Source organism: Ranitomeya variabilis, chromosome 2 (genome assembly GCF_051348905.1).
Source record: "Ranitomeya variabilis isolate aRanVar5 chromosome 2, aRanVar5.hap1, whole genome shotgun sequence".
Taxonomy (NCBI): Eukaryota; Metazoa; Chordata; class Amphibia; order Anura; family Dendrobatidae; genus Ranitomeya; species Ranitomeya variabilis.
The window spans coordinates 557008379-557080467 of NC_135233.1; positions in this window are offsets into that span (position 1 = coordinate 557008379).

Here is a 72089-nt window from a genome sequence, read left to right on the forward strand (position 1 = left end):
GACAGTGATTGGCTTGCTTTCTGCGGCGTCACAGGGGGTATAAAGGGGCGTGCACGCCGACCGCCATCTTACTTCTGCCGATCGTAGCATAGGGAGAGATTGCTGCAGCTTCATCAGAAGAAGGGACATAGTTAGGGAGGGAAGATTAACCCCCAAACTGCTTGTGCTGTAGCGATTTCCACTGTCCAACACCACCTTTGTTTTGCAGGGACAGTGGAGGCTATACAGTATGTTTGTGCATCAGCTCTGTCGCATATTAGGCTGCCTTAGGCCATGTGCACACGTTCAGTATTTTTCGCGTTTTTTTCGCTATAAAAACATGATAAAAACGCAAAAAAAACCCCGCAAAAAAAACACTTACTTATGCCACCCATTATTTTAAGTGTATTCCGCATTTCTTGTGCAAATGTTGCATTTTTTTCAGCGAAAAAATCGCATCGCGAAAAAAAAGGCAACATGTTCATTAAATTTGCGGAATTGCGGGGATTCCGCACACCTAGGAATGCATTGATCTGCTTACTTTCCGCATTCATTTACTATTCATTGCTTGCGTTGAGAAACACATGATGGTGTCTCCACGGCTTTTCTGCATGTATTTGCATATTTCCCTTAAGGGATGGGGCAGTGTTCTGGATCACTGCGTTGAGAAACAAGTGATGGTGTCTCCGCGGTGTTGGATGTTTGATCTCCCCGAGGTCATTCATCCTTATGTTTATAGTCTTTTCACTAGGCACTGCTCCTAATAGCCAGTTTTCTACTCCACACTGATGAGGGGCAAATACCCCGAAACAGCTGTCTGTGGATGGCTACCTTGTTTTGGCATAGGTGGTTTTCCTTTATTGGATGCTGCCCCTCCCGTGGTTGTTCCTTCCCATTGAAAGACCTGGCTATTCATTGCTTGCGTTCAGAAACACGTGATGGTGTCTCTGCGGCTTTTCTGCATGTATTTGCATATTTCCCTTAAGGGATGGGGCAGTGTTCTGGATCACTGCGTTGAGAAACACATGATGGTGTCTCCGCGGTGTTGGATGTTTGATCTCCCCGAGGTCATTCATCCTTATGCTTATAGTCTTTTCTCTAGGCACTGCTCCTAATAGCCAGTTTCCTACTCCATACTGATGAGGGGCAAATACCCCGAAACAGCTGTCTGTGGATGGATAACATGTTTTGGCATAGGTGGTTTTCCTTTATTGGATGCTGCCCTTCCCGTGGTTGTTCCTTCCCGGTGAAAGACCTGGCTATTCGTTGCTTGCGTTCAGAAACACGTGATGGTGTCTCCGCAGCTTTTCTGCATGTATTTGCATATTTCCCTTAAGGGATGGGGCAGTGTTCTGGATCACTGCATTGAGAAACACGTGATGGTGTCTCCGCGGTGTTGGATGTTTGATCTCCCCGAGGTCATTCATCCTTATGTTTATAGTCTTTTCACTAGGCACTGCTCCTAATAGCCAGTTTCCTACTCCACACTGATGAGGGGCAAATACCCCGAAACAACTGTCTGTGGATGGATACCATGTTTTGGCATAGGTGGTTTTCCTTTATTGGATGCTGCCCTTCCCGTGGGTTGTTCCTTCCTGGTGAAAGACCTGGCTATTCATTGCTTGCGTTGGGAAACACGTGATGGTGTTTACGCTGCTTTTCTGCATGTATTTGCATATTTCCCTTAAGGGATGGGGCAGTGTTCTGGATCACTGCATTGAGAAACACGTGATGGTGTCTCCGCGGTGTTGGATGTTTGATCTCCCCGAGGTCATTCATCCTTATGTTTATAGTCTTTTCACTAGGCACTGCTCCTAATAGCCAGTTTCCTACTCCACACTGATGAGGGGCAAATACCCCGAAACAGCTGTCTTTGGATGGATACCATGTTTTGGCATAGGTGGTTTTCCTTTATTGGATGCTGCCCTTCCCGTGGCTGTTCCTTCCCGGTGAAAGACCTGGCTATTCATTGCTTGCGTTGAGAAACACGTGATGGTGTCTCCGCGGCTTTTCTTCATGTATTTACATATTTCCTTTAAGGGATGGGGCAGTGTTCTGGATCACTGCGTTGAGAAACACGTGATGGTGTATCCGCGGTGTTGGATCTTTGATCTCCGCGAGGTCATTCATCCTTATGTTTATGGAGTTTGGGTTCAGTCTCCCCCCAAAAAAAGTGAGATTCAAATTCTCACAAAGTGGATATACCTCAGTCCTCTTAGTTTGTCGTGTATCAGCCAGCCTCTTGCTGCCACTAACATTGCATTGTAAAATACACTGGGCCTGAGTTTGGGTTCAGTCTCCCCCCAAAAAAAGTGAGATTCAAATTCTCACAAAGTGGATATACTATACTCCTGTTAGTTTGTGGTATATCAGGCAGCCACTTTCTGCCACGTACATTGTGGTGTTTTATGCACAGGGCCTGAGTTTTGGTGCAGTCTCCCCCCAAAAAAAGGGAGATTTAAATTGCCACTTAGTGGATCTACGTCAGTTCTGTTAGTTTGTGGTATATCAGCCAGCCACTTTCTGCCACGTACATTGTGTAGTGTAATACACTGGGTCTGAGTTTTGGTGCAGTCTCACCCCAAAAAAGGAAGATTTAAATTCTCAACAAGTTTATATACACCTTCTACCTTGTTTTACAGTACCATATAATGGTTGTTATTTTGGTTACATTTTCCCAAAAATGAGGAAGTCTGGTGGAAGAGGCCGTGGGCGGTCTTTGCCAGCTGGTAAAGATTGTGGTGGTGGTGGTGGTGGAGCATATGTTGGTAGTGGGAAAAGCAAAATAGCACCTAAGTCTCGAGGTGTTAAGCCAGCATCATCGTCTGGCTACACAAGGCCTCGAAGGCTCCCTTATCTGGGAGTAGGAAAACCACTTTTAAAGCCGGAGCAGCAGGAAAAAGTTTTGGCTTTCCTTGCTGACTCAGCCTCTAGCTCTTTCGCCACCTCTTCAGAAAGTTCCAAATTTAAAAGCAGCGAGTCGTCAGTGGATGCTCCCGGTCAGGAACAAGTCGATTCCTTGTGTCCTTCATCCAAACCAAAGGTGAAGGATGCGGCAGGCAACACTACAGTTTACTCCATGGAGCTCTTTACACATACCGTGCCTGGGTTAGAAAGGGAAATTGTTAACAGCCCATTACAAGATGAATTGGACATGGAGTGCACAGATGCAGAGCCACAGTTAGATTATTATGCTGTTCCATTGACTCAGATCACTACATTGCCCTCGCAGTGTACTGAGCCAGAATCTGACCCTGATTAGACTATGGTGCCCAGTCCCGAATGCTATAGCACCTTACACGGTGACACAGAGGAAGGTGTACATGACATTGAAGAGGAGGTGATAGATGACCCAGTTGTTGACCCAGATTGGCAGCCATTGGGGGAAGAGGGTGCCGCTGCCAGTAGCTCAGAAGCGGAGGAGAATGATCCGCAGCAGCCATCTATATCGCAACAGCTGTCATCTGGCAGGCCCGTATCAGGTCAAACACGTTTTTAAAAACAAAAACAGTTTTAGGACAGCGTGGCCATCCGGTAAAAGTAGCACAGCGTCTAATGCCTGAAAATGTTATCCATAGTAGGAAGAGTGCAGTGTGGCAATTTTTAAATTAAGATCCGAATGATCAGTCAAAAGTTATCTGTAAGAAATGCTCAAAGACCTTTAGCAGAGGGAAGAATCATCAAAATTTAAATACAACGTGCATGCGTAGACATTTAACCAGCATGCACTTGCAAGCCTGAACTAACTACCAAACGTCCCATACCGTTTGTGCACCCGCTCAGAATGAAGGTAGTCAGCAACGCTACATTGCTTCCCTCACTGTAAGCCCACCGGTTTGGACACCACCAGCAGCAAATGTGGAGGTATCATTGCAAGGCCAAAGCAGTCAGGGAATCACAAGGTTCTTGGTAGGAAACTGTTGTGAATTCTGCTCTTGGGCTCCCTCCGGTGGTTGTTGGTGGTAGTGCAGTTGTCTTGGGGTTGTAATCCAGGGCAGGTGTTTCTGCTGATTGCAGCTCTACTAGGTATTTACGTTAGCAGGATCCATGAGTCCTGGCCAGTTGTCCATTGTACTTGGAGGGATTGCATCTCTCTCTGGCTCCTCATGCCCTGCTGCCAATTCAGCTAAAATAAGTGTCTGTTTTTTTGTCTCTGTGCACACATGCAGTGTGCTTTGCAATTCAGTGCAATTCATTGTGTTTTTGTCCAGCTTAGACTTTGTTTGGATTTTTCAGTCATGCTGGATTCTCAGGAGATGCAGATATACTTTCTATGTCTTTAGTTAGATGTATAATATTTGTATTATGTGCTGTGGATATTTTTAGGATTTTAATACTGACCGCTTAGAAATCTGTCCTGTCCTTTTCTATTTAGCTAGAAGTGCCTCTTTTGCTAAATCCTGTTTTTCTGCCTGCGTGTGTCTTTCCTCTTATACTCACAGTCAATATTTGTGGGGGGCTGCCTATCCTTTGGGGTTCTGCTCTGAGGCAAGATAGAATTCCCATTTCCATCTATAGGGGTATTTAGTCCTCCGGCTGTGTCGAGGTGTCTAGGACGTGTTAGGTACATCCCACGGCTACTTCTAGTTGCGGTGTTAGTTTAGGGTTTTCGGTCAGTACTGGTACCATCTACTCCTGAGAAAGTCTCTCATGCGGCTCACCGGATCATAACAGGAAACACTGTATGTAGGCCAACATCAAGAATACCATCACCAACCCTCTCTCAATCCGCCATGCCCACCCCCACCCCTGCTAGTTCCACCATATGCAGCTCTCCAGCCCAGCTCACCCTACAAGAGACTCTCAATAGAAAAAGAAAGTAATCATCCTCTCATCCGTGTACACAGAGTTTGAACGCCCACATTGCTAGACTAATCTCGTTATAACCAAAATGAGCACACACAAAAAAAACCCCTTAAAATATAACTTTTAATATTTAGAGTAAAAATTACCCATATAAAAAGGGTCAGGAGACAGTAATACCTTAATCTACCTCAACATTAATAAGAAAGGATAGAAACTAAAATGGTGGGGGGGTGATCTTTCCCTTACTCACCCTACCTCACAGCGGAGGTTGGCACACTAAGTTCGACATGGCGCCCCAACTCATCGGTGGCTCTCCCTTGTGACCCTACAGGAACTTAACAAATTAAACTACCACCACACCAAAACCTTATCTAAAGTGCAATAGTGCTTATAAGGTGCAATGTAAAAGCTGTTGAAATAATATGTGGATCAGTTTTTCCACAAAAGAGGGTCTAAGAGATATTTACCCTTCTAAATGTATAATATATGGGAGGTGCAGTAGGTGTCTAATAACAAAGACAAGGCTGCCCTTCATTGTGAGCGGTCATTCCGAGACGCAGCTTATTATAGCTGCCTCGGACTGTGAGAAGCCCCACTCCTTCCCCTGATGAACCCTGGCGTATTGTCCTAGGGGGAAAAGCGTCGGGATAGGGGGCAGTATATGGATGAGTACATCCTATTCTTTCTTGACCATTTTTAAGATGTTAAATTGCCATTAATGTCTGTATGAAATGCTGGAGGTGCATGTGTATGGCAGCGTAATGTTATTTTGCTGATGCATTCATCATCATCATCATTCGTTTGAATGCCATATTACTCTGCTTGCGCTTTAATACATTCCCCTAAATACCATTTTTCGTGTATATAATTAAGGTGTTTGGGTATACCTTGGGTGTCATATATGTCTTGTTATTATAGGCAAGAGTATTGTTGCTGAACATCGCAAATACTTAAAGATTATCTTGTCTTTGTTATTAGACACCTACTGCACCTCCCATATATTATACATTTAGTAAGGGAAAGATCACCCCCCCACCATTTTAGTTTCTATCCTTTCTTATTAATGTTAAGGTAGATTAAGGTATTACTGTCTCCTGACCCTTTTTATATGGGTAATTTTTACTCTAAATATTAAAAGTTATATTTTAAGGGTTTTTTTTTTTTGTGCTCTTTTTGGTTATAACTAATTTATACCCTATATGTATTTATGTTTTGGTGATTACTAGACTTATCTCGTTAGAGATGATGCCCTACCGGTTGGTTGAAAGCGAAGCTTTCAAAGCCCTGATGACCTATGCAGTACCACGCTATGAACTACCCAGTCAACACTTCTTTGCAAGAAAAGCCATCCCAGCCCTCCACCAGTATGTCAAAGACCGCATTGTCCATGCACTGAGGCAATCAGTCAGTAGAAAGGTGCACCTCACAACAGATGCATGGACCAGTAGGCATGGCCAGGGACGTTACATGTCCATCACGGCGTACTAGGTTAATGTGGTGGATGCAGGGTCCACAGGGAACAGCCATAGTGGGACAGTTCTGCCTAGCCCATGGTCTAGGAGACAGTTGGCTGTAGGCTTTCGCCACCCCTCCTCCTCCTCCTCCTCCTCCAGAAGCGAAGCTCATCCATAGAGCGCAGTCGCATGACCACTCCATCCGCAGCTGCCAGTGTTGCACACGAGGTGTCCCATTATGGAACAGCTAGTGGTAAGCGTCAGCAGGCTGTGTTGGAAATGAAGTGTTTGGGCGACAACAGACACACCGTGGAAGTACTGGCCGAGTACTTGCAGCAAGAAACTCAGTCATGGCTGGGCAGTGTACATCTTGAGGCAGGCAAGGTAGTCAGTGATAACGGAAGGAATTTTATGGCTTCCATAGCCCTTTCAGAACTGAAACACATACCTTGCCTGGCTCACACCTTGAACCTGGTGGTGCAGTGCTTCCTGAAAAATTATCCGGGGTTACCAGCCCTGCTCCTGAAGGTGCGAAGACTTTGCTCACACATCCGCCAGTCGCCCATACACTCCAGCCGTATGCTGAACCATCAGAGATCGCTGAATCTTCGCCAGCACCGCCTAATAATCGACGTTGCAACAAGGTGGAACTCCCCATGGCACATGCTTCAGAGGCTGTGTGAACAGAGGCGCGCTGTAATTTATTTGTGGGAGGATACACATACACGGGCAGGCAGTTGGATGGCAGACATGGAGTTGTCTGGTGTGCAGGGGTCGAAGCTACTAGACCTCTGTCAAGTCCTTCAGAGTTTTGAGGAATGCACACGGCTGGTAAGTGCAGACAACGCCATCATAAGCATGAGCATCCCATTAATGCATCTGCTGATGCAAAGTTTGACACACAATAAGGAGCAGGTGTCTGCAGCCGAGGAGGAGGGAAGCCTTGATGACAGTCAGCCATTGTCTGCGCAGGGAACTCCCCTGGACAAAGTGGCGGAGGTAGAGGAGGAGTAAGATGATGGGGATGAATATTTATGGGAGGAGGATGCTTTTCAGGGGGCAATAGAAACTGGTGGCGTTGCAAGGTCAGGTACAGGGTTTTTGCGGGACACAAGTTATGTTGATTTGCAAGAACGTGCTTCTCATCCCAGCACAAGCAGTGAATTGACACCTGGAACATTTGCCCACATGGCTGAGTATGCCTTGCGTATCCTAAAAAGGGACCCCCGCATTATCAAAATGATGACCGATGACGATTACTGGTTGGCCTGCCTCCTGGATCCACGATATAAAGGAAAATTACAAAATATCATGCCACATGAGAACCTTGAGCAAATATTGGCTACCAAACAAGCAACTCTTGTAGACCGTTTGGTTCAGGCATTCCCAGCACACAGCGGCGATGATGGTTCTCACACGAGCTGTAGGGGGCAACATGGCAGAAGTGTTAGAGATGCACAAATACGAAGTGGCTTTGGACAGAGGGGTTTTATGACCAGGTTGTGGAGTGATTTCGCAATGACCGCTGACACGATAGGTACTGCTGCATCGATACACAGTGACAGGAGACAGCATTTGTCCAGTATGGTTACGAACTATTTTTCCTCCCTTATCGATGTTCTCCCTCACAGGTCATTCCCCTTTGATTATTGGGCATCTAAAATAGACACCTGGCCTGAATTGGAAGAATATGCATTACAGTAGCTCACTTGCCCTGCTGCTAGTGTGCTATCAGAAAGAGTCTTCAGCGCTGCTAACCTTCATTAAGATGAACCAATCATGGATTTCAAATTATTTTGCCCCATCTTCCCCTGCTGACACGTATCTTGCCTGAAAACTGTCTTGCTTTTGGCCTCCTCTTACTGACTGCTCCAATTCCTCCATTTGCAGCTGCTGAATGTCCATCATAGGCCATTTTTATACCTCCCTAAATGGGCTGACTCCCCTCACAGGGCCGTGGTCACCACTTGGCGCAAGCATCAGTGCGAGTGCCGTTAGCCTGGAAGGTGGGTGTGCCCACTCTTGGGCGACGGCACTGGCACAGGGTCCCTCATAGTACAATGAAGTGTCTCTGATGGTGGTGGTGCACAACCAACGTCAGACACACCGTCGTAATATGAGGAGCCCTGTGCCAGTACCGCCGCCCACGAGAGAGTGTTCCCCCCCAGCTTGAACAGTGCTCTACCACTTGCAAAACTTACCTCTCCCTGCTCCACCACTGTGTAGTCTGTGCAGTTAAATCCTTCAATAGCACTGCCAATACAAATTTGTTGAAATGATAGATGATAGTAAAAATATACAGGGGCCCTGGCCTCCATTTAAACCAGTTAATACTTTGCGCCAACTACCACTGTCTGCTACTCAGCAGAGGAGCCCACCCCTGTACCTAGCTATGCCACCTGTTTATTTATGAACATTTTTTTGGCAGACATTTAGCCTACTTACTTATTTGGGCCTAGTAACTGTGTCAGCCAGTCCTTACAGTTGTCCTCCACTGAACAAAGCTATGCCGCCTGTGTACTCCTGTTACCAATTTTGAACTGCATTTAGCCTACTTTTTTATTTTAGGCCTACTACCTGTGTCTGTCTGTGCCAGTCCTTACAATTGTCCTCCACTGAACAAAGCTATGCCGCCTGTGTACTCCTGTTACCAATTTTGAACTGCATTTAGCCTACTTACTTATTTGGGCCTAGTAACTGTATCAGACAGTCCTTACAGTTGTCCTCCACTGAACAAAGCCATGCCGCCTGTGTACTCCTAATACCAGTTTTTAACTGCTTTTAGCCTACTTTTTTATTTTTGGCCTATATCTGTGTTTCCTCCTCATCCTGCCCATTGCCCAGCCACTGCTAGATGAGTCTGCTGGTACATTGACCCAGACCACTACATTCCCCTTGCACTCTACACAGCCAGAATCTGACCCTGCTGAAAGTCAGGTTCCCCTTCCCACATACTATACCACCTTACACGGGGACAAAGAGGAAGGTGCAGATTAAAGTGCAGGTTCCTTCATCAGGTGGGGGGGCATACTCATTGGCACTGGCACAGGGCCCCTCATAGTACGCAAAAGTGTCTCTGGCAGTGGGAGGCGCCGCCCGCCATCAAACACACCGCCGTGCTATGAGGGGCCCTGTGCCAGGGCCAACTAGTGGGCCCCCCCTGCTTGCTCAGGATCACAGCACTTGCAAAGTTGAAATACTTACCTCTCCCTGCTCCACCGCCGTGACGTATTCCGCGTTTCCTGGGCCCAAGAAAATCTTGGGCCCTACCCCCCACAACTTTAGCCAAATGACCCCCTGTTTTCAATGCGTAACTATTATTATAAAGTAAATTAAGATTGACAAGCTTCAGTAATAAGAATTGATGTTTTTGGCATTAAAATGGGCACAGTAGCTATTTTCCTGTCCTCCACTCACTGCCGACTTTGATTCCCCATAGACTTGCATTGGGTTTCGTGTTTCAGTCGGCCCCCGACTTTACGCAATAATCGGCCGATTTCACCCGACTCGATCCTAAAAAAGTAAAAGTCACTCAACTCTATTGAGTACTGCTGCTCAGCTTACTTGTAACCTGAAAACCCAAGTCCTTCTGCTCTGTAGTCCCAAGTATGGTCCCATTTAATGTATATGCTGCAATAGGATTAGTCCATTCCAGGTGCATTAATCTACATTTAACTACATTAAACCTCATATGCCAAGTCTTTGCCCATTCAGACATCTATCTTATCCAAATCGGTTTGCAAAATTGTAATGTCAAGGTTAGATTTTAATATCCTGCATAGTTTGGCGTCGTCAGCAAATGCTGACACTTTACTCTCAATCCCATCCAAAAAGTCACTAATAAAGAGATTAAAGAATCGGTCCTAGCACAGACTCCTGCAGTACCCCACTACTGACTATATCTCATTTTGAGAACGTACCATTTATGATGACTCTTTGTTTCCTGTAATTTAGCCAATTCCTTACCTATCTGCATATAGTTTCCCCCAATACCTGCTTATGGATATTCGTATAAGGCTGTTATGTGGTACAGGATCAAATGCCTTTGCAAAGTCCAGATAAATCACATCAGCTACATTATCAACATCCAGACTCACACCTACCTCCTCATAGAAACCCAACATGTTAGTTAGACACAACTTATTCTTCATGAGTCCATGCTGGTTGTCAGTTATTATATTATTCTCTGAAATATATCTCTGCCGGTCATATCTTATAATGCCCTCACAAATTTTGAACATTACTGATGTCAGGCTTATCGGATGGTAGTTGCCTGGATCCACCTTCTTACCTTTCTTAGGGTCAGCCACACTAATTCTTTGGCACCACCCCTGTTAAAAGAGAGTCCAAGAATGAAAGATACAGGGCTTTGTCAAATACTCAGCTCAATTCCTTTCGTATCCGTGGATGAATGCAATCTGGCCCAGGGGATTTTTCAATGTTTAATTTGCTCAGATGCAGGCATACTTCTTCTTGTGTTAGGGTACTGTCACACAGAGCAATTTTGATCGCTACGACGGCACGATCCGTGACGTCGCAGCGATCGTATGATTATCGCTCCAGCGTCGTAGACTGCGGTCACACGTTGCAATCACGGCGCTGGAGCGATGCCGAAGTCCCCGGGTAACCAGGGTAAACATCGGGTTACTAAGCGCAGGGCCGCGCTTAGTAACCCGATGTTTACCCTGGTTACCAGCGTAAACGTAAAAAAAACAAACAGTACATACTTACATTCCAGTGTCTGTCCCCCGGCGTCTCAGCTTCTCTGCACTGTGTAAGCACAGCGGCCGGAAAGCAGAGCGGTGATGTCAGACGTCACCGCTGTGCTCGCTTTCCGGCCGGCAGGCGCTCACAGTGCAGAGAAGCTGAGACGCCGGTGACAGACACTGGAATGTAAGTATGTACTGTTTGTTTTTTTTACGTTTTACGCTGGTAACCAGGGTAAACATCGGGTTACTAAGCGCGGCCCTGCGCTTAGTTACCCGATGTTTACCCTGGTTACAAGCGAACACATCGCTGGATCGCTGTCACACACAATGATCCAGCGATGTCAGCGGGTGATCAAGCGACGAAAGAAAGTTCCAAACGATCTGCTACGACGTACGATTCTCAGCAGGATCCCTGATCGCTGCTGCGTGTCAGACACTGCGATATCGTAACGATATCGCTAGAACGTCACGAATCGTACCGTCGTAGCGATCAAAATTGCACTGTGTGACAGTACCCTTAAACTATTTATATCAGATGGTGAACTTTGATTTTTGCCTTGTTGAATGACCCCTGGAACAGTTAGTTCATTGGTGAACATGGATGCCTGTTTAAATCCTTAAGCCCCGAGGGTGGTTTGCACGTTAATGACCGGGCCAATTTTTACAATTCTGACCACTGTCCCTTCATGAGGTTATAACTCTGGAATGCTTCAACGGATCCCAGTGATTCTGACACTGTTTTCTCGAGACATATTGTACTTCATGATAGTGGTAACATTTCTTTGATATTACCTGCGTTTATTTGTGAAAAAAATGGAAATTTGGTGAAAAATTAGAAAATTTCGCAATTTTCCAACTTTGAATTTTTATGCCCTTAAATCACAGAGATATGTCACACAAAATACTTAATAAGTAACATTTCCCACATGTCTACTTTACATCAGCACAATTTTGAAAGCAACATTTTTTTTTAGGGAGTTATAAGGGTTAAAAGTTGACTAGCAATTTCTAATTTTTACAACACCATTTTTATTTTAGGGACCACGTCACATTTGAAGTCATTTTGAGGAGTCTATATGATAGAAAATATCCAAGTGTGACACCAGTCTAAAAACTGCACCCCTCACGGTGCTGAAAACCACATTCAAGACGTTTATTAACCCTTCAGGTGTTTCACAGGAATTTTTGGAATGTTTAAAAAAAATGAACATTTAATTTTTTTTCACCAAAAATTTGCTTCAGCTCCAATTTGTTTTATTTTACCAAGGGTAACAGGAGAAAATGGACCCCAAAAGTTGTTGTACAATTTGTTCAGAGTACCAGGATACCCCATATGTGGGGGTAAACTACTGTTTGGGTGCATGGCAGAGCTTGGAAGGGAAGGAGTGCCATTTGACTTTTTAATGCAAAATTGGCGGGAATTGAGATGGGACGCCATGTTGCGTTTGGAGAGCCACTAATGTGCCTAAACATTGAAACCCCCAACAAGTGACACCATTTTGGAAAGAAGACCCCCTAAGAAACTTACCTAGATGTGTGGTGAGCACTTTGACACACCAAGTGCTTCACAGAAGTTTATAATGTAGAGCCATAAAAATAAAAAATAATATTTTTTCACAAAAATGAATTTTTCACCCCCAATTTTTTATTTTCCCAAGGTTACCAGAAGAAATTGTACCCCCAAAAGTTGTTGCACAATTTGTCCTGAGTATGCTGGTACCCCATATGTGGGAGGAAACCACCACTTAGGCGCATGACAGAGCTCGGAAGGGAAGGAGCATCATTTGGAATGCAGACTTAGATGGATTCGTCTGCAGGCCTCACGTTGCATTTGCAGAGCCCCTGATGTACCTAAACAGTAGAAACCCCCCACAAGTGACCCCATATTGGAACCTAGACCCCCCAAGGAACTTATCTAGATGTGTGAGAACTTTGAACCCCCAAGTTTTTCATTACAGTTTATAACGCTGAGCCGTGAAAATAAAAAATCATTTTTGTCCCACAAAATTGTTTTTTCAGCCCCCCCAATTTTTGTTTTCCCAAGGGTAACAAGAGAAATTGGACCCCAAAAGTTGTTGCCCAATTTGTCTTGAGTACGCTGATACCCCATATGTTGGGGTAAACCCCTGTTTGGGCACATAGGAGAGCTCGGAAAGGAAGGAGCACTGTTTTACTTTTTCAACGCAGAATTGGCTGGAATTGAGATCGGACGCCACGTCGCGTTTGGAGAGCCCTGATGTGCCTAAACAGTGGAAACCCCCAATTCTTACTGAAACCCTAACCCAAACACACCCCTAATCCCAACCACACCCCTAACCCCAACCCTAACCACACCCCTAACTCCAACACACCACTAACCCTAATCCCAATCATAACCCTAACCACACCCCTAACCCCAATCCCAACCGTAAATGTAATCCAAACCCTAACCCTAGCCGCAACCCTAACCCTAGCCCCAACCCTAACCCTAACCGTAGCCCTAACCCTAATTCCAACCCTAACCCTAACCCTATCCCTAACCTTAGCACTAGCCCGAGCCCTAATCCTAATGGGAAAATTGAAATAAATACTTTTTACATTATTTTATTTTTCCCTAGCTAAGGGGGTCATGAGGGGGATTTGATTTACATTTATAGCGGTTTTTTGCAGATTTTTATGATTGGCAGCTGTCACACACTAAAAGACGCTTTTTATTGCAAAAAATATTCTTTTAGCGTTACCACATTTTGAGAGCTATAATTTTTCCATTTTTTGGTCCACAGAGTCATGTGAGGTTTTGTTTTTTGTGAGACGAGTTGACGTTTTTATTGGTAACATATTCGGGCATATGACTTTTTTGATCGCTTTTTATTCCGATTTTTGTGAGGCAGTAAGACCAAAAACCAGCTATTCATGAAAAAAATTCCTGTGAAGCACCTTAAGGGATAACAAACTTCTTGAATGTGGTTTGGAGTACCATGAAGGGTGCAGTTTTTTGAATGGTGTCACTTTTGGGCATTTTCTGTCATATAGATCCCTCAAAGTGTCATTGATGTGGTCCCAAAAAAAATGGTTTTGCAAATTTTGTTGGAAAAATGAAAAACTGCTGGTCAATTTTAACCTCTATAACTTCTTAACCAAAAAAAAGTTGGTTCCAAAATTGTGCTGATGCAAAGTAAACATTTGGAAATGTTACTTATTCACTATTTTGTGTGGCATATGTCTGTGATTTAAGGGCATGAAAATTCAAAATTTCAAAATTCCCAAATTTTCAAAATCTTCCCCAAATTTCCATTTTTTTTCAAATAAATGCAAGACATACTGAAGAAATGTTACTGTTATTATGAGATACAGTATGTCACAATAAAATAATCTCTGAATCACTGGAATCCATAGAAGCGTTGCAGATCTTTTAGCTTATAATTAAGTGACAGTGGTCAGAATTGAAAAAATTGCCCTGGTCATTAAAGTGCAATCCACCTTCATGGGTAAAGGGTTAATTACATGGCATTATAATCTTACATGTAATTATTCAAAAATGTCCATAAAAAGAAACATTCCGTTATTATTAGTGATGAGCAAGCATGCTCAGATAAGGTGGTATCTGAGCTATCCGAGTGTCTTAGGCATGCTCGTAAAATATGTTCAAGTCCCCACTGGTGCATGTCTCAAGGCTGTTCGACAGTCGCATCACATGCAGCGATGTCCTGCTTGTTAAGCAATCCCTAAATGTGTGTGGGCTGTTGAACAGCCACGTGAGATACAGCCATGGAGACTCGAACATATTATTCGAGCACACCGAAGTCACTCGGATAGCACACGAGCATGCTCGGGTAACACCTTACCTAAGAACGTTCACTCATCACTATTGATGATCTAATTATTCAAATCTATAAACTACTGTGAATTTTATCTAGATAGGCTGATGTCAACGTAAAATCCATCACTTGTCCTCACAAGGAGAATGGCAAATATCTACATAGCACTCACTCCAGGACACATCCCCTAATTCTGGGCTACTCCTGTATCCTGGTCAAATGAGCTTGACATCCATGTAAAGTCCCGAAATTGGATAAAGGCATTGAATACTATAAGTCATAAGAAGGTAAAGTGTGTACAAAAACCACTCACAAGAGTGGTACTCCAAAAGTATTAATATCACAAACTAATTTTTTAAATGATGTATAATAAATAAGGGCATTAGTGGCAAATATGGTGATATGATATGATAATCCTACCTTTATCAAAACAGTGCCCATATCAGCAAATCCTTTGTATAGATACAAACAAACATAAATAGCAAGTATTCTATGCATAGAATAAGAGAGATCTATCCCAGCATGACAATTACCAAGCAAAGTTTTAGGGAACCTGTCAGCTGCTCTAGGCCCTCAAAATTCCACCATATTTTTACTTAACCGTACATCTACTTTCTAACAAGCCTCTATTTATGGCTTATTGGATATTGCATTACTATAAAATCAATTTTAAAACCGCACTTGCAAGATACTAATTAATGCGTTATGGAGGTGTTGATTTTCAAAACAAATTTTCCCACTAATTATGTTATTATGCCACCTGTGGGAATGAGTGACATAATTTCCCAAAATGATGTCACTGCCAGCTCTTTGCACGCCTCATGCTTGCATGTTACGTTCTGCATCTTTGGCAATGCTAAGTGAAGCCAGGTGTATGCTCCCCGGCTTCATTGGCGCACAGCGCTTACCCAGAGATGAAGGACTCAGCAGGCTGTGGAGATCGTGACTCTCCGGTGGTGGTATATGGGGGCTCTAAGACCAGTCTTAGGCCATGTTCACATGCTGCATTTTCCTGCTTTTTTATGCAAATTAAAAGCTGCTTATTACAGTTCCAGCAAAATCTATGGAATTCAGAAAGACACTTGAATTTATTTCCTGGTTGAATTGCATTTTTGAAAACTGCAGCATGTCAATTGTTTAGGTGTTTTGCAGCAATTTTTCACTTGTAGAAATCAATGAGTAAGTGCAAAAAAGCAGCAAAAATGTAGCCATCAGTTTTTACACAATTTTGGTGCAAATAACGCAGGTACAGGACAATATGAAAACCATATATTTTTTGTGATTTTTTCCAAGTTTAAACCATAATGTCTGGGTATCCTCACATGAGCATGACTGTTAGTAATAGTACAGTTTAATTAAATTAATGACATGCAGGAAAGTAAACAATGCTGTGGAGATGTTTTTTTGACACTGCCGCAGTATTATCTCTGGTCAGTGTGTCATTGGAGGCCCCTGCAGAGCAGTCACATCTCCCGATGTGACAGCTCTACACGGGAGATCGTCGTGGGACACTTGTTATTAAATGGAATAAATTGAAACAGGGGGTATTTGTGTTGGTTTATTATTTTATTTTTTTCAGGAGATCGAGGGCGTCACAGGAATTAGGAGTACAATAAAGATGGGAAACTGTGTAGTGTTCGATTTCATTAAAATACTTTATTCTGGCTGTGTCTTTATTTAACCCCTTAACAACTATTGGATTAGTAATGGATAGGTGTCTAATTGACACCTCTCCATTACTAAGCCATGGTCTTGATGTCACCTTACAATACAAAGGTGACATCAACCCCACAACTATTACCCCACTTGCCCCTGCTATAAGACAAATGAGAAGAGAGAGGCTAAGTGCCAAAATTGGCACATCATAGAGATGCATCATTTCTGGGGCGGCTGAGAGTTGATGTTTGTAGTTAGGGGGGAAAATATCCATGGCCCCTTCCTAGACTATTATTATCAGTCTGCATCTGTCTGCATAACCTTTTCTGGTTATTAATTGTAGGGGACCCCACATCATTTTTTTTTTGGGGGGGGGCTATTTTAATAGCCAGTAAAGGCTAAGTATACACCTGTGTGCTTATATTAATAGCCTGGAAAGCTCCATGGGTATTACCCCCTTCCCAGGCTATAAACATCGGCCCCCAGTCGCTGGATTTCTCTCTCTGGTTTTGGAAATTGTGTGTGAGCCCACACCATTTTTTTCCATTTTTTAAAAATTTACACAGATATTGCGTTTAAGGCCGGGGTCACACTTGTGAGAAACTCGCAGGAGCCTCGCACCTCAATACCCGACACTGCTGCCAGCACTCGGAACTGGAGTGTGCGGCTGTATGTATTTCTATGCAGCTGAACGCTCTGTTCCGAGTGCCAGCAGCAGTACAAGGTATTGAGGTGCGAGACTCCTGCGAGTTTCTCGCAATTGTGACCCCGGCCTAACGCCGATTTTCTGTGTGTGTCTTTATTTAACTCTTTATGTACGATACCTTTTTTATGTTTATCTATCTACCTATCAATAGATATATCTATCTATCTGTGTGTGTAAACATTATTCTTCAATGGAGTATGTAAAAGAAGAGGTTGGACAAGGAAATTACATCACAATTTTTTTTGTTAAGTAATATATCTTTATTTAGCTTACGAAAACGCATAGAAATCTGCATGAAAATCTGCATAAAATCCACATCAAAACACATAAAAAAATGTATCAAAAGCGCGCAGATTTTAAACTGCGTTTTCTGCCAAGAGAGGAAGCATCTGCGCTGAAAAATCCACAGGCAAATCCGCAATGTGCGCACATAGCATAAGACCTAAAAAGTTGGCATATTACCTTTCAAAAGGGAAGCCTGACGTAATATTTTCAAAATACACAAACTAAAATGGGAAATTTAATGTAAAAATAAAGTTAAGACTAAAGCTAAAATATTCATCAAAAAAGTCAGTAAACGATCTATTATTGTTGTTCACACAATAACACACTAAAATTGACAGAAAATGTGAATTTCAGAGTTTTCTAAGCAGCAGGTCCTTGTACTGGAGATTTATTATAGGATATAATGCCTTTTTAATGAATCAACGTGGGACTTCCTTACACATAATGTTATAACATACTGAGCTTTCAGTGTCACTAGGGTCTCTTCCATGTCTATAGAATAGATTTGAATGTGTACATTATTTAAACCTCTGTTTCTGTGATTCATTGGTCCAGGTTAAGGGTTAAAGTGTCACTTTCTGTCACAACTCCCATAGACAATATTGTTGAGTTAACCTTTACATAAGAAGAATGGCTGAACATCTACTTGTGCTAAGTCAACATCACCGACCAAAAAAGTATTATGGAAACACTGTTTTATATACCACATTATTATTCTACTGGTTTATTAAGTACAGTACATATGATATAATCTATTCATCCTTTCTTATCTCTGTGGATATAGGACATATATTTTATGTATTTTCTTATAATTAAGATGTCAGTATGTGTTACAACTAGTGAAATAGCATTTTAGATGTCTGATTCTTATTTCTTACAGCACCAGAAGACAGTACATGACTAGAGGAGTTTTATACAAATTCCATATGGATAGGATACTTTATGAATTCAAGCTATATAGCCAAATTGTCATCTTTCAGGACTATAAGGATAACAGTAAAAAATAAAAACATGTGCCCATGTAAATGGTGACTCATGAGTCAATGCATGATAAGGAAAAAACTGAGTCAAAAAATACCCCAAAATACAAAATTTTATTAAAGAATAAAATCAAATGCAAATGATTACAAGCAATTACTACATGGGTTTCTTATTAGTAAATCAGTGATAAAATCCATAGGTGTTATAACCAGCTGAAGAGAAAGTCAGGACATATATAGAGGAAATTGCAAACAGAGATAGTAAAACTGCAGGTATTGAATTTACCATATGATGGATGCCTGAGCTTGAAAATGTATGCAATAAGCATAAAGTGCAAGAGTTCCATTCAAGTCACAGTACCATCAACATATTAGTTACTGCATAACTCTGTGTCCTGCCATTTCTACACTAACATAACATCAATACAATAGGGAATAATTACCCATCAGTGTTGAAAAGTCCCGCCTAGACCTCGGCCATGTACCTCGAAGCGTGCTTCGTGCACAATTAGGGTCGCTTCCTCAGGGGGTGAGGCCTAAATGCGATCTCAGTCCCATGTTCATAGCAAGCCGTTCCGGTCATATGACCACTCTGCTACCTATGAGCGATGTGGTGAAGTGCGCGTGTGCATGCAATGCGTTTCGTATTCATGCCAACCCACACTGCGGAATCTCGGTCATGTGAGTGAGCCGGCGCCTAGTTACACACCATGCTGACACAAGCAGGATGGCCATCCGGTGGTGAGAAGGAAAGGAGCGTGGGACACGGTGCATAAAACAAAGTGCTATTTGATACAGTGTGCCAGCAAAGGGCTATAAATATCCAGGTATAAGTGCACTTTTGATATTTAAAATAAGAAGAATTGCTCTATGAACATTGTGCAATAAAAGGTGATAAAGTGCATAGTGCTAATTAAAAGAATTAGATTATAACAGATATATAATAAATATATTGACAAAAGATAATAAAAATAACAATATATACCAGTGAAAAATAATCCACCCATGAATAAGACAACAATATCAAAAATTAGACAACGGCACTTATTATTAAACTAAAATAAAAAAACACATGAGAAGAGGATGGGAAAAAGGGCATAATCATCAAGGGCAACAATCTCCAATCAAATATAAGGACATAATTAAAGGCAACAATATCCAACTGATGTATATGGTAACCAAAGTTACATCAGAATCTTCCATGGTTAATGAGACACTGAGTCATTATCTTAAATAATGAAGATGAGGCCAAGGTTCCTCACATCATCCCTTCAAAATGAAATATAGTTACCTAATTCGTTGTAATACTATACCAATGACCCATATATGAATCCCATAGTCCCACTACCATATTGATATATTTTAAATGTTCCCAGTCCCACATATACAAAGTAATCTAATTTACTTAAGATGGTATTGGATTGGAACGTCACAAAAAATGTTTTCTTTTTAAATCCAGGATATTCTTCTGTTCTTCCTTAGTGGTATGTGTTGACACGTATATGGTTTTCTGGTATGAATCTTCCATATAATAGTCCAATCCTCCTGCCATGTGAATATGAGCAAAATATTCCAAACTAAATAAGGAAAACAATATAAAAAAGTTAAAAACACAAAAACTGAAAACATACTTTAAAATAACCAGAGGGTAAGTGGTGAAGACTAAGGAAAGAGGGAAAAAGGGGGAACAAGGGAGAAAAAATTCATTGGACAATATGACAAAGCCTTTGAGGAATATTCACAAAAAAAGAGAAAAATTCACAAAAAGAGGAAAATCCTTGTGCCTCATTGAGCCCTACAGGGGTCATAATGCCCAATGTAGTAATCTATCTGCATTATTTCAGAGCAAGAAGGCATTTAATGTCACCCCCCTGATACCACACTGGACATTTTCAATGCCCCTTATCAAGAGAGACCCAGGGTTACATTTATGATGTTGTTTAAAGTGGCGTGATATCGTTTTAAGTTGTAATATATCAGTCTCTGTTTCCGCTGCCATAATATCGCGTACATGTTCCTGCATTCGTATACCCAGGGGTCTCAATGTCAGGCCGATATATATTTTGGGACAACTACATTTTGCGTTGTATATAACCTGAGTTGTATTGCAGGTAATATGATGCTTGATGGAAAAACTCTTTTTTCCATCAGCTAATTGAAAATCAGTGGCACGACAGATATTTTTGCAGGAAATACAATTCCCGCAAGGAAAACATGCTGAAGGTAGGCCCCTTGATCCAAAGGCATTTTTAGTAGCAGGGGGGACCTAATGACTAAACACCAATATGGCACTAGATTCCTACTTCTTCTTGAAGTCATCATAGGGTGTTCAGTTAAGTACTAATAAAGTATAGGGTCAATCATTAAAATGCTCCAATGCTTCTGGAGACAATTTTTCATTGTGGTCCACTCCCCATTATATGTTGAAATAAAAGAATTACTTCGTCCTTGGTATCTTTTTTCTTATGTGGACACAGGAGAGCATCATATGATTGGAATTTGGCCTTGAGGTAACCCTTTTTAATGCATCTGTTACTGTATCCCCTTGTCCTAAATCTTTCTTGAAGATCAGATGCCTGAATTTCAAATTTGGATGCTGAAGAGCAGATCCGCCTCATCCTGAGATTTTGACCAACCGGTGTTAGGGCTAGCGGAACGCACCAAATTATAAGAGAGATGGAATAAGGTGCGTTCGCAGCCCGGGGTCCACTGTGCAGAGATGGAACCTGCTGCTGAGTAATGACGGACTATATGGTGGCACAATGTGGATACACACACGGGTTAACTTCACCCTGTGTGAAGGAAGCAAACCCTGTTGCGTCACAGGGCCGCGGTACCGCACCAAGAGCGCAAGCAAGGAGTCTCAGGACTCTATCCCAAGACACTGGATTAGAGTACTTACAGACCACTTGCGCTCGACACCGCAACTGGGGTGTCAAAGTAACAGAAACTTAAAGCACAAGAGTGCGTGCTGTGCCGCTTTGGCGGACTCCACTAACCACCCAGACTTGGGATAGGAAAGCGCTCTATAAGCGCACGGCGCCGCACTAGCGGCTACAGCAGTAGACGCTGTATCGTGTGTCTTTATGTTGACAGCTAGTCGGGCGCTAGACAGCAAACATCCACCTTTCGCGAGCAGTCATACACAAAGGAGGGGATATTAAAGAACGACTTGCACTCATCAACACACACACGATTCCAAATGTACACTAGCGCATGGCCGTGCGGTTATGCAAAGCTTATATAGCTGCAGCACGTACAGGACCTTCCAAAAAGGACCAATGGAAAGCTGCCACAGAAGTTCAGCACCTTCAGGACCTTCCTGGAGGACCAATTGGATCAGCTGCAGTATCTGAGCATGTGACCTTCGATCTCCAATGGGAGATCTTGCCCTGGGCATGCTCAGAAGGGAAAAAGCAGGACTTAGTCCCAAAAGCGTCTGCTCGCCGCTGCCCAGCATTGGCTTTAATGGCAGAAGCTGGAAAAGCAGCAGTAACTCTATGCACAGAGTGAGACTGAGCAAGACGCATGGACCGATGTCTTTGCTGAGCAGTCTCCACTGCGGCTGGAGAAGAATGGGAGACCGCAGCGGAGATGGCTCGAGATTCCCCCTGTGCAGAGGCGGGAACTCGACACCTAACAACCGGGATGGCCCTAATAGTACTACATGGATGGCTCAAACTTATGTGCAACAATGAATTGACTGAGGTGGACTTCCTGAAGACATCAGTCTGCAGGTAGCGATGTTCATCAATTTCAATTTTGATATCCAGAAAGTCCATCGCAGCCCTACTCATTTGATAGGTGAGTTTAATCTATTGCAATTTAATTGCTGCATGAACTCTTGTAATTCACATTCATATCCTTGCCAAATTATGAATAGATCATTATGTATCATAACCAGCGCTGCACATGGTCCACAGCCAAATACCTCCCTCTCCCAGTACCCCAGGAAAAGGTTGGCAAAAGAAGGTGCACAGGCCACGCCCATGGCAGTGCCACATTGCTGCAAGTAAAAGACATCCGAATGAATGTTAATAGCTCCATGACTAAATCACAAATAGGATCATCCCAGTTGCTGATCCTCAGGAAGAAGTGGAGTGCCTCCAATCCATCATCATGACAGATACAGGTATAAAGTGACTCTATATCCGCTGTGACAAGGATCATATCTTCCTCTAATTGAATCCCATTGATCCTACTTAGGACGTCCGATGTGTCCTGGGCATAGGAAGGGAGCGACTCAACCAGAGGTTTAAGGTAAAATTCCACAAGTTTACATAGGGGGTCGCTTAACCCCCTCCCATACCGGAGACAATCAGGTGACCAGGAGGATCAATGTGATTTTTGTGTATCTTGAGGATAAAGTAAAGGGTTGGAATTTTTGGAAATTTAGTAAGGAGTCCATCCAAAATTTGTTTAGAGATGACCCCTCTTTCAAAGGCATCTCCCAAAATGGTCTCCAATTCTGAAATACACTCATTCAATGGATTATGATCCAGTTTGCAATGCGTGTCTCTGTCCCTCAGATGTCTAGATGCCTCCTTTTCATAATGGACTTTAGACCGTAAAACAATGCCCCCCCTTGTCTGCTGGTTTAATTACAATATCATAATAAGTTTTAAATTGTTGCAGAGCTTGTCTCTGTTTAGATGTTAAATTATCACATCTGCGCCTTGTTGTTATTTTTTCAAATTATCGAACATCCAGTCTGGTGAAAATCTCCACTGCCAGGCACAGAGACAAGGGGAAACTTTGTGGACCTGGGATAGCAACTCCACGGAAACATACCTGTTACACCAGATGTCTGCTCAGTAAGAAGATCCTCCAGTGCCTGCAAAGCCTCCCTCTTCACCTCGTCAGTAATTGATGTGCACCCATCTTTTTCAAACAATATTTTTTAAATCAATTTTCTTGAGAAGAGTTACGAATCATAAGTGTCTGTGAAGAGATCAAAATTATTAGTCAGCGAAAATGTGAGTCCGGTGGAGCCAGAATTCTAATGGCTTTACGCCAGCCCTGAATTTACCATACAAACTCCTCACCGGAGGTGCCAGTATTCTAGTGGCTTATTTCAGGCGGACCCTAACCACAAGCAGACAAGACCACTGAGTAGCTAAAGCTCATAACATAAGCTGATACTAGCGTGTGGCCATGCGGCCATGCAAACCTTTTATGGCTGCAGCAACTTCAGGACCTTCCTAGAGGACCAATGGGAGCTGTGTGATAGAAATATATATATCATGTAGATCTCACTTGCATGTATACCCCTCTATAATCATATATACTCATATGCTCACAGCTAATATATACATTATAATAAATGGTTTAAAATGGCTGACACGAACTGATATAAGCCAGACAGATCATATGGGGTTTTCCATCCCAAAAAGCGGAAGTTGGGTCAGATGTCTGAAATAATGCCTAGAATATAGCTGAATCTTGCTGAAACGGCAGACCAACAGTGTCAGATGTCTCAACTCTGTCCTACATGCAGAGAGCTCAATTCTAGTTGCTTAATCAGCTTAATCAGCAGTCATATGAGCATTAATCACAATATTCCATATATGTTTAGATAACCAATGACAGAGGAGCTAGACAATATGGTAATTAACTAACCACCCCTGACAACCCCTAACCACTCCTTTCTATGTGAAACTATAAAACTATGTATGTACAATAAAGTACCAGTATTGATGGAATGTTATTGACACAATGATGTTGTGCAGTCTCATTCTTCCTTGAGCGCTCAAAATACTCAGTCTTATTGGGAGCGGCCACAGCACACACAGGGATATATTTATCCAACCCAAATATTTCCATAACAAATGGCGCCCCCAACAGCGAGGCATGGATGAAACGCACACGGGGACCCACTACTGACCGGAGAGATGGAGGTTTTAGCCGCGGCCTTGGTTCACGGGCAGGAGACTGCGCAGCTCTATAAGTAAGGTAAGAAAATGTTTTCATCTTACCTGAAAGTCCCCTGTGCCCAGTCCGGGTCTATACCTCTTGCCGGTCAGGTGTGGTCACCAATTCCCAGGTAGTGTAAAAAGTCCGTAGCCACGAATCCTAACCCTGGGAGGTGTCTGCTGTGTGCCGTGTATGTGTTCTGTGTTTGTGTAAAATCCGAGAGAAGAAGGAAAAAGTGACTTTTGTTTATGGTGGCTGGGTAACAGACAGCAGGAGGTCAAATCGCTGAATAAGCTATCACAGATTCCCGTGCAATAGGAGAGACAGAAGGTCTCGGGACAGGCAGTTCCATGTTCCAGGCTCGGATGGTGATAGCTTTGAGGGCTGCCACAGATTCCCGTAGCCGGTGGCCAGTCAGGACGACCGGAGCGGAGGGTGGTAGAGTCCGATATATGCGTGCCAGTGCAATTGATAGTTGTCTGTTCCCAGCGCAACCTGCATGTGTCACAGAATTTAAAAGGGCATCTCTCGGATTGTCTATCTGTTTCTGTCTGTCAAGTGTTGCTTCTTTAAGAAGCATGAAATAGTAAAAGAAAGTTTTTTGTTTTTTTTTCTCTTCTCTCTTGAACTTCCTCTTTTTCAGCTGCTGAAGCAGAGATGCATTTTAAATCACACTGTCACATCTGTTTTTTTTTTCTGACTGTTTTCAGCTGCAATGCTGGCTATGTATAGCTATTTGTGAAGAAGTGATTGTATCTATCATTTTTGGTGCGACATACGTGTTTTCAGATACGTGATTTTAGTGACATTGATTGCAATAGCATAAAAGGGGAAGTGTGTCTCTGACTGTATTTGAGCGCAGAGATTCTAAAAGAAAAAAGGAGAAGAGAAAAGCCGTTTTAATTTTTTATTTTTTTTACTCTCTTAAAGGGTCTTTTTCTTTTTGCGGCATTTTAAAAAAAATTTTAATTAAGTTTTCCTCAATCTTCAATCTCTTTACCTTTTTTACTTTTTTTGGGAAAAAGTTTTTTTTCCTTCCTTTTGTATCAAAATTTTGAGTTTTTGGTTGTGAACTAAGTTTTTGACGGTTTTTCTTATCGTTTTGGGTTTTTCTTAGAGTTTTATATACTCATTTTTAGAAGGTTTTTTTAGTACTGTTTTCTTTTTTTTTTTTCATTTTTGTGTGTTTTTCATTTTTTGCTTTTGCCATGGGGAATAAAGTGGCCGAGCAACAGGAAAGTCTTTTTACTTCCTAATGAGAAAACAGCCCCTAGATAGTGGCAGAACACGAAGGTGTTAAGTATGTGAAGAATTTTGGAAGGTATAAAGTACGTGAAATTCATTAGAATGGCAGATTTCAAGCTGCAGATTGGCATGATGTAGAAAGGAAAATAAGGGAAGTTAGCTGATGTTAGATTGCTGAATACTAATACATGGTATGAAGTGGCAGCAGAGCTTACATCGTTTAGGTGGTACAGAAAGTTATGTGAGCAAACCAGGAAGTGATTTTTGTGGGTATAAGACGGGAGAATCTGCGCAGTAGGTAGTTATTTTTTGCACAGTATGTGGTGCGCCCCGTCTCTCCCTACAGGGAGAAGGCATAATTGCTCCACTCTATTATTCTTGTTGTTCTCCTCTATCCTCCTTTTTCTCTGTCAGTTTTTTCTCTCCACATTCTTCTCTCTCTCTCTCCTTTCCTCTCCTCTTCCTCCACACTTTTCTCTCTCTCCCCCTCTCTATCTCTCTCCTCCATACCCTCCATCTTCTCCTCCCTCCTTCTCCACTCCCCCACCACACCTTTCTCCTCCTTTTTTTCCTTCTCCACACCCATCTCTCACCCTCTCTCTCCCCTCCTTCTCCACTCCTCTCTTCTCCTCCCTCTTCTCCACATTTTCTCTCCCCTCCTACTATTCCTTTGTCTCACTCATCAACCCCTCCTCCTTCTTCTTCCTCTTTTTTTTTTCCTCTTCGTTGCCGGCTGGGCCAACGCCCAATTCAAAGAATATGGTGCTTACAGCACAAGGTTCCCCTTCCATGTCCCTGGCACAGTCTAGCCATTGCCATTTGTGATATCGGAGAAAGAAGGTGAAAGCCCCCCCTACAGTGGGCAGCCCCAGACACATCAGGTAGCAGACAGCTCAGCCGTGGTTGCAGAGGGGGGAGGACTGATATCACCATGTATTGATAGTGTACAGCTTCAGCACCGGTCAGAGCTGCCTACATTCACACCAACATAGAACTATAAGCCTAATCCATCATAGCTTCAGCAAGGGGGGAGACATCCTCACATAAAAAAGCAACTTCTAAGTCCACAATCAGTCAGTGTAGGACCCCAGTACAAGCTATCACAACTATTCCTCTGATGAAGATGAAGAGGGAACATCATACATGCTGTCCAGTACTAGGAAAAGAAACCCACAGGCACCAAGAAAGCAGGGGCAGATAGAGGCACCACCATTACACTATGTGCACTGCACTTCAAGTCAGGTGACAATCTTCCAGACCCAGGGATGCATCCCATGCCATTTTACAGAAGAATGTAGCAGAACTAGTGAACATATGCAGCCACCTGGAATGATCTCTGGGCCATGAATGGAAATAGAAGCAGGTGATGCACTCTGGCCAATCATGAAGGAACAATTCAAACTTCCAGCAGAATTAGACGTACACACTTGGGAGTCAGGGCCACAGCTAATATAACAGCTCAGAGAGTGGGCCAAAGGCAGATTGGCAGGACAAGCCAAAACCAAGAGCCAAGATAAGACAGAGTCTGTAAATAAGTTTTATGGCAGAGTAATGCAAGTATTCCAAGACTTGGGCTTCACCATTCAAGACCAGATACACAGGCAAATGTTGGCACAGGTCTTTGTGCATGGACTGAGACAGCCAATCAGGAAACCACTGATAGTGGCTAGGCCTAGGAACAGGTCAATAGCAGTGGACTGACCCAGAAAAAATGTTTTATGTGCGCCTAGGAGACTGTTTATTGCCGATTGTCACCAAAACTGCCGCCATTATAGCACCACAAAGAGCAGAAAGAAGGAAAAGGGTGCCGTGCTGCTGAGAACGCTAGAAGGGAAGCCGGAGGTGAAGATGCTGCAAAGTGCCGATCAACACACCGGAAGAACCGCTGCAGACTCCAGAGAGGAGACACCGACGTCAATAAGGTTAGCAAAGGGGAGAAGCTATGTTGGAGCAGGGGGAAGAAGTGATGGCAGATGCAGCCACAGCCCCTGTAATGCCCCAAGACCTTGGGTTGGATGCAGCCGCCGGTCTCATGGCACCCCCGGGCCTTGCCACGAATGCACTTGCAGGCCCCGTCTTACCACCGCAGCTTCAATCAGCAGGCCGGACCCCGCTGCCGCTACAGTACCCATCATGCCGTTGTCCACAGTAGCCAAAGGGATTAAGTCCCAACCAGGGGTGCAGAAGACAGCCCCTCTCATGGTGACCACTGACCTGGAAGCGCAACCACCCTACAGAGACAGAAAGTGTCAAGTGTTACATCTGTGGCAAGTTTGGCCATTACCAGAACCAGTGCAGGGCACCCATGCCCCCGAAGAGACTGGACCCATGCAACCCAAGAGTTGGTCCGGAGAGACAGGTCAAGGAAGAAGTGCAGAAAGCAGTGAAGTACCCCGTCCATAGGACAGAGGCAAGCAAGCCAGGTCCTCAAGACACTACGCTCCTGACATGTAAAACTTCATCTGCATGACCAATACCTCAAATTACTCTTAAAGTGGATGGCGTTGTCAGATCCAAAGTGTTGCAGCCAGAAGTGTGATGACACCTGTGGAACTCGCTGATCCCACCTGCCTATCAGAATCCTCTGTGTCTCGCATGGGCATTGGTGGTCAAGTCAGACATTCTCAGCTTACAAAGCCACTGAGCGTGTGCACTCAGCCAGGACACTCTATCCTGTCCCAGTTTGTGGTGTCAAGGAACTTCCACTCAACCTGCTGGGAGCGAACCTACTGCAGAAGCTGAAGGCAACCACAGTGTTCCAGGAAAATGGGTCTGTGACACTTTCTTCATCCCTGACCCAAGAAGAGTCATGCTGGCGGCCCTACAAGAACCTTAAGCAACCGATGAGGCCTACTCAAGGAGGTACTGGACGTAGTACCAGAAAGTCTATGGTCTAAGGGACCCCAGCACGTGAGAAAACCTCAAGTTGCCCCAGTATGGGTGTCACTCAAGCCATGTACCCCGTACCCTCATAAGGCCCAGGCCAGGCCTAGAGTCAAGCTGCCTCTGACCAACTGAAGGTCTACCTGGAAATAGGAATCATTGTTCCTCGCACATCGCCTTGCAATACCCCGCTTTTCCCCGTCAAGAAAAAGACTGTAAAAGGAGAGCCAGCCAAGTTCAGAATGGTATATGACCTGAGAGCTGTGAATGACGCCACGGTGTTTGAAACTGCAATTATGCCGAATCCGCACACTCTGCTCTCAAATGTGCCTGCCACAGCAAAAGTGTTCACAGGGAACAACCTGGCTAATGTTTTCTCCAGTGTTCCCCTTCATCCGGAAGACCAGTTCCTATTTGCCTTAATGCACCAGGGGGGACACCACACATGGACAGTGATGCCACAGTGGGCCCAGAACAGCCCTCCACAGTTCACCAAAGCAATGTCCACAGTCCTCACCAACTGGGTCACAGACCATGCAGAAGTAACCCACCTACAATACATGGACGATCTACTCCTTTGTGCAATTGACTTTGACACGTGTAAAGCCCATTCCTTGTATCTCATACTCTACCTGGCGGAGCAGCACTGCAAGATCTCAAAGAACAGTCCAGTGGTGTCTGAAGCGAGTTACGTTCCAGAGACACTGTATTGCTCACCAGGTGAAATACCTGACAGATGACCGGAAGACCACAGTAGAGAAGATGGTTCCTCCAACAACTCAAAAGGTGCTACAGGCCTTCCTTGGTCTAGTTTCGTAATTGCAGAGCCTGTATCCCTGATGCTTCCGTCCTAATGCAGCCTCTGTGTGAATGCGTCAGCGTGACCCTGTTCCTCCAGACAGATGTGGCCTTCAGTTCGTTCAAGAAGTTAAAAGGCTCTGTAGTCTCTGCCAGCACTAGGCCTATCCGACTACGAGAAGCCATTCCGTCTCTACTTGATGAGAAAAGAAGGCCTTGCTACTGGAGTCCTGACGCAGCTTCAGGGGGGAAAGCGGAGACTTTCGGACTACTTTTCGGCTTGCCTGGATCCAGTTGCAAGGGGAGCCTCTTCCTCCCGCATGAGAGCAGCAGTTGCAGCACACGCCCTCCTGGACAGGACTACTGACATCAGTGGAAAAACCATTGGAAATCCTGGCTCTGCATGACATCTCAGCAATCCTCAACCAAACCCAGCTAAAAACATCTCTCCACCGCCAGGCATCTTCGCCTCCAGTGCTCTCTACTCCTGCCCGACAATGTCACCATCTCCAGATGCACAGTCCTCAACCCGTCGACTCTACTCCCACTCCCAAGGGGGGATACAGATATGGACCCTCAGATAAAAAGTCTGATCAAAATCTGCATGATACCTTCTGCAGGGATCTGAATTTGCTCCGGACGGATGACCATGATTGCTTCAGCATCATGCAACAGGAAACAGCAGGACTACCCAAGGTGGCAGAAGAGCCACTGACCAACCCAGAGTTGATCCTCTATGTGGATGGCTCCAGATTTGCAGATGATGAAGGAAGATTCCACACGGGATGTGCAGTGACCAGCAATCAAGAGATCCTGTGGTCCAGAAGTCTGCCGCCCAGTCTGTCAGCCCAGGAAGCAGAACTGATAGCGCTGATGAAGACCTACCAGATGGCAGAAGACAAGACAGAGAAAATGTATACCGATTTGAGGTACTCACATGGCATAGCACACGACTTCGGACCCATCTGGGCTGCAAGGGACTTCATCACAGCAAGTGGAACAACCGTGAAGCATCATGGAGCCATTAAGGACCTGCTGAATGCACTTCAACTTCCAAAAGTGGTGGCAGTACTAAAAGTCAAAGCGCATGGAAAACTAAACACAGTAGAGGCACGAGGCAACAATATGGTGGATATGACAGCCAAAGAAGCAGTCAAGGGAAGACAATATGGAAAAGTGGAAGAGGTCGTAGAGCCAGACGGCTACTACATGACGACTGAAGACAAAAAACCTGACAAGATGACATCCTGGGATCTGCTCAAAATAGCTGCAAGAGCAAGCCCCAAAGGACAAGAAGGAACACTGGATGCAGAAGTGAGCAACACATGAAGAAGGAAGAGTATACTCAATGAACTACAAACTCTGTTTACCCCGAAGTATGTACCCTATCGTGGTCCAGTGGGCACATGGGCCCACACACAGATTAAAGACACAGATGAATGATCTGATTGGTGATTACTGGTTCGCTCCAGGGATCCCCACCCTAACAGCCAAGTTCACTAGCAGCTGTCTGACCTGCGGCAAATGCAACCCTGGAAGAATGGAGAAAGTTCACACACATCGTCTTGCCAGACCACTGTACCCCTTCCAGAGGATCCAAATAGACCACATCCAGATGCCGCCAAGTGGGGGTTTCAAATATGCCTTTGTGGTCGTGGACATGTTCACAGGATGGCCAGAAGCTTTCCCAGTGAGGAACCAGTCAGCAAAGACTACTGCAAAGAAGCTACTCTCAGAGACGAGATATGCAGCTATGGGGTCCCAGAAGTGATAGAGAGTGACCAGGGACCCGCATTCACAGCAAACCTCACACGAGATCTAGTTAGCAGTAGGGTCAGACTTAGGCCTACACACTCCCAATCACACTACTCAGTGTTAGGCACACTCCCAGAGGCCAAGAAAACCTGTCACCGTATGAAATTTTGTTTGTGTCTAGTCCCAGGTTAGGGGTATCCTTTCCCTTAGCAGCTGATTATGCAATATGATACTTTGTCTGCTTATGTAAATTGAACTCACCAAGAAACTTGCTAACATTCATTCTCGAGTTTTTTCTTCATTCCCAGAACCAGATTCAGTGTCCGGTACTCACTCCTCGAAGCCAGGAGACTGGGTGTTGGTGAAAAAGTTTGTAAGGAGAACACCACTCAATCCCAGATTTGATGGTCCTGTTCAAGTGCTGCTGATGACACCAAACTCTGTGAAACTGGAGGGAAGACCCGCTTGGATCCACTCATCGCATTGCAAGAAAGCTCCCTTACCAGAAGATGACATCCAAGCCAGAATGATGTTGTGACCTGACCGAATAGATGACCTACCTGATAAAGACTACACATCGCGCACTACACCTGCTATTGACTAAGAGACTGATTGCAACGAACCCCCATTAGGGACAGATCTCCTGACCGCCCATTTGCGAAAAGTCTGTACGGAGTGGGGCACTGGCGTTAGGCTTGTGTCAGTTCGCCGACAGCACAAAAGAGTTGCAGCGCTTTGGGACAGGAGGCTAGGATTAGGGCAAGTGATATCTAAGGGGGGCTTGTGATAGAAATATATATATCATGTAGATCTCACTTGCATGTATACCCCTCTATAATCATATATACTCATATGCTCACAGCTAATATATACATTATAATAAATGGTTTAAAATGGCTGACACGAACTGATATAAGCCAGACAGATCATATGGGGTTTTCCATCCCAAAAAGCGGAAGTTGGGTCAGATGTCTGAAATAATGCCTAGAATATAGCTGAATCTTGCTGAAACGGCAGACCAACAGTGTCAGATGTCTCAACTCTGTCCTACATGCAGGGAGCTCAATTCTAGTTGCTTAATCAGCTTAATCAGCATTCATATGAGCATTAATCACAATATTCCATATATGTTTAGATAACCAATGACAGAGGAGCTAGACAATATGGTAATTAACTAACCACCCCTGACAACCCCTAACCACTCCTTTCTATGTGAAAATATAAAACTATGTATGTACAATAAAGTACCAGTATTGATGGAATGTTATTGACACAATGATGTTGTGCAGTCTCATTCTTCCTTGAGCGCTCAAAATACTCAGTCTTATTGGGAGCGGCCACAGCACACACAGGGATATATTTATCCAACCCAAATATTTCCATAACAGCTGCTACAGTACCTGAGTAATTTCACGACCTTCCTAGAGGACCAATGGGAGCTTCCACAGTACCTGATCATGTGACCCCAGACCTCCAATGAGAGGTCTTACCCTGGGCATGCTCAGAAGGGGAAAAGCAGGAATTAGTCGAAGAGACGTCTGCTTGCTGCTGACCAGTACTGGCTACAATGGCTGAGTCTGGAAAGGCAGCAGTAACCATCTGCACAGTATCAGGCGGAGCCAGACATTGGAACTGATGTCTCCAGGCTCCACTGCGGCTGGAGAAGAATGGGAGACCGCAGCGGAGATGGTTCGAGATTTTTCCCTGTGCAGAGGTGGGAACTCGATCCCTAACATTACCCCCCTCCTAGGGCCCCCCTCACCTTGGGCACCGCTACGCTCGAAATTATCAATGAGCTGCGGAGAACAGGGACATGTATACGGGCTTCAAGAGGGACACATGAAAGGTGTCAGTGATACCTAGGCGTGGAGGAAGGGCCAGACGTAGACCAGAGGATTAACCTGTTCAGAGACCTTGAAGGGACCCAAGTAGCTAGGTGCAAACTTAGTGGACTCAACTCGCAGCCTGATGTTATTGGTGGAGAGCCACACCAAGTCACCTGGAGCAAAGGTTGGAGCGGTGCGCCGATGTGCATCGGTGGAGGACCTCATTCTCTCCTTGGAGGCCCGAATGGAATCCTGAGTGCTGTCCCAAATGTCTCATGCCTCCACAGCCCAGTCTGCCACCCTGGAGTTGGTGGAATACACAGTCATGGGCACAGGGACACACGGATGCTGGCCATAATTTAGGAGGAATGGAGTCTGACCGGTGGAGTCGGCTACGGCGTTGTTAAGCGCAAACTCCGCCCACGGTAGCAAGGATGCCCAGACATCCTGTCTGGCAGAAACAAAATGTCATAAATATGTGACCAGGGTCTGGTTTGCCCTCTCAACCAACCCAGTCGTCTCGGGATGATATACCGAGGAGAGATTCAACTCAATACTGAGTAGACTACAAAGCTCTCTCCAGAATTGAGACGCAAACTGGGGACCCCGGTCACTGACAATTTTGTCCGGCATGCCGTGTAGGCGAAAGATTTGCTTGATGAACAACGCTACCAGAGCCCGTGCAGAAGGAAGCCTCTTAGTGCACCATTTTGGAAAAATGGTCGGTGATCACCCAGATAATGGTGCAGCTATGAGACTTGGGTAAGCCCACCACAAAATCCATCCTGACCATCTCCCAGGGCCTGTCTGCCAGCGGCAGGGGGTAAAGCAACCCAGCTGGCAGTTGCTGAGGAGACTTGTTCTTGGTGCAAGAGACACATGCCCAAACATAACCTGCAACATCACGAGCCATATGTGGCCACCAGTATGTCCTCGCTAGTAGCTCAGATGTCCTTTTGGACCCAAAATGTCCACCAACCCTGGACGAGTGAGCCCAAGAGAGAACCTCCGCACCCAGACTGGATGGTAGAAAAGTCTTGCCCGGAGGCACAGAATCTAGCGAAACTGGGGCCACAATTCTCAGGCTCTTGGTGGGGACAATAAGCCGAGGCTCCTCTTCCTCCTCCTCAGATGATACAACGGAGCGACAGAGAGCGTCGGCACGAATGTTCTCCCCCCGGAAAGAAAATGGAGGGTGAAATAAAACTGGGAGAAGAACAAGGACCATCTGGCTTGGCAAGAATTTAACCGCTGGGCTGTCTGCAAGTACACCAAATTCTTGTGGTCTGTGAACACTTGGAAGGGAAAATGAGCCCCCTCCAAAAGATGTCTCCACTCTGAGAAGACCAACTTCATGGCTAGCAACTCCCTGTCCCCGATGGAATAATTCCTGTCCTCTGGTGAGAAAGTCTTGGAAATGAAAAAAGTAATGATTAGGGTTGAGCGAAACGGGTCGGCAATTTTCAGAAGTCGCCGACTTTTGGCAAAGTCGGGTTTCATGAAACCCGACCCGACCCCTGTGTGGGGTCGGCCATGAAGTCGGCGATCTTCTGAATCTGGAATCGGAATTCCGATACCGATTCCCGATATGTTTAAGATATCGGGAATTGGTATCGGAATTCAGATTTAAGTGTAAAATAAAAAATAAAAATAAAAAATATACCTATACTTACCATCTGATGCGCCCTGGTACTAAGCGGGAACCTTCCTTCCTTAGAATCATCCTTCCAGGACCTTGCGGTGACGTCGCGGGGACGTCGCGGCTTGTGATTGGTCGTGCGGCCGCTCGACCATGTGAGCGCTCGCACGACAAATCAAAAGCCGCGACGTCACCGTGACATCACCGAAGGTCCTGGAAGGGCTGATTCTTAGGAAGGAAGGCTTCCAGAAAGAAGCAGGGCGCGTCCGAGGGTGAGTATATACCTAATAGGAATATACTCACCCTCGGCTTCTTTCCGGCAGCCTTCCTTCCTAAGAATCAGCCCTTCCAGGACCTTCAGTGACGTCACGGTGACGTCGCGGCTTGTGATTGGTCGCGCGAGCGGTCACATGGGCAGCCGCGTGACCAATCACAAGCCGCGACGTCCCCGCGACGTCACCGCAAGGTCCTGGAAGGCTGATTCTAAGGAAGGAAGGTTCCCGCTTAGTACCAGGACGCATCAGATGGTAAGTATGGCGATATTTTTTATTTTAATTCTTTATTTTACACTTAAATATGGATCCCAGGGCCTGAAGGAGAGTTTCCGCTCCTTCAGACCCTGGGAACCATTGGAAACCCAATGCACTGCATTGGGTTTCGAGTTTCGGCCGACCCCGACCCCGACTTTTTTATAGGATCGGCCGATTTCACTCGACCCGACTTTTGAAAAAGTCGCGTTTCGTGAAACCCGACCCGATCCTATAAATGTAAAGGTCGCTCAACCCTAGTAATGATGCTTCCGACCTTGAGCATCCTATTGGAAAAGGACTGCTCCAGCACCAACGGATGAGACATCCAACTCCATTATGAACGGCTTATCTACATCAGGGCGATGTAGGATGGGAGCGCTAACGAAGTGTTACTTAATGGAGTGAAAGGCCTTGGAGACCTCCTCAGACCACAATTTGGGACTTGCTCCCTTCTTGGTGAGGGCAACCAAGGGAGCTACCAAAGTTTAGAAGTGTGAAATGAACTGGCGATAGTAATTAATAAACTCCATAAATCGCTGCAACGCTTTAAGAGAATAGGGTTCCTGCCAGTCCATCACAGACTGTAGTTTGGCAGGATCCATAGTCAATCCCTGGGTGGAGAAGATATAGCCCAGGAAAGGTAAAGACTCCTGCTCAAACACACATTTCTCCAACTTTGCGTGGAGGGAATTTGCCCGTAAGAGGTCAAAGACTGCAAACATCTCTCCGGTGGGAGTCAATATCTGGAGAGTAGATGAGAATGTCATCCAGATAGACAACGACTGAGGTGGAGAGCATATCCCGAGAGGATGTCATTCACAAAGTCTTGGAAAATGGCTGGGGCATTACAGAGCCCAAAGGGCATCACCAGATATTCATAGTGTCCATCCCTGCTGTTAAAAGCCGTCTTCCATTCGTCCCCCTCACGGATGCGAATCAGGTTGTAAGCACCCCGCAGATCAAATTTTGTAAATACCCTTGCTCCCCGAAGCCTATCAAAGAGCTCAGATATTGAGGGCAGAGGATACTTATTCTTAACGGTGATGGCGTTAAGACCCCTGAAATCTATGCATGGACGTAGTTCCCTGTTCTTCTTCTGCACGAAGAAGAACCCAGCCCCCGCAGGTGACACTGACTTCCTAATGAATCCTCTTGCCAGATTTTCCTGGATGTACTGTGACATTGCCTCCGTTTCCGGGAGAGATATCAGATAGACTCGACCCCGTGGGGAGGCTCAGCACCAGGCAAGAGGTCAATAGGGCAGTCAGAGGGGCGGTGAGGCAGAAGGGTCTCCGCAGCTCTTTTGGTGAACACGTCCGCATAGGGCCAATATTGCTTAAGGGGAGAGGATAGATCTGCGGGTACCTCAGTAGTAGCAACCTGAACACATTCCCTCTGACATCTACCCCCACAAGATTCACCCCATCCCAAAATTCTGCCTGTGGACCACTCAATATGAGGAGAGTGGTACCATAGCCAAGGTATCCCTAACAGGACCTCATCAATTCCCTCAGTAATAAAGAGCAGCAAGGCCCAAAAAACCTCCTCTACTTTATCCTATGTAGTGTTTTTCCACAAGTTAGCTGGATACGGGTGGAAAGTCACTAATAGGAATTATTACAAAAAATGAGCAGCAGACTACACTGCTTGAAAAAAAAAAAAAAAGAACAGTATGACGCAATGAACCATTCTCCCTGAACTGAATACAACCAGCTATGGATGGCCTATGGCTGCACACAGACTAGAGAGTGGGCTGCACTCACACACACACACACACACAGACCTTGCAGATCGCTGTGAAAACAGCGCTGCAAGGCAAAAGCAAGGTGATTAGTAGGTGAACACAGCGGTTGCTAAATTAGCCTTGGAAAAGCACAAAGAAGCAAATCGTTATCTCTAAACTGGCCCTCAGTCAGCAAACAGCGTCCTGTCACTAACTGAATTCACAGCAGAGTGAGCGAAAAATGGCGCCAGTGACTTTTAAACTGCATCATGACATCATTTCAGCAGCCAATCACAGCCTTGCCAGTAGTTTCATGCCCTCCATGCTGAACAGGATGTGCCCACACTTGGAATCATTCTCATTGGCTGATTTCGTGCAAATTTGTGCAGTTTGAATCCTGGGAACTTCCGATTCCGGTATCCGATACGCGGCAAGTATCGGATCTCGGTATCGGAATTCCGATACCGCTAAGTATTGGCCGATACCCGATACTTGCGGTATCGGAATGCTCAACACTAGTCTCTACCCGTATCGACCTCTGTTTTAACGAGCGGAGGTTTGAGCGAGCCCAGTGTAGGCAGAGGTTTTGGCTGGCTCCCACCTTCGCCAAACCTCTGGAATCTCCGGTTCAGGTTCCTGAGTCACATGAGCCCAGGGAGGTGTCTCGAGCGGGTTCTAAGTCCCAGACCGCTTGGGCACCCAAGGTCTGTCATGTTTGCCAGCAGTCTGGACATCTTGCCACCAGATGTTCCCAGCGGTCGAGGAGGCTCTAGTGGTAGTCGGTGGAGGTACACTAGATATGGCGACGTTTGCCTCAAAATTGTCCTTTAAGGGGACAATTATTATTAGCTCATCTTCCCACTTAGTAGAGCTCTGTGTGCATTCTGGGGCGGAGGGCAATTTTATGTCTTCCACCTTCGCCCAACATCATGCAATACCCCTGGTTATGCTAGCGCAACCAGTTACGGTACGAGTGGTGAATGGGTCGACACTGCCCTCACAGATAACTCACCAGACCATTCCTTTTACTCTGTCCATGTCGCCATCCCATCAGGAGACAATATCTCTGCTCATCATACCTGAGGGAATTGATGAGGTCCTGTTGGGAATACCTTGGTTACGGTACCACTCTCCACATATCGAGTGGTCCTCAGGCAGAATTTTGGGATGGGGTGAGTCTTGTGAGGGTAGGTGTCAAAGGGAGTGCGTTCAGGTTGCTACTACAGAGGTACCCGCAGATCTATCCTCTCTCCCCAAGCAATACTGGTCTCATGCGGACGTGTTCTCCAAAAAAGAGGTGGAGACCCTTTCGCCTCACCGCCCCTATGACTGTCCTATTGACCTCTTGCCTGGTGCTGAGCCTCCCTGGGGTCGAGTTTATCCGTTATCTCTCCTAGAGATGGAGGCTATGTCTCAGTACATTCAAGAGAATCTGGCAAGATGGTTCATCAGGAAGTCAGTGTTGCCTGCTGGGGCTGGGTTCTTCTTTGTTCAGAAGAAGAATGGAGAACTGCGTCCATGCTTAGATTACAGGGGTCTTAACACCATCACCATTAAGAACAAGTACCCATTACCCCTGATATCTGAGCTTTTTGATAGGCTACGGGGTGCAAGGGTATTTACAAAATTAGATCTGCGGGGTGCTTACAACCTGATTCGCATCCGTGAGGGAGACGAATGGAAGACGGCTTTTAACACCAGGGATGGGCACTATGATTATCAGGTGATGCCCTTCGGGCTCTGTAATGCCCCACCCGTTTTCCAAGACTCTGTGAATGACATCTTCCGGGATATGCTCACCACCTCGGTCGTAGTCTATCTGGATGATATTCTCATCTACTCTCCAGATATTGACTCCCATCGGAGAGATGTTCGCAAAGTCTTTGACCTCTTACGGGCAAACTCCCTCTACGCCAAGTTGGAGAAGTGTGTGTTTGAGCAGGAGTCCTTGCCATTTCTTGGTTATATCATCTCTGCCCAGGGTTTGGCTATGGATCCTGCCAAGCTACAGGCTGTGATGGACTGGCAGGAACCCCATTCTCTTAAAGCGGTGCAGCGCTTTATGGGGTTCATTAACTACTATCGACAGTTCATTCCACACTTCTCAACTTTGGTAGCTCCCTTGAATGCCCTTACCAAGAAGGGAGCCAATCCCAAATTGTGGTCTGAGGAGGTCTCCAAGGCCTTTAATTCCATAAAGTCACATTTCGCTAGTGCTCCCATCCTACATCGCCCTGATGTAGACAAACCATTTATCATGGAGGTGGATGCCTCATCTGTTGGTGCTGGAGCAGTCCTCTTCCAAAAAGATGCTCAGGGTCGGAAGCATCCTTGCTTCTTCTTTTCTAAGACCTTCTCACCAGCAGAGAGGAATTATTCCATCGGGGACAGGGAGTTGCTGGCCATAAAGTTGGCTTTCTCGGAGTGGAGACATCTCTTGGAGGGAGCTCGTTTTCCTTTCCAAGTCTTCACAGACCATAAAAATTTGGTGTACCTGCAGACAGCCCAGTGGTTAAATTCTCGCCAGGCTAGATGGTCCTTTTTCTTCTCCCGGTTCCATTTCACCTTCCATTTTCTTTCGGGGGAGAAGAACATTTGTGCCGACGCTCTCTCTCGCTCCGTTGTGTCATCTGTGGAGGAGGAAGAGGAGCCTCGGCTTATTGTCCCCACTGAGAGTCTGAGAACCGTAGCTCTGGTTTCGCTAGAGTCTGTGCCTCTGGACAAGACTTTCGCACCATCCAGTTTGCGACCGGAGGTTCTCTCGTGGGCTCATTCGTCCAGGGTGGGTGGACATTTTGGGACAAAAAGGGCATCTGAGCTGTTGGCGAGGACGTACTGGTGGCCACATATGGTCCGTGATGTCAGGGATTATATTCAGATGTGTGTCTCCTGCACCAAAAATAAGTCTCCTCGACAATGGCCAGCTGGGTTACTCTATCCATTGCCGGTGGCAGACAGGCCCTGGGGGATGGTCGGGATGGACTTTGTGGTGGGTTTGCCCAAGTCTCGGGGCTGTACCATCATTTGGGTTATCACTGATCATTTTTCCAAAATGGTGCATTTGGTGCCGCTTCCTCGGTTACCTTCGGCACGGGCCTTGGCAGCGTTGTTCATAAAGCACATCTTCCGCCTACATGGTATGCCAGACAAAATTGTCAGTGACCGGGGACCCCAGTTTGCATCTCAGTTCTGGAGAGAGCTTTGTCGTCTTCTCAGCATTGAGTTAAATCTCTCTTCCGCATATCATCCCGAGACGAATGGATTGGTAGAGAGGGCCAATCAGACCTTGGTCACATATCTGCGACATTTTGTCTCAGCCAGGCAGGATCACTGGGCATCCTTGCTACTGTGGGCAGAGTTTGCGCTGAACAATGCGGTAGCTGACTCCACTGGACAAACCCCATTCCTCCTCAACTATGGTCAGCATCCGCGGGTACCTGTGCCTATGCCCGTGTCTTCTGCCGACTCCAGGGTGGCAGACTGGGCTGTGGAAGCACGGGATATTTGGGACCGCACTCAGGATGCCATTCAGGCCTCCAATGAGAGAATGATGTCCTCCGCCGATGCACATCGGCGCCCCACTCCGACCTTTGCTCCTGGCGACTTAGTGTGGCTCTCAGCCCGTAACATCAGGCTGCATGTTGAGTCCACTAAGTTTGCACTTCGCTACTTGGGTCCTTTCAAGGTCCTCGAACAGGTTAACCCTGTGGTCTATCGTTTAGCTCTTCCTCCACGCCTGGGTATCACCGACACCTTTCATGTGTCCCTCTTGAAACCTGTATACATGTCCCGGTTTTCCGAGTCATCTGCCGGGAAATCGGGTTCGTCTACTGATGATTACGAGGTGAACGCTATTTTGGGGTGCAAGGTGGTTCGTGGCAAAAAAATTTATTTGGTGGACTGGAAGGGTTACGGTCCTGAGAGCCTGCTGAGCGCATTCGGGCTCCACAGCTCATTGCTGCCTTTGAGCATAGCGAGGTCCAAGGAGGGGGGGTAATGTTAGGGTTCGAGTTCCCATCTCTGCACAGGGGGAATCTTGGGCTATCTCCGCTGCCGTCTCCCATTCTTCTCCTGCCTCAGTGGAGTCTGCTCAGCGGAGACGTCGGTCCCAGCATCTCGCTCAGTCTGACTCTGTACAGAGAGTTACTGCTGCTTTTCCTGCTTCTGCCATTGAAGTCAGTGCTGGGCAGCGGTGAGCAGACGCTTCTGAGACTAAGTCCTGCTTTTCTAGTTCTGAGCATGCCCAAAGTAAGATCTCTCAGTGGAGATCGAGGGTCACATGATCAGACACTGCAGCTAAGGTCCTGTAGGTGCTCACGCTCTGTGGAAGCCTCTCATTGAACCTTCCTGGAAGGTCCTGTACATGCTGCAACTATTTAAGGCTCGCATGGCCGCACGGCCATGCGCTAGTATTGCTCTTTATTTATGTACTTTGTGCCAGTGTGGTCTTGTATGAGTGTGTTCAGGGACCCGGCTGAAATAAGCCCCTAGAATGCTGGCACCTCCGTTGAGGAGTTTGTATGCTTGGGTATTCAGGGACCTGGCCGAAATAAGCCCCTAGAATGCTGGCACCTCCGGCGAGGAGTTTCATGTGCATGCATGACCACTGACTGCTCTTGTTTAGAAAAATATTTAGAATTGAGAGTCCTCAGTGGTTGATACCTTTTAATGGCTAACTCTTGTTTAGGCAGTTAGCCTGTGCCTCTGTGGAGTCTAACAGGGTGCAGTGCTTTGAGTTCACGGCTGCTCTGTGAAGTACCACCGCCATTTAGTTCCACTATTTGCTAGCAGCAGGTTCTCCTGCACGGTGGACCCCGGGCTGCGAACGCATCTATCATAATAAAATCTATATATTCATTTGGTGCGTTCCGCTAGCCCTGACAGTAAGTGGCAGAAAGTGGCTGGCTGATATATGACAAACTAACAGGACTGCAGTATATCCACTTTGTGAGAATTTGAATCTCACTTTTTTTGGGAGGAGACTGAAACAAAACTCAGGCCCAGTGTATAAAACAACACAATGTAAGTGGCAGAAAGTGGCTGGCTGACATACAACAAACTAACAGGACTGAAGTATATCCACTTTGTGAGAATTTGAATCTCACTTTTTTGGGGGGAGACTGAACCAAAACTCAGACCCTGTGCATAAAACAACACAATGTAAGTGGCAGAAAGTGACTGGCTGATATACGACAAACTAACAGGACTGCAGTATATCCACTTTGTGAGAATTTGAATCTCACTTTTTTTTAGGAGACTGAACCAAAACTCAGGCCCAGTGTATAAAACAACACAATGTAAGTGGCAGAAAGTGGCTGGAAAATATATGAAAAAATAAAAGGATTGTAGGACAATTTCAATCTCCCTATAATGATCTCAGGACAAGTATGGCAGCAATAAAAAGGACTGCTGCATACAAAAGTGTGGACAAATAAACAAGATAACTGTGCAGAAAGGAGCAACAGGATTTTTGCTTTTAAAAAAGCAGTTGGTTTGCACAGCAGCGTGCAAACAGCAATGCAGCTATCAGGGAGCATTATAAGGCAGCCTAATAAGCTACAGAGCTGATGCACAAAGATATAGCCTCCACTGTCCCTGCAAAAAAAGGTGGTGTTGGACAGTAGAAATCGCTACAGTACAAGCAGTTTGGGGGTTAATCTTCCCTCCCTAACTATATCTTTTCTTCTGATGAAGCTGCAGCAACCTCTCGCTATGCAAACATTGGCAGAAGTAAGATGGCAGTCGGCGTGCACGCCCCTTTATAGCCCCTGTGACGCCGCAGAAAGCAAGCCAATCACTGTCATGCCCTTCTCTAAGATGGTGGGGACCGAGACCTATGTCATCACGCTGCCCACACTCTGCGTCCTCCTTCATTGGCTAAAAAATGGCGCTGAACGCTTCATATGAAACGTGATTTTGGTGCGAAGATCGCCAACCTCATAGCCGATCTCACACTAGGATCGGGTCCGGTTTCATGAAACCCGACTTTGCCGAAAATCGGCGATTTTTGAATTTGCCCGATCTGTTTCACTCAACCCTAGTGGTCTGTTGTCCCCACCTGCAGAACTTCTCCTTTATTGAGTGTGTCTTGATAATTGCCAATAATTTCCATCTGTTGTCTATTCCAGTTGCACAACATCATGTGAAATTGATTGTCAAACAGTGTTACTTCCTCAGTGGACAATGTGATTTCACAGAAGTCTGATTTACTTGGAGTTATATTCTGTTGTTTAAGTGTTCCCTTTATATTTTTGAGCAGTATATATATATATATATATATATATATATATATATATATATATACATATAGATATATACTGTACATTATATACATATAAATATACACTGTGTGCAGAATTATTAGGCAAGTTGTATTTTGATCACATGATAATTTTTATACATGTTGTCCTACTCCAAGCTGTTTAGGCTTGAAAGCCAACTACCAATTAAGCAAATCAGGTGATGTGCATCTCTGTAATGAGGAGGGGTGTTGTCTAATGACATCAAATCCCTATATAAGGTGTGCTTAATTATTAGGCAACTTCCTTTCCTTTGGCAAAATGGGTCAGAAGAGAGATTTGACAGGCTCTGAAAAGTCCAAAATTGTGAGATGTCATGCAGAGGGATGCAGCAGTCTTCAAATTGCCAAACTTTTGAAGTGTGATCACTGATCAATCAAGCGTTTCATGGCAAATAGCCAACAGGGTCGCAAAAAGCGTGTTGGGCAAAAAAGGCGCAAAATAACTGCCCATGAATTGAAGAAAATGAAGTGTGAAGCTGCAAAGATGCCATTTGCTACCAGTTTTGCCATATTTCAGAGCTGCAACATTACTGGAGTAACAAAAAGCACTAGGTGTGCAATACTCAGGGACATGGCCAAGGTAAGGAAGGCTGAAAAACGACCACCTTTGAAACATAAGATAAAACGTCAAGACTGGGCAAAGAAATATCTTAAGACTGACTTTTCAAAGGTTTTATGGACTGATGAAATTAGAGTCACTCTTGATGGGCCAGAGGCTGGATCAGTAAAGGGCAGACAGCTCCACTGCGACTCAGACGCCAGCAAGGTGGAGGTGGGGTACTGGTATGGGCTGGTGTCATCAAAGATGAACTTGTGGGACCTTTTCGGGTTGAGGATGGAGTGAAGCTCAACTCCCAGACCTACTGCCAGTTTCTGGAAGACAGCTGTTAGGGGTTGAGTTCCCGCCTCTGCACAGGGGGAATCTCGAGCCATCTTCTCTGCAGTCTCCCATTCCTCTCCAGCCGCAGTGGAGCCTGCTCAGAGAAGACGTCGGACCCAGCGTCTGGCTCAGCCTGATACTGTGCGGATGGTTTCTGCTGCTTTCCGAGGCTCAGCCATTATAGCCAGTACTGGTCAGCGGCAAGCAGACGTCTCTGGGACTAAGTCCTGCTTTTTCCCTTCTGAGCATGCCCAGGGTAAGACCTCTCATTGGAGGTCAGGATCACATGCTCAGGTACTGCTGCAGCTCACATTGGACCTCTAGGAAGGTCCTGAAGTTGCTCTGGTATTGTTGCAGCTTCCATTGGTCCTCTAGGAAGGTCCTGAAGCAGCTATAAAAGGTTTGCATGGCCGCACGGCCATGCGCTAGTATCACTTCATGTTATGAGCTTGCTAATTGTGGCCGTGCCTGTATGATTGTACTCACGGACCCCGCTGAAATAACCCCTAGAATAACGGCACCTCCGGTAAGGAGTTTGTATTCAGGGACCCGGCTGAAATTAGCCCCTAGAATACCGGCACCTCCAGTGAGGAGTTTTTGTGTGCTTCTCTATGTGCGTGACCACTGACTGCCATCAGCTCAGCAGTTAGTTGTGTTCCCCTGTAACGCTAACAGGGCACAGCGTGTTCTTTTCTGTGTGACTCAGTGAAGTAACTGTGTTCACTTATACCCCCATATAGTGCCGTCATTTTCTAGCAGCAGGTTGTCTCCTGCACGGTGGACCCCAGGCTGTGAACGCACCAATTATAACATCCATATTAACTCGGGGCATTCCGCCAGTCACCACATAATACTAGCGCCAGGGTCTGGCTAGAAAATGGCGGACAATCGGCGTCTACAGCGGTACATCCAGCAGCTGGAGGGGAGGTTGGCGGGTCTTGAGGGCACAACCTCAGCTGTGGATGTTACCACAGTCGCTGTTCAGGCTGCTAGTGTAGCTGAAGCCAGTTTGTCCTCTGCCACCCCTGCTCCTTCTTTATCCCATCTCCCGCTACCAGACAAGTTTGTTGTTGACAGTAAGCTATGTCGAGAATTCTTGAGCCAGTGCACCATATATCCTTATCTTCTGGCTGCATGTTTTCCTACGGAATGGGTTAAGGTGGAATTTATCATATCCCTTTTGTCGGGCAGTGTGTTGGAATGGGCTACGCCGCTGTGGAGTGTGATGATCGTGTGGTGCAGAGTGCTCCTCGCTTTCTGGACACTTTGAAACAGGTCTTTTTAGGACCTCGTGCCACCCACGATACATAGTTACATAGTTATTAAGGTTGAAGGAAGACTGTAAGTCCATCTAGTTCAACCCATAGCCTAACCTAACATGCACTAACATGTTGATCCAGAGGAAGGCAAAAAAAAACCCATGTGGCAAAGAGTAACTCCACCATGGGGAAAAAAATTCCTTCCCGACTCCACATACGGCAATCAGACTAGTTCCCTGGATCAACGCCTTATCAAGGAATCTAGTGTATATACCCTGTAACATTATACTTTTCCAGAAAGGCATCCAGTCCCCTCTTAAATTTAATTAATGAATCACTCATTACAACATCATACGGCAGAGAGTTCCATAGTCTCACTGCTCTTACAGTAAAGAATCCGCGTCTGTTATTATGTTTAAACCTTTTTTCCTCCAGACGTAGAGGATGCCCCCTTGTCCCTGTCTCAGGTCTATGATTAAAAAGATCATCAGAAAGGTCTTTGTACTGTCCCCTCATATATTTATACATTAAAATAAGATCACCCCTTAGTCTTCGTTTTTCCAAACTAAATAGCCCCAAGTGTAATAACCTATCTTGGTATTGCAGACCCCCCAGTCCTCTAATAACCTTGGTCGCTCTTCTCTGCACCCGCTCCAGTTCAGCTATGTCTTTCTTATGCACCGGAGACCAGAACTGTGCACAGTATTCTAAGTGTGGTCGAACTAGTGACTTGTATAGAGGTAAAATTATGTTCTCCTCATGAGCATCTATGCCTCTTTTAATACATCCCATTATTTTATTTGCCTTTGTAGCAGCTGTCTGACACTGGCCACTGAATATGAGTTTGTCATCCACCCATATACCCAGGTCTTTTTCATTGACGGTTTTGCCCAGAGTTTTAGAATTAAGCACATAGTTATACATCTTATTACTTCTACCCAAGTGCATGACCTTACATTTATCCCCATTAAAGCTCATTTGCCATTTATCAGCCCAAGCTTCTAGTTTACATAAATCATCCTGTAATATAAAATTGTCCTCCCCTGTATTGATTACCCTGCAGAGTTTAGTGTCATCTGCAAATATTGAAATTCTACTCTGAATGCCCCCTACAAGGTCATTAATAAATATGTTAAAAAGAAGAGGGCCCAATACTGACCCCTGTGGTACCCCACTGCTAACCGCAACCCAGTCCGAGTGTGCACCATTAATAACCACCCTTTGTTTCCTATCCCTGAGCCAGCTCTCAACCCACTTACACATATTTTCCCCTATCCCCATTACTCTCATTTTATGTAACAACCTTTTGTGTGGCACCGTATCAAAAGCTTTGGAAAAGTCCATATACACTATGTCCACTGGGTTCCCTTGGTCCAGTTACTTACCTCTTCATAGAAGCTGATCAAATTAGTCTGACATGAACGGTCCCTAGTAAACCCGTGCTGATACTGGGTCATAAGGTTATTCCTCTTCAGATACTCCAGTATAGTATCCCTTAGAATGCCCTCCAGGATTTTACCCACAGTAGAGGTTAAGCTTACTGGCCTATAATTACCGAGTTCAGTTTTTGCCCCTTTTTTGAATATTGGCACCACATTTGCTATACGCCAGTCCTGTGGTACAGACCCTGTTATTATGGAGTCTTTAAAGATTAAAAATAATGGTCTATCAATGACTGTACTTAGTTCCTGCAGTACTCGGGGGTGTATCCCATCCGGGCCTGGAGATTTGTCAATTTTAGTTATTTTTAGACGCCGCTGTACTTCCTGCTGGGTTAAGCAGGTGACATTTAATGGGGAATTTTTATCACTAGTCATTTTGTCTGCCATGGGATTTTCTTATGTAAATACTGATGAAAAAAAGTCATTTAGCATATTGGCTTTTTCCTCATCCTCATCCACCATTTCACCCAGACTATTTTTAAGGGGGCCAACAATGTCATTTTTTAGTTTCTTACTATTTATATAGTTAAAGAATATTTTGGGATTATTTTTACTCTCTCTGGCAATGAGTCTCTCTGTCTCAATCTTTGCTGCCTTGATTTGCTTTTTACAGAATTTATTTAATTTTCTGTATTTATTTAATGCCTCCTCACTACCTACTTCCTTTAATTCTCTAAATGCTTTCTTTTTGTCCCTTATTGCACCCCTTACAGCTCTATTTAGCCATATTGGTTTCCTCCTATTTCTAGTATGTTTATTCCCATACGGTATATACTGTGCACAGGTCCTATCCAGGATGCTAATAAACGTCTCCCATTTTCTTTGTGTATTTTTGTGTCTCAGGATATCGTCCCAGTTAATTGCACCAAGATCCTCTCTCATCCGTTGGAAATTTGCCCTCCTGAAGTTTAGTGTCCTTGTCACCCCCCTACTACCCATCTTATTAAAGGTTACATGAAAACTTATTATTTTGTGATCACTATTCCCCAAGTGACCCCCAACCCTTATATTTGATATGCGGTCTGGCCTGTTGGTTAATATTAGGTCTAGCAGTGCCCCCCTCCTTGTTGGGTCCTGAACCAGTTGTGAAAGGTAATTGTCTCTCATAGTTGTCAAAAACCGATTACCTTTGCTGGAACTGCAGGTTTCTGTTCCCCAATCTATTTCAGGGTAGTTGAAGTCCCCCATAATAATGACTTCTCCTTGAGTCGCAGCTTCATCTATTTGCTTTACGAGGCTATTCTCCATTGCTTCCATTATTTTTGGAGATTTATAACAAACCCCTATCAGTAATTTATTATTTTTTCCCCCTCCCCTTATCTCCACCCACAGGGACTCTACATTTTCATTAAATTCACCTATATTATCACGCACGATGGGTTTTAAGGAAGATTTTACATATAGACACACCCCTGCCCCTCGCTTATCTGTACGGTCATTTCTGAACAGGCTATAGCCCTGCAAGTTAACAGCCCAGTCATGGCTCTCATCCAGCCATGTCTCAGATATCCCCACCATGTCATAATTATGCTCCAACAACATTAGTTCTAATTCATCCATTTTGTTGGCGAGGCTTCTGGCATTAGTATACATGCACTTGATGTTCCTCTCTGTACCTCTATTCTTTCTTAAATTACTAACTGTTCTAACCCCACCCCCCATGCCACCGCCACCCCCAACTTCCTTATTTGTGCCCAGGTCTCTATCTGCACTATCTTCCCCTCCTATAAAATGAATACCCTCCCCCCCAATCCCTAGTTTAAACACTCCTCCAACCTTCTAACCATTTTCTCCCCCAGCACAGCTGCCCCTTCCCCATTGAGGTGCAGCCCGTCCCTAGCGTAGAGCCTGTAGCCAACTGAGAAGTCGGCCCAGTTCTGCAGGAACCCAAACCCCTCCTTCCTACACCAATTCTTGAGCCACTTATTAACCTCTCTAATCTCCCGTTGCCTCTCTGGCGTGGCACGTGGTACAGGCAGTATTTCGGAAAATACCACGTTGGAGGTCCTTGCTTTCAGCTTGCAGCCTAATTCCCTGAAATCATCTTTAAGGACTTTCCACCTACCTCTAACTTTGTCATTTGTGCCAATGTGCACCATGACCGCTGGGTCCTCACCAGCCCCTCCCAGTAATCTGTCCACCCGATCAGCGATGTGTCGGACTCGAGCGTCAGGTAGGCAGCACACCGTCCGACGATCCCTGTCTTTGTGACAGATTGCCCTATCTGTTCCCCTAATAATTGAGTCCCCCACTACCAGCACCTGTCTGGCCTGCCCTGCTCTCCTATTTCCCTCCTTACTGGAGCAGTCACTCCTCCGGCTTTCAGAGGACATGCCTGGCTGCAGCAGTGCTAATCCTGCACTGGCACACCCCTCATCTGCCAACTTAGCAAACTTATTGGGGTGTGCCAGATCAGGACTAGCCTCCCTGGCACTCTTCCATCTACCCCGCCTTCTATCTGTCACCCAGCTAACTGCCACACTGTCCTGCAGCTCCATCCTACCATCCCCCTCCTCATCTATCCCATTGAGCGTCTGCTCTGTGAGCAGAAGACTCCTCTCCATATTGTCTATGGATCTCAGTGTTGCCAGCTGCACATTTAGATCCAGTATCTGGGTTTCCAAATGCACAATGTGCTCACATCTCGCACAGCAGTATGCACCCTCGACCAGCTGGTCAAGGACTGCATACATGTGGCGCTCTAACTGTTGGCAATTACACAGGGTTCCTCCATGGTCAGCCAGTTCGCCGTCCATTCCGGACTCTGTGTAATAATTATAGGGGATAACTCAGGAGACTCTTTGCGTGGAACAAGACAACTACAGGACACCGTTTTATAAGTGTTAAATTCTATATTATCACACAGTGATTCAAACAGGTGCAGAGAGAAACTCAAGTCCACAACACTTGGTGCAAATAATAAACGCAGCTTAGCAGTGTATAGGAAACTTCAGAGGAATCAAGCAGAAAGTCTATGAAGCACAGTTATTCTTGAGGATACTTGACAAGAATAAATCCTTGTCTTAGTCCAGACACAGATAGATATGCTTATAGGCTGTTCAAATCATATCTTAGCTCAGCCAGGGAGGCCAGGTTAATAGTCTCAGGTTATTGCAAAGCAGCAACAGCTTACATGTCCAGCAAGTGTAGATGGAAGTAAACATGAGCAGCAGATGAAGGAGGATTACTGGAAACTTGTATATGCAGCAGGAACTCAGAGCAGAGTAGTAGGATCACCACACAGGTTAACAGGAGCAGGTGTATAGCCTGGGAGTAATCAGAGGTCAGGAGCTGGATGCAAGGCAGAATACTCTAGCACAGACTGAAGGCTGGAGTGGAGTTTTATAGCAGGAAGACACAGTGCACATGAGACCAAAGACGAAATGTTGGAAAAGGGCAGTAATGCACTAAAATTAAAAAATGTTCAGAGTCCTGACATTACTCACTCCTTAGAAGCGACCCCAGGACGATCCTGGACCTGGTTTCTCAGGGAATCTCTGATGAAAACGAGAAATCTTCTGTTGGGCATTGATGTTTTCCACAGGTTCCCAAGAGTCGTCCTCAGGGGGATATCCCTGCCATCTTATCAGATATTGGAGCCGATTCCTGCGAATCCTGGAATCAATAATTTCCTCCACCACAAATTGTTCTTGCCCATCAATCACCACAGGCTGCGGAGGTGGCACAACACATCCCTGGAAGGTATTAGGAGATACAAGCTTTAGTAAAGATACATGAAAAACTGGGTGTACCTTCATTGTCCTAGGCAGCTTCAGCCGGCAGGCCACAGAGCTCACAATACCGTTGATCTTGAAAGGGCCAATGAATTTCTGTCCAAGTTTTTGTGAAGGAACGTTTAACTTCAGATTCTTAGTTGCCAACCACACGGAATCTCCTACCTTGAACATGGGTGCAGGTTTATGGAATCTATCAGCCGATCTCTTATAACGTTCTTGAGCTGTGGTCAGGGATTCCTTCAGAACCACCAGATTTTGTATCATCACAGTCAGCCTTTCCTCCACTGCGGAACCGGAGAATTAATTGGAGACCTAGGTAAAATACACGGATGATAACCCAGATTGGCAAAGAAAGGTGTAAATTTAGTGGAGGCGCTCTGAGAATTATTATATGAAAATTCTGCTAATGGCAACAACTCCAACCAATCATCCTGGAGATGGCTGACATAGCATCTTAGATATTGTTCCAGCGTCTGGTTGATACGCTCAGTCTGACCATTTGTCTGGGGATGGTAAACGGAAGAGAGACAGACATTAATATTGAGTGCAGAGCAAAACCCCTTCCAGAATCTTGAAGTGAACTGTACTCCATGGTCAGAGATGATCTCATCCGGAACCCCGTTCAACCGAAAGACATTCTGTATAACCAAGTTCACTGTATCTTTAGCTGAGGGGAGGCCGGTGCACGGAACAAAATGATCAGATTTAGTCAGGCGATCAAATACCACCATGATTGTATTCATGCCCCCCGATGTAGGCATCTCCACAATAAAGTCCATTGATATAGACCCCCCAGGGCGGGATAGAACAGGTAATGGTTGTAGAAGACCCGTAGGTGTCACATGAGGAGTCTTGTAACGGGCACATACCTCGCAAGAGAGAACATAGTCCTTGGTATCCTTCAGGCAAGTTGGCCACCAGAAGAATCGGCTCAGGAACTCTTGTGTCTTCTGTACCCCCTGTGACCAGCCAACTTGAGGATCTGCAGACGGTCGACCTCCGGGACGTAGATACGTCGATCTCTGAACCACATGCCACCCTTAAAGATAAGATTAATATCCACAGGTGGGTTGGCCAGAAATACATCACCTTCATAGGCCTCCCTGCACTCCTTCCACAAGTCCTGATTGTGGATAACTCCGATGAAATTGGCATCAGATAGAATGGTCTTGGATGGGGCTCCAGGTACAGAATCCGCAGCATGGATTCGGGAAAAAGCATCAGCCTTCCCATTACGAGAACCTGGACGGTACGAGATAACAAAGTTAAATTGATTTAAAAATAAGTTCCAACAAGCCTGACGAGGAGAAAGACATCTAGCGGATCTAAGGAACTCTAGATTGCGATGGTCAGTTAGCACTATGATCTGTGTTATGATCCGGTGGTAGGATCTCAAAACTGACCTGACACATATGACCAGAATATAGGACAACTTCTGGGGATGTGGAAGCTATACTGACCGCAATCCTGATCCTATCCACAAACACTAAAGGCAGCTGTGGAGCGTTCCTAAAATCCTAGACGCCTCGTTCACAGCCTGAGAAACTGACTACCCCTAGAGAGAAAGCAAAGACCTCACTTGCCTCAGAGAAATAACCCCAAAGTTATAGTCAGCCCCCCACAAGTAATAACGGTGAGTTAAGGGGAAAAGACAAATGAAGAAATGAAACAGGTTCAGCAAATGAGGCCCGCTAACACTAGATAGACTGAAAATAGATAGTTTTTGTACTGACCGCACAGACTCCTATCAAAAATAAACCACGCAGAGAATACAAGAACCCCCACACCGACTCACGATGTGAGGGGCGCACTCTGCACCCCAGAACTAACCAGCAAGCTAAAAATCACATATAAGCAAGCTGGACTGGACTCATAATATACAGAGAAACGTTTTCAAGGAAATAATGAGCAAAATGAACAAACAAACTTAACTTCTCCAGCAGGAGACTGGTCACAAGGAATATTCAGGAGCTCTCAGAAACAGGGCTGAATACACCGACAGCAGGCAACAAATGAAGGTCCAGGTGAGTTAAATAGGCCCAGCATAGAAGGAAATGAAGCAGCTGAGCCCAGCCATATCGCTAAAGGCCACCAGAGTGAGCCCAAGAACAAACTCACACAGTACCACTCATGACCACAGGAGGGAGCCCGAGAACGGAATTCACAACAGATCTGTTGTGCAGCTCCTTGCAGATGATGCCTCCATTCTTTGAAAGCCGCAATAATAGCCAGCAATTCCTTGTCTCCCACGTCGTAATTCTTCTCTGCTGAGTTTAGTCTTCGGGAAAAGAAAGCACAAGGATGTAGCAGACCCTTCTCTCCAGTTCTTTGGGAGAGAATAGCCCCAAAAGCATTATCTGAAGCGTTCACCTCCACAATGAAAGGAAGTGTTGGATCTGGGTGTATCAACAGCGGTGCTGATGTGAAACAGATCTTAAGCCGATCAAAAGCTTCTTGAGCCTGTGATGACTACTTAAAGGGCTTTTCCTTCTTTGTCAAGGAAGTAATGGGACGGACAATATCAGAAAAATTTCGAATGAAGCGTCTGTAGAAATTTGCAAAACCAATAAAACATTGGAACTCCTTAACGTTCTTGGGCACCGGCCAGTCAAGGATAGCCTGAATCTTACCAGATTCCATGTTCAGCCCCTGGGGAGAGATGATATAACCTAAGAACTGTATCTCAGAACGATGAAACTCGCATTTCTCCGGCTTAATATACAGATGGTTCTCTTTCAGATGTCTTAAAACAGTTTTGACATGTTCTTCATGTTCCTGTAGAGAGTCAGAAATGATTAGTATATCGTCCAAATAGATCACTACAAACTGGTCCAACAAATCTCTGAAAATGTCATTAGCGAGGTGTTGAAATGTTGCAGGGGCGTTACAAAGACCGAAGGGCATCACAAGAGATTCAATGTGTCCATACCGGCATTTGAATGCTGTCTTCCACTCATCCCCTGGACGAATACGCACCAAATTATAAGCCCCACGAAGATCCAGTTTAGAGAACACCTTATCATGGCAGACTCTTTCCAGTAATTCGGGAATCAGAGGCAAAGGGTAACGGTTTCGTACGATTACCTTATTGAGTTCTCGATAGTCAACACAGGGTCTCAGGGTCCCATCCTTCTTCTTTACAAAAAAGATAGGTGCCCCTGCTGGTGAGGAAGAAGGACGTATGAAGCCTTTGGCCAGATTTTCATCAATATAATCTTTTAAGGCTTGTAGCTCAGGTGCCGCCAAAGGGTATACGTTACCAACAGGAATGGCTGCCCCGGGAAGCAGCTCAGTGGGACAGTCATAATGCCTGTGTGGAGGAAGCTGATTTGCATTCTTCTTGTCACAGATGTCAGAGAACTCTTTATAAGCTGGAGGTAAAGAAAATACCTGTACATGTGGTTCCGTAGCCGTGGACTCAGGGACAGCTTCTGTTAACGCTGAGTTGCTCCTTGTTGGGAAGATAATCTCCTTGGTCTCCCAGTTGATAATTGGGTTCTGAGAACGCAACCAAGGAATGCCTAAAATCACAGGAAAATGAGGAGAAGAAATTAGCAAGAAAGAAAGTTGCTCCTAATGATTAGGCTCCAACAAAATTTCAAGGGGTATCACAGGCCCAGAGTTTAAAGGTGACTATCAACTGTTTCCATGGTAATTGGAGAGGCTCTTTGCTGAATTTTAATACCATGTTTTTGGCATATGCGATATCCATGAAATTGCCACCTGCACCAGAGTCAATCATAGCTGAACTGGAAATCCACTGTCCTGAACACAGGATCTTAATAGGGAGAGAACAGTGAGAGTTCTTTTCCTTCAGCTCCTTGGGGGGTGAAGTCATAGAAAATGAATGGAATACAGCATTTAAAGGCAGGCTACATTCAGAGATGTCAGATTCATCAAACAGTTGTCATACTCCCCTATTGCTGCTAGCACCTTGTTAGGCCGTCTAGGACACTTAGGACAATTGATTAAGAATTGCTCAGACTGGTCGCAGTAGAAACATAGACTTTCACGAAGGCGATGCTCCCAGCGCTCATTGATCTCGCACCTCTGAATGGAATCAATTTGCATGGGCACCTCCTCCACCTCCCGAGAGGTTTTACCTGCAGGCTCTTTGGAAGGAAAGGGAAAGTTAGAAACACGGTTATATGCAGCAAATTTCTCCTGCCTACGCTCAGTAAAGCGAATGTCTATGCGCACACAATGCTGTATAAATGTCTCTAGCTCTTGTGGTGACTCAGAGCGGGCTAGTTCATCTTTTACAATACTAGACAGACCCCTTTTAAAAATAGGCAAATGTGCATAACTGTCCCAATTGGTATCTACCGCCAATCTCCTGAATTCAGTGGCATACTCAATAACAGAACATGTAGCCTGGCGTAAAGACAACAAAGCAGATTCAGCGGTTGCACGGCGATTAGGGTCATCAAACATTAATGCCATAGCAGCCAAGAAATCATCCAAGTCATTTATCCGTGGGTCACGAGACTCAATCATCGGATTCGCCCAGGGGAGCGCTCGTGAGGTCAGTAGCATTATTACACACAATACTTTGGATCTATCAGTAGGAAAACGGTCAGCATGCACATCAAAATATAGCATACATTGATTCACAAAGCCACAAAATTTGTCGCGATCACCATTAAATATGAATGGGGGCAACATAGGTGGGCTAGCAGGTGGCGGTTGCCCAGAGGGAAAAGTCACTTGTGCAGCTATTTGCGTGCTTATGTCCTGAAAAGCCCGTCCATACTGGTACTCTATGCCAGCAAGTTTGCTTTCCTGGGCTGCCATGCGGTTGCTCAAGTCCTGCAAAGTTTGTTCAAACACTTGTTGATTGAGTTCAAAGCTTCCAAACTTCTTTGGCAGACCTTCCACATCTTTCTGCAGTGATCTAATTATGGAAAACACCTGCTCTAATCTGCTTTCTGCAGTCATTGTTCCAGCAGTCTCCTTTTTTTTTTTTAGGCTATAGTATCCTGTAATAATTATAGGGGATAACTCAGGAGACTCTTTGTGTGGAACAAGACAACTACAGGACACAGTGTTATAAGTGGCAAAGTCTATATTATCACACGGTGATTCAAACAGGTGCAGAGAGAAACTCAAGTCCACAACACTTGTTCACATAATAAACACAGCTTAGCAGTCTATAGGAAACTTCAGAGGAATCAAGCAGAAAGTCTATGAAGCACAGTTATTCTTGAGGATACTTGACACAAATAAATCCTTGTCTTAGTCCAGACACAGATAGATATGCTTATAGGCAGTTCAAATCATATCTTAGCTCAACCAGGGAGGCCAGGTTAATAGTCTCAGGTTATTGCAAAGCAGCAACAGCTTACATGTCCAGCAAGTGTAGATGGAAGTAAACACGAGCAGCAGATGAAGGAGGATTACTGGAAACTTGTATATGCAGCAGGAACTCAGAGCAGAGTAGTAGGATCACCACACAGGTTAACAGGAGCAGGTGTATAGCCAGGGAGTAATCAGAGGTCAGGAGCTGGATGCAAGGCAGAATACTCTAGCACAGACTGAAGGCTGGGGTGGATTTTTATAGCAGGAAGACACAGTGCACATGAGACCAAAGACGCCATCTTGGAAAAGGGCAGTAATGCACAAAAGGTAAAAAATGTTCAGAGTCCTGACACTCTGGCACCAGAGCTGGAGTGGCCGGATAAAGTCCTTATTCCGGTGTTCTGGAAAGGACTGGCAGACCATGTGAAGGATGCCTTGGCCATCAGGGAGATTCCTGCCACACTGGAGGAGCTCATTACTAACTCTACCCGCATCAACCTCCGTTTTAAAGAGCGGAGGTTAGAGCGGACCCAGTGTAGGCAGAGAATATTTTTGGCTCCTACCTTCGCCACCCCTCTGGAATCTCCCATTCAGGTGTCCGACGCCCATGAGGCCATGGAGGTTTCTCGAGCGGGACCTAAGTCCCGGGCCGCTCGAGTACCCGTGGTTTGTAATATTTGCCAACAGTTAGGATTTTATGCCAATAAATGTCCTCAGCGGTCAGGAAAATGATCGTGTCTAGTAACCATTGGAGGAGGTTCACTAGACACAGCGGCATTTTCCTCCAAGTTGTCCCATATGACTGTCCTATTGACCTCATGCCTGGAGCGGAAACTCCTCAGGGACGGGTCTATCCCCTCTCTCTAGCGGAGACAGAGGCTATGTCCCAATACATCCAGGAGAATTTGGCAAGAGGATTCATTAGGAAGTCAGTGTCACCTGCAAGGGCAGGGTTCTTCTTCGTGCAGAAGAAGAACGGAGAACTACGTCCATGCATAGATTACAGGGGTCTTAACGCCATCACCATTTAGAATAAGTACCCTTTGCCCCTAATATCTGAGCTCTTCGATAGGCTATGGGGAGCAAGGGTATTTACCAAATTAGACCTGTGGGGTGCTTATAACCTGATTCGCATCCATGAGGGGGACGAATGGAAGATGGCTTTTAATGCCAGGAATAGGCACTATGAATATCTGGTGATGCCCTTTGGCATCTGTAATGCCCCAGCTGTTATCCAAGACTTTGTGAATGACATCTTTCGGGATATGCTCTCCACCTTGATCGTAGTCTATCTGGATGATATACTCATCCACTCTGCAGATATTGACTCCCACCGGAGAGAGGTTCGCAAGGTCTTCGATCTCTTATGGGCAAATTCTCTTTATGCCAAGTTGGAGAAATGTGTGTTTGAGCAGGAGTCCTTGCCTTTCCGTGGTTATATCATCTCCACTTAGGGATTGGCTATAGATCCTGCCAAACTACAGGCTGTGATGGACAGGCAGGAACCTCATTCTCTCAAAGTGGTGCAGCGTTTTATGGTGTTCATTAATTATTACCGTCAGTTCATTCCACATTTCTTGACTTTGGTAGCTCCCTTGGTAGCCCTCACCAAGAAGGGAGTAAATCCCAAGTTGGGGTCGGAGGAAGTCTCCAAGGCCTTCCTCTCTATAAAATCTAATTTTTCTAGCGCTCCCATCCTACATCGCCCCAATGTCGATAAGCCGTTCATGATGGAGATGGATGCCTCATCTGTTGGTGCTGGTGCAGTCCTCTTCCAAAACGATGCTCAAGGTCGGAAGCATCCCTCCTTCTTCTTTTCCAAGACCTTCTCACCAGCAGAGAGGAATTATTCCATCGGGGACAGGGAGTTGCTAGCTATTAAGTTGGCTTTCTCTGAGTGGAGACACCTCCTGGAAGGGGCTCGCTTTCCCTTCCAAGTCTTCACCGACCACAAAAATTTGATGTACCTACAAACAGCTCAACGGCTAAATTCTCGCCAAGCCAGATAATCCTTATTTTTCTCCCGGTTCCATTTTACTCTCCATTATCTCTCTGGGGAGAAGAACATTTGTGCTGACGCGCTCTCTCGCTCCGTTGTGTCATCTATGGAGGAGGAAGAGGAGCTTTGGCTTATAGTCCCTTCTGAGAGCCTGAGAACTGTGGCTCCTGTTTCGCTAGAATCGGGATTTCCGGGCAAGACGTTTGTACCTACTAATTTGCGACCGGAGGTTCTCTCTTGAGCTCTTTCATCCAGGGTGGGTGGACATTTTGGGACCAAGAGGACCTCTGTTATGACCCCAATGGCGAGGGTCTCAGAAGAACAAGTAAGTCTGCGAAGTACAAAAATCCAGCTCATAGGGCAGTGGTAACTGGGTTGACCATATATCTACTCATAACGCCAACACTAGAAGTAGCCGGGGAACATGCCTACGTTGGTCGCTAGATGTCTCGCGCCAGCCGGAGGACTAACTACCCCTAGAAGAGGAAAACAAAGACCTCTCTTGCCTCCAGAGAATAGACCCCAAAAGTTGGATACAAGCCCCCCACAAATAATAACGGTGAGGTAAGAGGAAATGACAAACACAGAGATGAACTAGGTTTAGCAAAGAGAGGCCCACTTACTAATAGCAGAATGTAGTAAGATAACTTATATGGTCAACAAAAACCCTATCAAAAATCCACACTGGAAATTCAAGAACCCCCGAACCGTCTAACGGCCCGGGGGGAGAACTCCAGCCTCCCTAGAGCTTCCAGCAAGGTAAGGATACAGATTATGTACAAGCTGGACAAAAATGCAAACAAAAACAAATAGCAAAAAGCAAGAAAGCAGACTTAGCTTAATCTAGCAGGAACCAGGATCAGTAGACAAGAGCACAACAGATTAGCTCTGATTACAACGTTGCCAGGCATTGAACTGAAGGTCCAGGGAGCTTATATAGCAACACCCCTGACCTAACGACCCAGGTGAGCATACAAGGGATGGCAGACATTCCCAGAGTCAAATCACTAGTAACCACTAGAGGGAGCCAAAAAGGTAAATTCACAACAGACCTCTGAGCTGTTGGCGAGGATGTACTGGTGGCCGCATATGGCCCGTGACATCAGAGACTATGTTCAGGTGTTTGTCTCCTGCGCCAAAAATAAGTCTCCTCGACAACAGCCGTCTGGGTTACTCTATCCCCTGCCGGTGGCTGACAGGCCCTGGGTGATGGTCGGGATAGACTTTGTGTTGGGCTTACCCAAGTCTCGTGGTTGCACCATCATTTGGGTAATCACCGACCATTTTTCTAACATGGTGCACCTTATGCCGCTTCCACAGTTACCTTCTGCACAGGCTTTGGCAGAGTTGTTTATAAGACATATTTTCCGCCTACACGGTATTGCCGGACACAGTTGTCAGTGACCGGGGTCCCCAGTTTGCATCTCGGTTCTGGAGAGAGCTTTGTGGTTTACTCAGCATTAGTGTTGAGCGATACCGTCCGATACTTGAAAGTATCGGTATCGGATAGTATCGGCCGATACCCGAAAAGTATCGGATATCGCCGATACCGATACCCGATACCAATACAAGTCAATGGGACACCAAGTATCGGAAGGTATCCTGATGGTTCCCAGGGTCTGAAGGAGAGGAAACTCCCCTTCAGGCCCTGGGATCCATATTAATGTGTAAAATAAAGAATAAAAATAAAAAATATTGATATACTCACCCGCTGACGTGCCCTGGTTGTAACCGCCAGCCTCCGTTCATAAGAATGAGCGCTTGAAAGTCCTTAGATTACGTCGCGGCATGTGATTGGTCGCGTTGCGGTCACGTGACCGCTCCGTGACCAATCACAGGCCGCAACGTCATCTAAGGACTTTCAAGCACTCATTCTTATGAACGGAGGCTGGCGGTTACAACCAGGGCGCGTCAGAGGGTGAGTATATCAATATTTTTTATTTTTATTCTTTATTTTACACATTAATATCGATCCCGATACCGATTCCCGATACAACAAAAGTATCGGATCTCGGTATCGGAATTCCGATACAGCAAATATCGGCCGATACCCGATACTTGCGGTATCGGAATGCTCAACACTACTCAGCATTGAATTAAATCTCTCTTCAGCATATCATCTTGAGACAAATAGATTGGTAGAGAGGACCAATCAGACCTTGGTCACATATTTGCGACATTTAGTTTCTGCCAGGCAGGATGACTGGGCATCCTTGCTACCATGGGTGGAGTTTGTGCTTAATAACGCCGTAGCCGACTCCACTGGTCAGACTCTATTCCTCCTTAATTATGGTTAGCATCGGCGGGTTCCTGTGCCTATGCCCGTGTCTTCCGCCGACTCCAGGGTGGAAGACTGGGCTGTGGAGGCACGGGACATTTGGGACCACACTCAGGATGCCATCCGGGCCTCCAATGAGAGAATGAGGTCCTCCACCGATGCACATCGGCGCCCCTTATTCGACCTTTGCTCTTGGCAACTTAGTGTGGCTCTCCGCCCGTAACATCAGGCTGCGAGTTGAGTCCACTAAGTTTGCTCATCGCTACTTGGGACCTTTCAAGGTTCTCAAGCAGGTTAACCCTGTGGTCTACTGTCTGGCCCTTCCTCCATGCCTAGGTATCACCGACACCTTTCATGTGTCCCTCTTAAAACCCATACACATGTCCCAGTTTTCCGAGTCATCTGCCGGGACATCGGGTTCATCTTCGGATGATTACAAGGTGAATGCTGTTATGGTTCTGGTGGTAAGAACACATGAACTGACCTGATAGGTAAACCAAAACATAGGACAAGCTCTGGGGATGTGGGAACTTTACTGACCGCAATCCTGATCCTATCAACACACACACTATAGGCAGCCGTGGAGCGTTCCTAACTCGGCCCAGACGCCTCTGCACAGCCTGAGAAACTAGCTACCCCTAGAGAGAAACAAAGCCTCACTTGCCTCAGAGAAATTTTCCCCAAAGTGAGAGCAGCCCCCACAAATAATGACGGTGAGTTAAGAGGAAAACACAAACATAGAAATGAAATAGGTTTAAGCAAATGAGGCCCGCTAATAACGTAATAGTCAGAGGATAGCAAGGAATCCGTGCGGTCAGTATAAAATACTACAAAAATTAACCACACAGAGAATACAAAAGACCCCCACACCGACTCACGATGTGAGGGGCGCAACTCCGCACCCCGAGTCTTCCAGCTAGCAATCAAATAGCATATAAGCAAGCTGGACTGAACTCATCATATACTGAGAAACATTTTCAAATAGCAATGAGCAAAAATAGACTAGGATGAACTTACCTTCTCCACAAGGAGACAGGTCACAAGGGAAGTCCCAGAGAGATCTGAACCAGTACTGAATACAACGACAGCAGGCAACAAGTAAAGGTCCAGGTGGAGTTAAATAGGCAGCAAGCCTAGCAGAAAACGAGGCAGCTGGAGTCCAGCTACAGACCAGCCGTAACACTAAAAGCCACCAGAGGGAGCCCAAGAACAGAACTCACAAAGTACCACTCATGACCACAGGAGGGAGCCCGAGAACGGAATTCACAACAGAATGCTATCTTGGAGTGAAAGGTGGTACATGGGAAAAAGTTTTATTTTGTGGACTGGAAGGGTTATGGCCCAGAGGACAGGTCCTGGAAGCCTGTTGAGAATATTCGAACTCCGCTGCTCATTGCTGCCTTCGAGCATAGCGAGGCCCAAGGAGGGGACCCTAGTAGGGGGGTAATGTTAGGGGTCGAGTTCCCGCCTCTGCACAGGGGGAATCTCGAGCCATCTCCTCTGAGGTCTCCCATTCCTCTCCAGCCGCAGTGGAGCCTGCTCAGCGGAGACGTCGGTCCCATCGTCTGGCTCAGCCTGATACTATGCGGATGGTTTCTGCTGCTTTCCCAGGCTCAGCCAGTATAGCCAGTACTGGTCAGCGGTGAGCAGACGTCTCTGGGACTAAGTCCTGCTTTTTCCACTCTGAGCATGCCCAGGGTAAGACCTCTCATTGGAAGTCAGGGATCACATGCTCAGGTACTGCTGCAGCTCCCATTGATCCTCTAGGAAGGTCGTGAAGTTGCTCTGGTATTGTAGCAGCTTCCATTGGTCCTCTAGGAAGGTCCTGAAGCTTCTGCATCTAAAGAAGGTTTGCATGGCCGCACGGCCATGCGCTAGTATCACTTCATGTTATGAGCTTGCTAATTGTGGTCATGCCTGTATGAATGTATTCAGGGTCCCGGCTGAAATAAGCCCCTAGAATACCGGCACCTCCGGTGAGGAGTTTGTATGTTTGTATTCAGGGACCCGGCTGAAATAAGCCCCTAGAATACCGGCACCTCCGGTGAGGAGTTTTTGTGTGCTTCTCTGTGTGACCACTGACTGCCATCAGCTCAGCAGTTAGCTGTGTTCCCCTGTAACGCTAACAGGGCACAGCATGTTCTTTTCTGTGTGACTCACTGAAGTAACTGAGTTCACTTATACCGCCATATAGTGCCGTCATTTTCTAGCAGCAGGTTGTCTCCTGCACGGTGGACCCCAGGCTGCGCACCAATTATAACATTCATATTAACTCGGTCCCTTCCACACATGGCCCCCTTGTTCACCTGATCTGAACCCCATAGAGAACCTGTGGTCCCTCATAAAATGCAAGATCTACAGGTAGAGAAAACAGTACACCTCTTGGAACAATGTCTGGGAGGCTGTATTGGCTGCTGCACGCAATGTTGATCTTAAATAGATCAAGCAACTGACAGAATGTATGGATGGAAGGCTGTTGAGTGTCATCATAAAGAAAGGTGGCTATATTGGTCACTAATTTTTGGGGGTCTTGTTTTTGCATGTCAGAAATGTTTATTTCTAAATTTTGTGCAGTTATATTGGTTTAACTGGTGAAAATAAATGAGTGAGATGGGAATATATTTGGTTTTTATTAAGTTGCCTAATAATTCTACACAGTAATAGTTACCTGCACAGATATCCTCCTAAGATAGCCAAATCTAAAAAAAAATCATCCCAACTTCCAAAAAATATAAAGCTTTGATATTTATTAGTATTTTGGATTGATTGAGAACATAGTTGGTGATCAATAATAAAAATAATCCTCTAAAATACTACTTGCCTAATAATTCTGTGTATATATACGGTAGATAGATAGATAATATATGTATATATATCTAACGCACACACACATACATATATATATATATATATATATATATATATATATATACAGTATATATATATATATATATATATATATATATATATATATATATATATATATATATATATGTATATCACCATATGAAATATACATTTTCCCATCACAGCATAGTTCTACTTAACAGGAAATCATGGGGGATGGTGCATTTCATTTCACATTTGAAAAATGCAATGTGATTTCAAAAGAATAAATTGCTCAGTCAACCAAAAATCTGCCTTATAAAAATTGCTTAGGTTACTGTAACAAGATTATTGACTGGGGCTGTACTTTTCACAATGCAGAACACATTTGAAATGGATCTTTTATGAAACACATCTAGCAAACCAAGGAAAGAAAACATATTTGGTGTGTGTTAATGTGCAGCAGTCACTTAGAAATAGCTGGTTTTGAAATTCAAACCAGTGAAATGGTTTACTGGGATTGAGGGGGGGGGGGAGGGTAATGTTAAGTATTCAAGTCATGTTCTTTACAAAGCCTTTAGGCATTTAACACAATAGCAAGATGCCTTTTTAACTCTCTTGCTTTCGGAAAGAGTCGAAAACGTGTTGTGCTGCAGTCTAGTGTCAGTAACAAGAATAAAGCTGCCCTTAAATAACTCACTCTCTTTTCTTACCCAATTGTTCTACCCAATTTCCTGTTATTTAGACCTGTACCGAAAACATTAATGCTGATGCATTATCACACATTCAATTCATATCTGTATAAATATTTAAGCAAGTGAAAATGAAATTTCCCTTAACAATGCTGCTTAGAAAACATACGTTTTGCACGGAGTAATAGAAAAGCTAGAGGCATGGTGCATTAAGATGACATATTAAACTGCATTTTCGTACTAGGCTTATTCTCTGCTACTTCAGACTGTTTAGTCAATGCCATTAATCAAAATCCTATAGCAGAAAATGCATGCATAAGTTCTACACATTTGTTGCCATGGCAACTATTCAGAGTTTTCTTTATGTGTCAGACGACATCAGTGGAGATAAATTCTATTGTTTTCATGCTGACAATTCTTTCTAGGTTTCCTTAATCTATATAATAAAAAAACACAATATTTTTTCTTCTAAGCTAAAAGATCACCCAACCAACGCGAAATACAATTGTAACCTAAATAATTAAATCTATCATATTTATAATAAAATGTACTATATCTGTAAAAAAAAAAGGGCGAGGATAATGACAGATGTTTTGAGAAACATGTCTTATATCTACAATCTAAGAAGCCGTAAAATGTCAGAAATCACAATAACAAATGTGTAGGATAAAAAAGAAATGTATACATTTTTTATAAGATGATATTATAATATACCAATAAATATGTAGCTATGTGATATATCAAAGACAGATACATAGTTATGCTATGCTTAATCTCTTTTATATATTGTTCTATGTTATTACTGTGTTTAGGTGAAATGTTTTAAATAATATCTTAGGTGTTCATAAAATAATTTTATCAAGCACGCTGACACATTTCGCTGTTACATTGCTGCATTTTTGTTATATCGCACTTGTTTCGATAGCTAGCCTAAGAACTATAAGCCTAGTTAGAGAGCATTATTTCATCTTTTCTGCATCTTTTTCAGACTGACAAAGCTCATTATCATGATGTACTGCAGAAGAGTTCATTTAGGATCCTTCGCAACATCTGTTCCTGGGAGTGCTTAACCCAAGGTTCTCATCTGAAAGAACATGGATTCTTACAATGAAGCCAATCTTTGTTCCTTCATCTTGTGCTATCACAAAGACACAAAATATCGTATTTGATGTGCTTGACGTTTAAAAAAAATAATAATTTGGAAGGAACTATTTTTTTTCTGTTGTTTTCTATATGATCTAATGTTTTCTACAAGAAAAAATAAACAATATTTCTAAATACAGTATAATATAATATACTACACCTACTTGAGTATAAGGAGCTTTATATAAGCAGCCAAGATTCAAGAATACCTATTTATCGAAAATCAACAAAAAATATAATTTTAAATAACAAAAATAATTAAAAATATAAAAATAGACAAAAAAACTCAGTTATATAAATTACTAAAGGTAGATAAATGATAATGACAAAACTCCCTTGCGTGAGTACTACAAATCAGTACAAAGGGATATTATGAGTAGAGATGAGCAAAATTGCTCGGGTTCCCTCTTATTCGGCAAGCTATAGCGCTTGCGGAATAAGCTGCAGAGGGAACCCTGCTTCCTGGATCACGCTGGCCGATCAGTTGATTGAGGTCGCGGCTGTATGGGTCGCGGCTGTGTCACAGTCATGACACATGCATGGATAGCCTGTTTGTTGGGCTCTACATGCATGTGTTGTGACTGTGACACAGCCGCGAGATATGCAGCTATGGTGCCAATCAGCTGATTGGCCGGCACAATCCAGGAAGCCGGGTTCCCTCTGCAGCTTATTCGGCAAGCGCTATAGCTTGCCGAATAAGAGGCAACCCAAGCAAATTTGCTCAACTCTAATTATGAGAAATCACTGTATTGAGGTTGGATTTGCTCAACTCTAATTATGAGAAATCACTGTATTGAGGTTGGATTTGCTCAACTCTAATTATGAGAAATCACTGTATTGAGGTTGGATGCTCAAAAGGAACAAGCCAAAATAACTAGTGCTGTATAAGTTAAGGCCCTTTAAGGTACATAGAGATAAACAAGGAAAGAGTCATAGTACACATAATGATAGTGATGCACAGTGTCATGGAGGGGACTTTACCTATGAAAGAAAACGCACTCGATGCATGTTTCGCATCAAGTTTCATCATATATAGAAATATTACATCATATGCTCAAATTTTGTAATGGAAATCTAGTGTGTCGGATGAGCTCATTTTCATGTAGATATAACAGCCTTGAAGCAGAAAGTCCACACTCACTGATGTGTTAAAGCCCAATCAAAATAACATAAAATAAGCCAGTAGTCTTCTCTACTATGCTATTTAGGTCTCGTGCACATGATCGTATTTCCGATTTTTTGCTATATGGATTCTTTATGCATTTCCCAATGTTGGTTGACTATTAAACAGAGAGACACAAAGGAATTTTCTCATGAATTATTTACTAATCTGTGAAAAGGAAAATTCTTTCCAAAATGTTCCTTTTAATGTCAGATTTTGAAGGCTTAAATTGGTTTCCCTTGAACAAAGCACAATTTAATCAATAGATCTTGGAATAAAAATAAGTTCCATAGTTGGATGTCATTAAAAAAATGTTCCTCTGCTGTGATATTCTTATAAATGTAACCGTACTAAGTACCGTGTAATGGATGTGTTCTGTGCAGGAACATGGTCTGATCATACTACAGCTGCTGGGCAGGGGAGGGAATATAAGAGAATATTGCAAACAGGACAGCATGGGATGGCAGATAATTCTTCTTGTTACGTAAAACATGTTTACAAACAAGCAGCAAATGTTTTACTTCACAGAAAGAATCAGCTGTGATTCCATGCTGTCCTGTCTGTATACTCTCTTTTGCTTCCTCCTCTGGCCAGAAGCTTTAGTATGTGCAGACCATGTTCCTGTGCAGTCCTATACAGCCATTACACAGTACATAGCAGGAGCACATTTATAAGATTATCTTAGCACAGGGATTTTTTTAACACATCCAATTGTGGAAATAATTTTTATTCCAAGATCTATTGACTAAAATGCACATTGTTTGTGGGAAAACCCTTTTAACACCTTATTGACCGAGCCAATTTTGACCTTAATGAGAAAGCCAAATTTTACAATTGTAAGTGCCAGTGTCAATTTATGAGGTAAAAACTCTGGAACTCTTCAACAGATTATAATGATTTTGAGAATGATTTTTCATGTCAAATTGCAGTTCATGATAGTGTTAAAATTTATTCAATATGACTTGCGCTTATTTGTAAAAAAAAAAAAAAACTAAAATTTGAAGAAAATTTTTAATTTTGCAATTTTCAAACTTTGAATTCTTATGCCCTTAAGTCAGAGAGTTATGGCACACAAAATAGTTAATAAATAACATTTCCCACATGTCTACTTTACATCAGCACAATTTTTGAAACAACATTCTTTTTGTTAAGAATTTATAAGTGTTAAAAGTTGACCAGTGATTTCTCATTTTTCCAACAATGTTTACAAAACCATTTTTTAGGGACCACATCACATTCGAAAGGACTTTGAGGTGCATATATGACAGAAAATGGCCGGAAGTTGCAACATTCTAAAAACAGCACCCCTCAAAGTCCTAAAAACCACATTCAAGAATTTTATTAACCCTTCAGGGTGTTTCATGAGAACTAAAGCACTGAAAAAGTAAAAAATTAACATTTAACCTTTTTCACAAAAAATTAATTTAGCTCCAATTGTTTTATTTTGCAAGGGTTAAAGGAGAAATTGGACCAGAATATGCGATTTCTCGAGTAATCCAATACCCCATATGTTGTGGAAATCCATTGTTTGGGCGCATGACAGGTCTTGGAAGGGAAAGAACACCATTTGACTTTTTGAATGCAAAAATGGCTGGAATCGAAACTGGACACCATGTAGCTTGTGGCGAGCCCCTGATGTTCCTAAATGGTGGAAACCTCACACAAGCGACTAGTGTTGAGCATTCCGATACCGCAAGTATCGGGTATCGGCCAATATTTGCGGTATCGGAATTCCGATACCGAGTTCTGATATTTTTGCGATATCGGGAATCGGGATCGGGATACATAAATCATGTGTAAAATAAAGAATAAAAATAAAAAATAGGGATATACTTACCCTCGGACGCGCCCTGGTTGTAACCGCTGCAACCGGCAGCCTCCGTTCCTAAGAATGAGCGAGTGAAGGACCTGCGATGACGTCGCGGTCTTGTGATTGGTCGCGTAACCGCTCATGTGACCGCTCACGTGACCGCGACGTCATCGAAGGTCCTTCTCGCTCATTCTTAGGAACGGAGGCTGCCGGTTGCAGCGGTTACAACCAGGGCCCATTCGAGGGTGAGTATATCCCTATTTTTTATTTTTATTCTTTATTTTGCACATGAATATGGATCCCAGGGCCTGAAGGAGAGTTTCCTCTCCTTCAGACCCTGGGAACCATCCAGGATACCTTCCGATATTTGTGTCCCATTGACTTGTGTTGGTATCGGGTATCGGTATCGGCAATATCCGATATTTTTCGGATATCGGCCGATACAATCCGATACCGATACTTTCAAATATCGGAAGGTATTGCTCAACACTACAAGCGACCCAATTTTGGAAACTAGACCCCTCAAGGAACTTATCTAGATGTTTGGTGAGCACTTTGAACTCCAAGGTGCTTCACAGAAGTTTATAACGTAGAGCTAGGAAAATAAAAAAAATCTCATTTTACCTCCAAAAATGTTATTTTATCATAATTTTTTTTTTCACTAAGGTAACAGGAGAAAATGGACCCCCAAAAATGTTGTGTGATTTCTCCTGAGTATGCAGGTATACCATATGTGGAGGACAACTACTGTTTGGATGCACAGCAGGGCTCAGAAAGACAGGAGTGACATTTCGGAACTCAGACTTTGATGGAATGGTCTTCGGGTGTCAAGGCTCTTTTGGAGAGCCCCTCACAAATTTTATACAGGGGTATAGTGAGCATTTTAATTCCACAGGTACTACACAAAATGTGATCACATTAGGTCATCATATTGAAAATTTTTATGAAAATGTTATATTAGCCCCACATTTGTAACTTCCACAATGGATAATAGGGGAAATCGGATCCCAAAATTTGTTGCACAATTTCTCTAGAATGCGATGAGATCCTATATGTGGTTGAAAACTTCTGTTTGGGCACGTGACAGGGTTTGGAAAGTAAAGAGCACTATTTGTCTGGAATAGTGCCATGTCACATTTGGAAAACCCCTGATATGCAAAAACAGCAGAACCCCCAACAAGTGGCCACATTTTGTAAACTAGACCTCTCAAGGAAATTATACTGGGGTGTACTGAGCATTTTTATTCTGCACGTGATTCACAAAACTTTATAACATTTAGATATGACAACAAAAAATTATTTTTTCTCCACTAAAATTCTCTTTCAGTGCCAAATTTGTAGTAGGGGCATTGGGAGAAATTGGACTCCGCAATTTGTTATGAAATATCTCCCGAATTTGGAGGTACCCCATATGTGGCTGTACACTACTGTTTGAGCACACAGCAGGGATCGGATGGGAAGGAGCGGTGCCTGGCATTTAGAATGTATATTTTGTTTAAATAGATTGTGGGCTCCATTAGCTGAGCCCCTGACATGGCAGAACAGCAGAACCCCAGCAGGTAACCCCATTTTAGAAACTTCCCAGCCTAAGGAATTTATCTAGGTGTGTGGTGAAGATTTTGAACACATAGGTGCCTCACAGAGTTTTATAACACTGAGATGTGGAAATATGACATTTTAGTGGTAAATTTAATTTTTGAATTTGCTGCAAATTTATCAGGTATACAAGGGTTGATAGATGAAACTAGGCCTTGAACGCAGGGCTGCCCCACATGTTGTCAGAAATTATTTGGCCACATGTCAGGGCTGAGAAGTAAAGAGTGCTATATGGCTTTTGGAGCACAGCTTTTGCTAGAATAGTTTGCAACAATTGCGGAGCCCCAAAGGTGTCTGGACTAAAGAAAACCCCCCAAAATGTCCCAATGTAGAAATTGCACCTCTCAATTAATTCATCTACGGCTTCAGAGATTATTCTGTAACATCCATTGCAGGCTCTCTGGAGAACTGCAAATATATCAGTTTAGTGCCCATACATTGTGCCCCCATACATTGTAGGGCCCCCATACATTGTGCCTGCCTTGTGCTTCTGGAAATATGCGCCCAATAAATTGTTAAGTGCCTTCTCTCCACTACAATAATGCCAAACATGTGGCCACTTAAAAAAATCCAGTGAATTCTTCCCCACCGAAAATCAATCCGAAACGTTGGGGCTTTATCTGGACACGCACAGACACATCTGACCTTTATGGGTAAGCTACACCTTTTTCTTCAATTTATTACTTCTATTGATATGTATGGACTTGTATTACTCAGCAAATAAAAGCAGATTGTGCAACTGCTACCGCTTTTGGATATTTAAATCCAGCTGGGCACACTCCCAATTGGTCATGCCCCCACCTGCCTCCTGCATGTACTGTATGCATGCAGGGCTGGACTGCTGATGTGTCAAGTGACATTACCACTCTGGGCACATGCATCCCGCCATGCACTTGTGGCGCCCATGTGGCAGGGTGCTTTGAAGTGCAATCTGTGGCTACCTACTGACATGGTAATTAACCATGTCAGCATATAGCCACATACAACAGATGGACAAATGGGCATATTTTATCAGGGGACAGAGGCATTAACATGTTGACATTATGGGGGAACATGGGGACATCAGAGGGGACAGATATATGGGTAAGAAATATGGGGGACATTATTCAGGTGGGGGAATGTTATATAGGGGAATATGTGACAGAGGTAAATAAAAAACAGATAAGATAAATGTATCTTCCCTTTTCACTCTGGCAGCAAGAGGCCTGCTAACTACCCTCATAACTGTCATGTTGGTACTCTTGTGAAGCCCAGCCTTATACTGGGCTTCATAAGAGACTATTATTTGTTCCATAAACTGCTATACTTAGATATTGTGGTATATAGAACAAGTAATCGAAGGATTCAAAGTTCACTAGGAGAAGTACAAAATGAAGTAAAAAATTATAAAAGGGGAAGCGCTATTAGCATTTCCTATTACTGTAAACACAAAGCTTGTTCAGCCCTGGGTATACAGTAATCAAGAAGGCAAATGTGGGCACTGTCTCGCGTGTTCCAATATTGTGCGGACCTCGTCCTTTAAGTCTTCTGATGGGTCTAGGGAATATGACATTAGACAGCACATTACTTGCAGTACCTCTAATGTCATATATTACGCGACGTGCGGATGTTCTCTGATATATGTTGGACTCACATCCAGAGAATTTCGAGTCCGCGTCCGTGAACACGTCAGGGACATCTGCGCGGCGCGTAAGGTGGTTGATGCCTCTGACCTGAAGATGCTTCCCCGACATTTTAAACAATTTCATAATTGTGATGCTGGGACTCTTCAGGTCAGGGGCATAGAAAGTGTCCATTTGGGAGTCAGAGGTGGCAACTACAAAAGGGTTTAGGCCCAACACGAGGCTGCCTGGATCGTGCGCCTCGATACCATGACTCCCAAGGGCCTCAATGAGTCTCTTAGTTTCTCCTCCTTCTTATGAACTTATGTATGACTTCATACCCTTACCTTTCTAACATCTATTTTATATTTATTCAATATTGGGATTACATTTTGAGAACCTCTTGTCTCCTGTTTTACCCCTTTCTGTGTTCATCGATTATGGCCCCTGGTGTGTGAGTCCTCTGTTTGGATTCTTCCCTGTTGTTTTTATCTATTTTTACTGGAAATTTAATATCTACCCTTCTCAATCAATTCTCTACTCAGCATGCCAAAACATGGACTTTCTATTTTGTGGCACATATGTGTATTCCGTATTGGCAAAATCAGATGTCGTTTTTTGCCTGATTAGCTATGAAGTATCACCTGAGTTAGTAAGTTATGGGAAGGTTTTGGACATGGTGTGCCCTAAATATATTTTACTTGTCATGTCTTTATTCATTCTACTGTTATGATCTTATATGTTTATATGACATGTAATCTCACCTGTATGAATCCATCTCCGGTGTAGCTGTGGTGCGCATGCGCTGCATGCGGTCCTTCTGTCCCTCGTCGGAGCGGCGTCATTCTGGCCTCGCACACGCGCCGTGGGTCCTTCTACCGTGACGGCCGTGCGATGCTTGATGCCTCCTCCGACCTGGGTCTTGGTGCCCCATGCGCGCATGCGCCGTTAATACAGCTTTTCAATGGCTGGGATGCACCATGTGATGTCACATGCTCCATAGTCCACCCTATTTGAAGGTCCTTTTCCTGGTCAGTGTCACTTCCCCTTAAAAACGCTAATATATCGGAAGGCGAAATGCGTGTCGGGGGTTTCTGCTGGTGGGATCCGACCCGGTGTACATTACCCTGCTACATTTTATTAGTAAGCGCCCTTTTCTCATTGCTACTTTAGGCTGTGGGACACTTTTTACCCACGTGTTGATTGGTACTGTTCACTGAGGGGTGCTTGCCTTTCTAATATGACGCATGATATATATAGTGGCAATTTACACTGGGGGATACACACCTTTCTTTTAACCATCCTTTGATACTTGACTATGTATTGACTTGTTATGCACTTTATGCTTGTTAACTTAATATAATTGATTAATTTTTCATTA